Raw genomic sequence first — 72089 nt, 5'->3', positions numbered from 1 at the left:
AAGTTCTTTGAGAAGAATCTTCACAGGAAAAAGCAGTGCCACACATAATGCCCATACCTGGTGTCACTACCTGCACACTCAAAGCCAGGAACAGTGTTTCCTGTCTACTCAGTGCCAGCAAGCTCACATGGAAAGATTGTTTAGTGCTCCATGTAGGAGTAACATAAACATTTGGAAGACACCTAAGACCAGCTATTTTTTCTGAGAGTTTAAGAGTATATTATCATGAATCACAAATTCTTAGAGCAAGAAGCATTCTTTCAGGCTAAATTGAATTCTACACAGTATTTCTTAGGTCACAAAAAGAGAAGTAACTCTTAAATTGGTGGAAAAAGGTACTTCTAATTTCTCAAGTAATTTTTTGTTGGTCCTGCTTTTACTAGCTCCGTAACAATAGGATGCAGTATTACAGTGAAATAATAACTATAATAGCAACCTTATAATGAAAAAATACTTTGTAAACTAGAACAATCCTCCAATCATCCATCTTCAGGCAGGACAATGGAAAATGCTCTAAACATAAATGGATCATGATTTCTCTTGGGTGTTTGTAAAGTCAAAAATCAAGCAACAATAAAGAAAAAACATCATTTAAAGAAAATGACTTGTGGGAAGGAGTGAAAAGAAAGCAGGAATAAACACGCAATAAGAAGTGAAACTTCAAAATTGACCAATATAAAGACTTCTGTACGGTAAGATAAGAAATAAGTGGCCCAGATAGCTTATATTTTTGGAGAATAGGGGGATTCAGCTTTCAGAGCTCCTTACATATGTAACATACATGTTATTCAGAGGCCCTCTATCTTCTCAGAGTAGCAAAAGGACAGTTAGACTGTGTCAACAAAATTGACCATGTCTGGAGACAAAAAAGCAAATAGATAGGATGGAGTTATTTTTTAAAAAAGATGATGAGCAGTGAGCTGCAGAGTTCCTACTGGGAAATCATGAGGTGGTATAACAATAAGTTGAAAGACAGTAGAAATGGGAAGTTTGCCATCTTTTTTGCCATTGAAATCGCTAAATAGTGATTGATGTTGTGAGAACCAAAACTAGAAGCACTCCTTCCCGGACATTAGAGGAAGGGAGAGGGATGCGGCTTGATGAGTGGGTCACGTCAGAATGACCACATATGAGCAGATGAAAGCAGCAAGATTTGTCATCAGGGTTTTAATCTTAACAGGTTTACTGCCATCCCCTGGGAGATTCCTCATCATGGACTTGAGTCATCTCCTGCCGAGGGCACACAGAGCCAAGGACATCATCCTTCAGCCTAAGTCCTCACTTATGTGCCTTCAGCTTGGAAAAGCCAGACCTGCTTTCCAGGCTTGCCAGCCCTTTCTCAGAGGCTGAACCCTGACTCCAGTGGCTCTGCTACCCCTGTAAGAGCAGGGACAACAACCAAAACCCAAACAGTGCTGATTTAAGTGCCCAGCTACAACTTGGTAAGTTGCTACCTTCTCTCTAGTGCAAACATCCCAAATTAGAGGAGGAAACCTCTGACAGCAAAGTAGGGTAGTCAGCTGAGAGAAGCAGCTATTACAGTCTGCCTGCTCACTTGTCAAGGAGCAGGGATTTCTTGCTTTCTGTTTTACGCATCCCGTGGTCTCCTCTCTCGTTACATGAGTTTTCCTTTCCATTCTCTACATTATTATTTTTCTCTCTCTTCCTGGGAGAAATAAGAAGCTGCCTTCATTAACCTATACAATCTACCAAAGTAGTTTTGAGGTTATGAATGTAGATGCAGCTAAAACACTGAAGAAGTAATCCATATCTGGTAAGAGAACGGGCTCTGCTTCCAGCAGTTATGTTGCCATAGAAGTCAGCAGCTACATGATTTTTTTTCTATAGGGAAAATAATTCCATTGAAGAAAAGAACATATTCTTTCTTATTTTATGCTCATTTGTTTTTAAAGATTAAGGAATTCAATTTAAATCAAAACAATAGCCCTAAAGCATCTGAAAGAACTTTTCTTCTTTTTGTAATAAAGACTACTAGTACTATCATTTCAAAGACTGTCGAAAACAAAACTTTCTTTTAAGATATTTTGTAGCTCAAGGCAAATGGATATTATTAACATGAAAAACGTTAGTTAATATTTTATATTTCAAATGCTTCATTTTTTTTCTTCTTTATCTCTAAGAGCAGTGTTAAGCAAGTCAAAATTTCTGTTCTCAAAGAGATTGAAAATTTTACCTATTTAATGGTGTGCAGGTCATGACAAAAACCTTTAAAAGCTCCAACATAATTTGACTCATCAATCTAAAGAGAAGCCTTCTTGCTTAAATGACCCATTGTGTTATATTTGCCTTGAAAACGTACACCAGTGTTCTGAGGATTTACTGCGTGGAGTAGGCTTGACAGCTTTTTTTTTTTTTTTTTTTTTTTTTTTTTTTTTTTTTTTTGACTCAAATAATATTACAGCTATGGTTAAATATAAAATGATAAACATAACCTCTCTTCAACAGAACCAGTCTTCAACAGATGTTCTCGTAGGAAGCCCGATTTCTTCTTTTAGTGGCATTAATACTTTTTTTCTTTCTTGCATGTGTATTCTCAGACAAGCAAAATTCTAGTTGAGCATAAGCTTAAGTAAATCTCTGTGTCCTACAGAAGAACTGATTCCCCTAGATTTTCAAAAATGTAAGCATCATTTCTCGATGTGACAAGGACTATAGTTCTCACTATTAATTCCCTTAGGCTTTTCTACTCAGTTCCTAATTAAGGGGTTTTCAAGCCCGACAATATCTTCTTTGGGAAGGTGTATGCTTTAAATATCCTTAGGTTTTCAAGATGCTGTAACCCTTCTGTCCGTATCCCCTAATGCAACTGTTATTTTTTATATTTGATTAGAAGGAACGTCTCTTTCAAGGATATATATGACCCATGATTTTTTTAGATACATTACTCTAATAAGAGGTATATTTTCTTACAAGATCCTAACCACTACAGCAACAATAATACTGTGCAATAACACAGTTTAGCTTTGATAACCATGCTACTGATTCATCATGTGTGAACTCAAGCCATGTTCTTAAATCATGCTGACTTAAACTGAAGTTTCCATATAGCATATTCAGAAGAGGTAAGTTTAACCACTTTCCTCAGACAAGGACTTCGCAAGAAAAAAATTTTACCTCAACACTGGCTTTGCTTCGTGTATACTTTAAGTTGTTTTTGCTGTTATCTACATTTTAAAGTATTTTGTTAAATACTCTTTCTTCAGACATCTGGCAGTTTCCAGGATCATTTTTATTTAGCTAATGACATTAAAAAAGAAAAAAGAAAAACAAAGAAAACTGAGAGCACACCAAGCCTTAGGGAAACTCTCTACAAGACCTTTGCACGGCAGTGCTGGTCCGTGCTGCAGAGTGGCTTGAGGTCCTGCTCACCGGCTGGCTCAGAGGTGAACGTGCAAGAAGGACTTGCAGCTCCTCGTGGCTGCCTGGGGTCCCACTCAGTGCTACTAGGGCAGACTGTATCCCAGGTGCACACCCAGATTTAGAAAACCCTTGTGAGTTAAGGGATTTAAATTGGTGGAAAAGCTCTCACTGAGGTTGAAAAGGCCTGGATTTTAATCAAAAGGCTATGAAGCCGACTTCTGATTATGCTGTCTCATACTCAGAAAAATCCCTCAGTGATGATCTCTTTCAATAGCTCATTACTCAAAATCAGCGTTGAGATGGCAGGCTAAGGCACACTGTGCTCATCATACTCTCTGCTTTTATGATGACATTTGACTGTGTGTCTTTCAGATACCTGTGGAACTTTGTCGAACCCAATGAGATAATTTAAATAAGCAGTGATCAGATCCTACAGTGCTAGTCAGGTCAGACTCTAAGGAATTTCTTGCAATATGTACAGACTTGACTCAAGGAAACATTTGCATTTAGACCAGAGCATAAAAAACCTGAAATACATCAGGAACTGTATTTATTTAACCCTCATGACCTTCTGCTGTTATAAATGACAGCCCAGCATCATTAAATGCCTCTCTTATAGCTTCTTTGTATTTTTATTGTTTTTATTAGTATTATTCTTACTTTTACTATAGATGACTGTAGGAAAAATATTTTTGAACTGAAAAGAGGTCAATTTAATATAATTAATTTTTTTTAATTAAGTCTTTTCTGCCTTTTACCATTATTCCACCTAGCTTTAGCTAAACATATTCTGTAATTCCTTAAGTGCTTGGAGCTTCCCAACAAAATTTTTAACTTCTAGTTACTTCTTCTGTGTTCCCACTAAATGCAATGTCTTTCCCTGTATTTCTGTGAAACATCAACCTCCTCATAATGCATATGCTTCTGTAATATTTGAAATCAGTAGTGTAACATGCAGATGAGAATAGGGCAATTGTTTTTTTTCAGGTAGTAGATTTTGTCGTGTAATAACCCTAGCATATTGTATAGTACTGCATATTGTATTTTATCACAATTAAAACAACATTGCATTTCAAGATCAGATGAATCAAGCATCAGGCCTGCAGGCTCTAGAAAAGAGGCCAAACACTGTCCTTATAAGCCTGCCATGACACCGAGATTCAAAGCTTTCCCCATATAATGGTGTTAGCATGAAGTTTTCCTTTGCCACCTCAGTGCATCCGGCAGAAATTCTGTCTCTTTGCATCATATTTCCAAACTAGATTCTTCTCATGAAACAATGTTCCAATAGTTTGGATATAGATAATCTTAAGAGTCTTATCTTGAGATAAAGCTTCATATCAGTAGGCAATAGGAAACAAAAAAATAAAATGAAAAAAATTAAAATAAAAAAAATAAAAAAATAAAATTAATTAAAAAAAAAAAAGAAAAAAGTTCCAACCAAACTTATCATCCATATTGGTTCTTTGAATCAGAGACAATTTCTTGAAAATCATGGTAGAAGAAATATTTTTTTTCTTTCTCTTGAAAGTAATCTATTCTTCAGTGAAGCCTGTACTATGGCACAATTAGAGACTCTGCTACCACAACCACAACTTTGAACACAGGCCTCCAAGGATACTCTTCAGTCTTTCTCATACCTATGAAAACAACCATCTTTTAACATGTTGTTCTTTACTAAACATTGTCACTATGTGCTTTAACCAGAAAAGATACTTTTCTATCCCGCAGTCTCTATGGCCCTTTCATGAGGAATCTGAATTTGCTATTAACCAGTTTTTCTGCTTGTAAAGCACACAATCATCATTTGCCTTATTCTTTCATCAGCACAAACTTTACCTTGTCTTCATTCAGTTGTATTCTGAGAGTAGATCATTCGGTTGTATTCTGAGAGTAGAATAAACACTTTAATATCATAATCTACTGGATCTCTGTGACATTTGTTTCATGGAGGATAGGAGCAGAGAAACCTTTGCAGCTTGCTGCTGATGTTTCAGTTTGGTTACTCCTAAACTCTAAGTAGAATGAACCTGATTGATCCCTTAGTTTTTGAGCTGGTAAAGAAAAATAAAATGATTGAGGTGTTGGGTTTTAAATTGCCAGTAGCTGAGAAGTTCTGATCTTTCTTTGGCTAGCCCCAAATGGAGGGGTGAGACTAATGTTGCCTTAACAAGCAGGTAGCAATTGCTCACTGCTTGTCACCCTGCATAACTGTCATGATCTCATTAGATTAGCTCCCTCAGGGACAAGACATAGAAAAATATGTTTGGGATCTAGCAATTTTTATTTCAAAAAGGATAATGAGGTTGATGATTGTAAGCTACACAATGATTCTTTTCCTCTGGGTACTCATCTTTGCAAATGCTTTTGCAAAGTGAAGGAGCTGGCACATGTGAAAATGGCTTTTGTTCCTCTCTTGCCTTTATGTAACAAAGTCATATGCAGGAATGGCTTCTGTAAAAGCTCACTCACAAGCCCACAGTTTAGCAGTAAGAACTTTGGGCTTGGTGGTACTCCCTCATCAAACTCCTTGGGTTTCCCAGTTTTGATCAAAGTCCTGCCAAGATGGAGGGTGAGGAAGTAAGAGAGCAGATTGGGTCCCACAGTAGCCAAGTAGTTTTGACAGCTGCTATCTTTCTTATTTTATGGTCTTAATAAGGAAAATATTTAAAGAAACACAGAATGTATAAGGGGTTGAAGAGAGCATTTCTTATGACTTCTATGTGGCTTCTCCTGAGGCCAGAATTATAGAGCAGCTCTCTAGTTTGCTGAGGAAAAGCAGGTACAAAGGAACCATTTGGTTAGTTGCAGTGAACAAAACTATGTGACAGCTTAAAAAGAAATAAAAGGAACCACTGACTTGCTGCTTGCCTTGATGGGTCAATCACTACAACCTATGGAAATCCAAGTAGTGGAAATAACCTTGTTTGTAATAAAAAACAACATGAAGAACTGGAAAAACACACAACTATCACAAGTGCTTGAGAAACTAATGAGCTACAAAAGGTCCCAACTCTGGCTATGATGTATTATGGTAAGTTTTGTGCCTGTCAGACATGTAACCGTAAAAGAGTTGAAGCATCTTTTTATGGAGAATTCTATTAAAAATCGAGAAAGACAAAGGCACCCACAACACATTGATGAAATATCCAGTCACCTAGCATTGGTGGAATTGCTCACTAACCTAACCATATTCTGTATCTTAGGTTAGATAATTAGATCATTTAAAGTTTAGAATAAATTTCTTTTCTACAGCCTGATGCATTTAATCAGTCTGTGTACAAGAGTTATCAGACTTAACCTGTTAAACTGTAACAAATGGCATGTCATTGTATATGACAGAATTATACAATTGTTTTCATACATAGTGGAAAAATTATTGCTGTGTCTTGCAGTGCTACCCCATAAAATACAAGGGATGAGGTTAGGAAAGACAACAGTCTTTCAGTTATCCATTTACATAGTCAGTCAGATTTATACAGATGTAAATGAGAGTGAGACTGGTGCTTGGTGCCATGGGCTCAAGAGGTAGGATATAGAGAAGTGTCATGTGCAAAATGCAATTACTTAAAGGCACTCAGCTCTATGCACTTATTATTTGAGCAGCTGTTCAAGAAACTAGAAAAGCCTGTGAATACCGCACTTCACGTGCATGTGCTTTCCCCCAGCTGTCACAGCTGCCTGTCTGATGAAAGGCACACTAAGAGCTCTCCTGCATTCTTTACTCATATTTCTAAAGCACAAATTCTACTATAAATGCAACATTTCTTTGTAACAGAGTCCGAATCATTGCTCCAGTCAATTATGTTTCACACAAAGATGCTCCTTCCCTATGTTTTCTCTTTCCAGTGCCTGCACCACTTTTATGCAATGTGTAATTGGACTCTCTTCTTTATGCATGTCATGTTCTGGTATTTAGCTAAACTAATGTATACTGACTACATTACTGCTCATTAGCTTCCTTTCTGTCTTAATTAGGTATCATCAAGCTTAAAATCTCTCTTTAAATATCATATCAACCAATGACATGGAAAATAGAAAAAAATAGCGATTCTGGGACGACCAACTCTGATAGCTTAATGAGCAGAGTGAGTGGCAAGGGAATACTTCTCTCTGTCACGTTGGTCTCTGTCAGTCCCAAGTAATGTAATGCATTTCAGTCAAGATTTGTCTGAAAATTATTTTAATATTTTTGAACCACAAATAAAGTGGTTCAATAAAGTATGAAGAAAGGGAGGTTCTACAGGGATTTGCAACAAGTGAATTGAAGCCCACTGCTTTTTATAATTCTAGTGTGAAAAACTTGAGTCCTTAATTTAGGGACTTTCCTGTGTGTGTATGTGCATGTGTGTGTGTGTGCATGTGTGTGTGTCTACCTCATTTCGGGCCTTGAAAGCCTATACCAATCCAGGTAATTTATTCAGACCCAGACACACTCCAGCTATAAAATGCTCAGGATTATATATCTTTTCAATAAATTTCACAGTCATAAAATAATAAAACACATATAGAATGCTGTTGTTACTGCATTATTCCATGTTATTTGCCTGCTTTTGGAATATTTCAGACAGGCTTTCTAAAGTTTTTTTTATTATTATTATTATAACCGTGCAGAAATGATTTTGCTGTTCTTCCAAATATCTGTTAGTGATCTCTGCTGTGACTTTATGACAGTATATAGCCTTCGTTTAAATGGTAACAAGCTGTCATGGTTTCTTATAAAGAAAGTCCTTCCTAATAAGTAGAATAAACTTTCTATTACTCAAGCAGTTAACCAAACAGTAATTATTTCAGATATTTCTTCCCCCATTGTTTGATATTCTGAAATTATTTTCAGTCAATAACTCTTGCAGAGTATATTAAAACTAGTAAGTATGGATTACTGTGTAACGGTTTTTGACAAGTGCATTGTTTTTTTCATAGTTTTTAAGGATCTCTCCCTAATTGAAAGAATTCATGAAATTGTTAAAATACTAGGCGCTATGAATACATAAACACACACCGACATATATGCTTTGAAATGAAAGACCATGGTGTCCCACAAAACGAATCCATTCTAATATTCAGGATTGACAACTGATATTTGAATTACAGCACTGTAAAGTACTCATTAAAAATACAATCTATATTATTCTGCTGCTCTTCTTAAAGAGATTCTGCAACAAACAAATGTTATAATCCATAATCTTATAGCTTCAACTATGCTACGTTATATTACTATATTGTTATTGATGACCAGATTTTTAAGGTTTTAATAAAGAATATATCCTGTCAATTATTTCTATTTCTTTTTCTATAAAATGACTTGACAAAGGCAGATTTTTGGTAAATTCCCTTTGTATCTAATTTAATAAACTTTAATTATTTACTAAAATATAAATGCTTTTTTTTTTCATTACTAGGACACATGTAACTCAGCATACCTACTACTTTGTTTTGAATTTACTATTTTGCAGCAAGTCATTGGTCTTACCTTGCAGGGTTTGTTAACTGTGAAGATCACAAAATAGAAAACATAGAAACATTAAAATAATCGTGTTCAGTTTTCGGTTTCATCATTATTAATTTTATGTGAACTTATTTTTGCATGTATGTAATATTTTACAGCATTATTTGACAAATCTGAATTTAAAATTACATTGCATTGTATAGGCATTCTCCTGAACAAAGCATGTATGAGAAGTCACAGAGTCACAGGTCACAGAATCACAGAATCACAGAATCATAGAATCAGTAAGGTTGGAAGGGACCTCTGGAGATCATCTAGTCCAACCTCCCTGCTCAAGCAGCGTCACCTAGAGCATGTTAGACGGGGTTGCATCCAGGAGGGCCTTGAATATCTCCAGAGAAGGAGACTCCACAACCTCTCTGGGCAACCTGTGCCAGTGCTCCGTCACTCTCACAGGGAAGAAATTCCCCCTCACGGTCAGGCAGAACTTCCTGTGGTTCAGTTTCTGCTCATTGCCTCTTGTCCTGTCTCATGGGACAACTGAAAAGAGTTTGGCCCCATCCCCTTGACACTCTCCCTTCAGGAACTTATAGACATCACCTTTTTGCTTGAAACCACAACTCTAGTTTTAGTAGGGGAGGATGTGTGTATCTTACCAGACAATGGTTTATAAAAAAACAAACTATAGCATAATTTAAAGGGAAGTGACTAGATCTTACTCATGGAAATCAGACTCCCAGAACCAACTTCAAATACGAAATTAAGCTTCAGGATAGTAGCTTCAGCCAGCAGATAAATGGGAATAGTGGACATTTAGTTTACAATGTCTCTTTATCTATAGCAAAATTCACAACCTAAAGATACTGAGAAAAAAGATCTGCTATCACCCCCACTAAAACAACACAAAGTCAGTCATATTGTACCAGAAGTTTGCTGAAAAAGCTTGAATTACGAAGTAAAGCTCCTGAACCCTAGTTTGGTTTGACAGCATTATTGAATAGTGAGAAGCATTTCAAAAGTGCCTAGCAGAATGCTGTGTCTTGGAGTCATTTCACCATCAAGTGTATTTCTCAAGGTTTTGGATTTATGCCAGGTGTTGGAATTTGATTGCTTTTAATGTGTTTGCTACAGAAAGAACTTGCCTCACATTTCTGAATCACCAGAACTAGAAATACAGTATTATCTGTTTCCTGTAGTATCAAGGAGTATGTAATGTTTCCTTAACAATAGCTTTGTTTATCCTTTACTTCTGTTTTTCTCAATTCCTTTGATAATGGTTTTGTGATGTTTTAATATTCTTTAATTGTTCTCTTTTGTAAATCAGTCAGTTGGTTCTTCTGTATTCATGAACTCCTTTCAAGTACATTTTTTGCAGCCTGTTACCATTGTGGTTTCAGACACTCACTGTTACGGTTCTGCTTTGTGAAGGACATTCAGTCTGGTTTGTTCATTAATTTATCTTTAGTTATTTTTTCTCAGACACCACTTAGGCTCATACTTCATCTTGTTATGCTCTAAATATTTTTGGTTTTTTCACAATTCTGACAGACCATCAGTTTTTCTTCCCATTAGGCTAGAGTGTGAAATTCAGTTTCCTCTTTTTTAAAATTATCCTTGAGTTTTACTTCTCCTGCTATGGCTATGTATTGCCTTTCCTACAGCAGTTGTTTCATCTGCATATGAATACTTTCATCTGGAATAAGAATTGTACTGGATAAAATGCTTTTCAACTAAACACTTAATTTCTGTTTCAAATTCTGAAACAGATGAATAACCCCCGGCTATCATCAAATCTTTGGAAATTGTATCCTGCCATCCAAGAAGTGGTTTGCTGTATTGCTCTGGCAGTCTTAAGATTATACACCAAAGACATGTTCTTTATTTGCTCACAGTAGAGTCTCATCGGTATAACACTAGTAAAGACTTTGTTTTCAGATAAACTAAATGTCACTGAATCACAAACAGGTTTCTCTGATGGTAACATCTGTTTTCCTGGCTAAGTTCTGGAGATGCTAGGATTGTCATGATTGCAGTCTGCCAGCATTTATTTCCCATGTTTAGGGTTCCTGTGGATTCCACATATGAAAACTTACTAGGTCCACACACTGATTTCTCTTTTCTGTAAGTTTATACAAATTTTGTTTCAAGGAATATTTTAAATTTAACACACATGATGACTGATAACGAGCATTGAAAAATTTGCTTTCTAATTTCCATATTCACATCACTAAATCTGATTGTGGAGGCAAACTAGACAGTGTGCACTGCTTCGGGTCAGCTTGCTGAAAAGCAAATTTTTTCTATATGGCAATCTTTCACCAGAATTATTCAGCAAAGAAGGGAAAACAGAATTTTACTTTTTTTATTGTTGCTGATGCATGCTGAAACACATGTTGTCTGCTTCACAACATATTGGATTATTGTAGTTGGAATCTGCAGTCTCAGAAACAGCCAACATGTTGCTTTCTTGTTCACTGCCACTAGGACTGAACATCATCCTTAACCTCCTCAATAGAGCAAAATAGGAACATTCTGACCAAAACCTCCCCTGCTTCTGCTTCCTTTTTAATCAGCATTCAGCTATAAACATGCCATGCCCAATCAGCCATCCATGCCCTAAGGAAATAGGTTTTGCCTCTAACATGGCTCAAGTAGACTAGCCTTGCAGATACAATGTGTTTATCACTGTGTGATTTGGGCAATTGCTTGGCAGTGGCTGGAACACTTGGGATCTAGTTCATATGAGGTGAACCACGCATTGAGTGCAGCGTTGTCCTTCTCTCTAGAACAACTGGGCTGGAGATCTGTCCTCCTGAAAGGCCCCAAGTCTTATCTCCCATTTTCCCAGTGTTTTGATGGGTTGCACAGCAGTCACTTACTATGAAACACTCAAAACTACTCCATTAGGTTAAGTTATAGCAGAACGGTTAGCCTTTTAAAAAGGCTAGTAAAAATATCCCTGTCGTGGGAATATTTTTGTGTAATAATTACTTCTTTCAGGACTTTCACAACTTCTGAAACATCTGTTATTGGGTGCTGCTAGCAATGAGAAGCTATGTTAGATAAGCTGCTAGTCTGATCCAATGTGGCAATTTTTATGTTCTTGCAGACAATAAATTTCTCACATTACAGCATGTGAATGGACATGTGCAGTATGACAGATGTATATTATGAAAGATTTTTAAAGTATAAAACTGCTGCGGAGTTGACTAGATTTTCATGGAATGAAAGACAAAATGCAAATCACTTTAGCAGTTTAGAAAAACATTTTTACAGATAGAGAAGTGAAACAACCATTAATTTTCAAGTTCAGTTCTGAAAAGAATTATAATATATTAAGGAACAGGCAGGGCACTACAGCTAGCAAAAGCAGGTAGCTGTAAAGTAAAGGCAGGACATACAGAGCCCTAGAATATGGCAGTTTAGTAGGTGAAATGTGGCCAAGGAAGCAAGTAGGAAAATCTCTCTCCCCAGAAATAGTAATATGACATATCTAGATGGAGACAGAGGGGAGATATACTGTCCAGCAATATGATGTAGCTTGTCTTCTGCTCATTTTGGTGGACCTCCACATGACATAGTTTCTTCTCCAGTTTTTCATCCTGCAGAGTTGCCTGGTCTCACAGGTCAACGTGACAACTCTGAGTCCCGCCCATTTTTTGCATACACACCTCTGGGAATGGAAAATGCTGAAAGTTATTCTAAAAGTGTCCCAAGCCATCTGAAATGCAAAGGACTAAAGGCAAATATATAGGATCTGCCAGCTTGTGTGTAATCTTCAGAATACCCTGAGGTGTCTAGACTGTCAGTTTATGTTATGCCAAAGCCCACTGTAGGTCTAGACCTCACAATAGGTCATGAATGTTCTTTTGTTTTCCTTGATGGAACAAAACCCCAGAAAGTAATTATTCTGAGTCAAATAAAGTATTTAATTTAATCCAAAATAAAATTTAGTATTTTGGAGCAAGGTTAAGATTCTGATAGCTTTAAAATATGTCATTTCTTTTTTCTTGCTGTTCCTTGCATCAAAAATGTCTGACTTGCTAAAAAATGTTTGATTCATAAAATTCATACACGCAAGATTTTGGAGTAAGAGAAATCTGAAGATGCATTATGCTCTCTTAGTCTTGAAGGCAAAGGTACAGTGAAAAGTCTGTTAGAAAAAAACTAGGTATTGCAGGCACAGTGCCTGCACTACTCAGTACTTGAGATGCAGGGAGATTACATGTGGATGAATTTAGCTAACAGGTAATTGTATAGAATTAGCTACATCTATCAGGTGTGTAAATACCTCTCCTGTGCATTCCACATTAAGGACACAGACGACATCACTTAATGTATGAAACCTTCAAGAAAATCTTTAATTCCTCACTAAATTTAACTCCTGAACTTAAATTCCTCTCTAAACCTATGTCAAAAAATTTGACAAAATATCTACTTCAGATATTGCTTACTGTGCAGCCAGAGTTGCACAAATTTCAGAATAAGAAAACTCTATTGGATGTTATGTCACTTCTTGGATCAGTCTCTTCTTAACATCTGATCTGTTCTGTATTTCTGAGGCTGTGTTATTAGCTGTAACAAGCCAAAAAGTTTAAAGCAACTTTCATTTACATCAGCACAAACTGCAGTTACTTTGCCATTTGGAGTCGAAACTGGCTGTTGTGCTTCTCTCTCAAAGCTGATGTAAATGTTGAGATCTTTTAGAGTAAATTCCTGAATTCACTGGTCATTTTCCTCTTGCATTTCAAAATACCTGGCTTAAGGTTCCAGTGCCTCTGTTTGCATAATTATGTGAAATTGTCAGTCTTCAGCTATTTACAACACACGAATCTGAAGAAAAACTGGATAAAGATGATATCTAAAAACTCATATCCCAGAAAATAAAGGAACGTGATCTGATAACTGTGAGATATTGTGGGAGAATTTAACTCATGGCAGTCCTGTAACTTAGGTGGCTGACTCTAATTTTTGTCAATGTAGTAATAAGGAGAAGAGCCTTCCTTCCGTCTGCATGGTGGTTTGGTAGCAGGGGAGACAGAGAGAGGAGCTGACAGTATTCCCCCTGTACATGATTTTACCTGGCAGAACGCAGATATATACACCTCTGGATGCTCCTTCCTCTTGCCAGTGTTGAGGTTGTTTTAAAGATGGAAGGGTGTCAAACTTGCCACTTTCTAAATCCCATGATTTGAACCATATCCTGAATTTTAAAGCAGCTTTTCACTTCATACCACCATTACATCAGCAAAAATAAATGACTTACAGATGGCACTGTTGTTATCCTATAAGCATTATTAGGGTTATAGTGCAATTCTGATCTGTGAGACTGAGTGCAAGAAACCAAAGACACAAAGTATTTTGAAACCTCCAATGTCATGCATGGAATCATATCTGCTGTCTTATATGGTAAAAAGGTATAGTCACATCTCTGCAAACATCAGAACACCTTGTACCTAACGAATAGTCACAGAGAAATGTTCAGGCAGCAAAAGAGGAAATAGGGTTATGCAATTATTTCTGTTGTTTGATTTTTAATCCTCTCCCTCCTTGCTCCATGCTTTTGAAAATGCTGGGGACTGGCTTTGCTTTTAAGAAGGATAAAGGTGCCTTGCTTCTTTGTAAGGAGCAAACAATGATCTAATCCAAAGGGAGAAAACTAATTTACAGTAATCACTATTTCTCCTCTCTAAGTATTAAGATCTGTGTTCCCTGGACAATCTGCTTCATTACACATTTCTGACCCATCTACACATATGCAAACTGAATGTACATCGGGGATGCATCATCTACTGCTACAGAACCTCTGTGTGACTGTTGAATTCCCACTGCAGAACTGGAAGGCAAAAAAATAAAATGAAAAGCAGAATGATAAATCAAAAGTAGAGTAGGACAGGATTAGAGAGAGAAAGAGAGGAAAAAATGCTTCTGTGATTAGTTGCTGTGAAGAAAAATAATCTTCACAATCAGAATGTAAATTCTTTGTATCAGTGCTACACTTGTGAATCAAGAGGCTGAACATGTCCTTTTCATAACACAGAAATAATATATAATATTGACATTCGATTTCTTGGTATAGAAGCAAATTTGATGACAGTAGCCTAGAGTCTTGGAGAAGGACCTCTCCAAGTGTCAGTAGCTCTGAAAGACAATGGCAAGCTCCTTACTGATTGTGTTTAATCATCTATCATCACTAGAGAAAAAGAAACAACCAGAAATATTTCACTTCTGTAGCTCCCTATTAGATGTTTATTGTCCACATTCTGTTTAAGAAAATACTCAGATTTAGTATCTTCCTGAGATAAATGAAGCTGAATATCTATATTAAGTCTGGATAAGCTAACTCAGATATACCAAAATTTTTTAAATGTCTCTCTCTGCATGTTTCTCCTGAAGAAAAGGCAATGTGACTACTCCACAATGCTATGATGTGCCTTGATGATGCTGGCCAGTATGTCAATAAAAGAATTTACAGCATGGTGTGAAAAGTAGTGTCTCAGTGCCTTGATTCTCTGTACACGCCATCTGACTGCCGCTCCCTTTGGTGCTAAACTGTGCTGCACCAGGTAAACTGCACCCTGATACAAGTATCAGCCATATGAAGTGTGTCAGAGTCAATGTTTGGATATAAGTTTCTACTCTGCTGCAAAAGGAAAGAAAGGATTAACTAGCTTTTCATAAAGGCAGAGAATAGAGCCAAAGGCTATGTTCATGCTGCAAACTCTAATGTGGCCACAAACTCTGGAGTTTCTTAAGGAAAGAAATTAAAGAATATGTGTAGATTTCTCTTATATGGCCAGAGAGGAAAGATTGCTTTCAGAGAAAAAATCAGTCATTGAAGGGATGATGGATAGTAATACTTTGTTTATAGCAGGTGGTGAGTTACAGCTAAGGGCCTGTTTCAACTCCTGAGGGCAAGCCACTTGACAGAACAATGGTGTTCAGAGATGTTACTCTGTCAAAAGGAAAATGGTCTTCAGAAAGCTTTATCTGTTTCATAGTTATTTCATCACTTATCTTGGAGCAAGAGGCCAAGATTTATGTTTCAACTTAATTTCATATGTGTAATTTCCTAACACTACCTCGTCAGAGTTATTCAGAACTCAGTCAGACAAGGCTCCAAGCAACTTCAGCTAGCTTTGAGCAAGGGCCCAGACTAGAGACCTCCAGAGGTCTCTTTCAACACAAAGAATTCTCTGAGTGAGCAAACCTTTGATGGAAATTCAACTCTTCAAAACTTTGGTCTTTAGTTCCTACATGACTGTGGCCTAATATGTGAGTGGAAACCTTTATGAAAAGGCTCAAAACAACTGACATAAAATTAATTATAAGGATGAGATGTACTTTGTTTTAGTATCTGTAAGATTCTTCAGAGGATTTGTTTTAGTTCTAATCCCAAACAGATAGATAGATAAAAAACATGTGAGACAATCTTTGGTTTGTAACAAATGGCTGCTACTGTGAGTCTATAATGAGCAGAATGACATTGAGCTGGAGTTGTCAGAATTGTTATATATAAGAAGCAGGTTTCCAGCTCATTAAAACCAATGGGAATCTTTAGACAGACATCCAACAGTGGGCTGAGATCAGAGATTTCAGAAAAGTAACATTTGATTAAGCTAGAGTTGTCAGACAAAAAAAAATGGCTCAAGGAAGTGAAAGGTACCACCAGTTTTTATATGTGTGTAGGTTATGCAGTTATAAGCTCCAATTTTTACACAGGTGTTGGCTATGTAGCTGTAAACTTGGATTAAAATTCAGAATTCTGTATTCATTAGATCTGGAGCTAATGCCAAAAATATAGCATACAGTGAGGCACAAAGACTGATTAACTAGGATATGACTGATTTCAAAAAAAGGAATCTCTGCTTTGTTCTAAAAATTAATATTTTTCTGTATGACTGTAATGATTAGACTGACATTATTGGACTCTGAAACTGAAACTTGGAAGTATTTGTAAAAGGTAACATATTAGAAATAACTGTAAAGGGCAGAGTAATGCAGTGTGGTATAACATATAAAAGCTAACAGAGGGAGGGCATTCGTCCTTTTCTGCTTGAAATAATTATCTCATCAGTTCAATCCTGGATTTCTATGTTTATCTTCTTTTAATATGACATATGCTGAAAATCTGTGCATGATACCCTGTAAATGACAGCAAAGATAAAAGGATAGGACAGCTTTTAGGATTGCTAAAAAGAATAAAGATTTGTTTTAAACCACGAACTGCACACAGCATCAATTTAAAGATTTAATTAAAGTTCTCCACACATAAAATGATTTTTAAAAATATATCTTTTGAGTAGAGTGAATACAAAAGTAGTGTCTTCTAAGACACATTAAAAAAATTAAAAACTAATCTAACCTGAACTATTTTTTGTGGTTCTAGTTCCTATCTGGCTACTTAATCTTTATTAAGTTATAAGAACATAGCAACACGGATTTGGTGTGCTAATCTAACAACTAACAAGTTAAAGCAAGAGCAGGGACTGCAAAATTTCTATCTCCAGTATTATCCATGTTGTGATCAGACAATAAGTGTTCGTATCTTAAAACACTTGACTAAGACAAAGGGCAGCAGAAACTGGAACTGAGGTCCTTAAACCCTCCCGGCATTTTTTTTCTCTTCCATATTGTGTGCATCACATTTAGACACCCCATATTCCAGAGTATAAATCAAACTGAATGAGTTCCTTAAGTCATGCATGTGCCCTTACTCTTGTATCGTACTGCACACGTAAGATATCATAAAAAGCTTAATGAAGCAATTACTCACAGCAAACTATAACCCAGTGATTCCCTAAAAGAACAAGGAGAAGGGAAGGAAGAGAAGTCAAAATTCCCTCAAAAAAATAGAGGACTAGAGTAATATATGTTTACTAGTAATCTCCAGCATTAGGTATTGCAAATTTTTCTGCTTTTAAGAATTGACTAGTCATGGCAAGAATCTGGAATCCCTCAACTCTGCCAGAGAATGAGGAAAGATTCAGTGAAGGGCTTGGGGTGCTGTGTATGCAGGGTTACCAGGGATGAGGCCAAGAAACAGATTCTGATGGAAGAGCTAGCCCTGCTCTTGGAAGTGGTGACCTCCAGTCTGAGCTGGCCAACAGCAGGTGGCCAGGCTGTACCTGCAGTGCAAGAGTTCTTTTGCAAAATAGCTCCTAGGGTATCTGTCAAGTGTAGAGGAAGTCTTCAGTGATGAACTCGGTGTCTACTTATTTTCCACTTGGCAACACTACTGAATGAACTTTGTAATCTGTGCTCAGCCTGAGTTTTGAAACAGTCCTATAACTTGTATGCCTCTTGCAGTTTTGTCTGACTGTAAGCTTGACTTCTAGAACAACCTGATTTACAGAAGTCATTCTGTTTCTTCTGAGAACAGTAAACTCCTGTACTGGCTAGAGAGAATTAGGTCTAATGTGTCTGTCAATCCAACACAAAACAGGAAATTTTCTACATCTAAAATGTGCAGTTGGTATTTCCCTGACAAGCAGTGTCAGAAAAGAAAGGGATGGCTTATGATTCCCCAAATCCTCTTGTCACAGTTATCCATCACTGAAGAGGAATTCTGTACTGGAAATACACTGAATCCACAAAAAAAATAAAATAAAATAAAATAAACCTTAAAATACAAATGGATGTCTCTGTCACTTACAAAGACCCAGAAGCTGCACCTTACCTTTGAAAATAAATACTATTGCTTAAAATAATTCATGCAATCTGAAGAAATATGCTCCAAAATAAATATTTGATAACAAATATTAGAAATTAATAAAGAAATCATAATATCTAAGGAATGGTGAACTGGAAGAAACTTCAGGAAGTAGTTCCCCGTCTCTGAAAGGGATGAAATGCATTTAGATCACCTTTCATAGTCCTTTGTGTAGCTTACTCATAGAGACTTCCAGTGACCAAAATCCTAGACTTTTTTGTGTGAGTGCTTTATGTCTTTGTATTCAAAATATTTTTCCCAATATCTAGAGTAAATCTCTGTTACTTTAAGCTAAGCTAATCACATCTCACTGTGCTCTCTGAGGACCTGCAGAATAGCTTCCTACTTGCCACGGAGAATTAACATCGTATTTCCAATTCAGCCTTCTCTTTTCTATTTATGTAAATGCAGTTCTCGTAATTTTTTTCTTAAAAGTCCTGTTTTCTAGACTTGTGATCATTCTTTGCACTTTTTTTCTTTTTGGTGGGGGGGGGGAGATGTGGACCTTTTCTAGTACACAGTGCCCAGAACTCCTTAAAATTGGCCACAGTTCAGTGCCTGCAGTCACACCACTACTAGCAAAGGAGAATAATTGCAGCTTATGTCTTAGGTATTCCCTTGGTTTTATACCTTCTAGAATACGTTTTCTGTACCACCATTGCATTATTGATACATGTTCAGTTCATACACTACTAGCATAGCTCCAGATGCAATACTTCTATTTCATGATTGTCCCTTTTGCCTCTCAGCATTCAATTTCTCCCCAGGCATGGCACTTTCATCTTATCTCTAGTAAAATGAATACTACTGATTAGAGTAATTCTTACATCGCTCAGCCTAAATACTGAAGTTAGTGCCACCCTCCAGTTCAGTATTACTCAGGAATTTCATCTGTATGTTTTGTCATCTTACCAGCTAAGTTATTATTTAAGATATTGATTAGTTTCTTGCACAGTACCCTGTCTGAAATGCCCTAAGGGACCTCAGAGTACTGCTCAGTGAATGACCTTTTCTTTTAATCAGACTAACTTTATGAGGATTTCATATAGATTGTTTTTCCCTAGGTCTGTGAAAATACTAAAATCTATTTATATACATTCTGAAGTTCTCTCTTCCATATAATAGATCAGCTATTCTCTCCAAGGAAATTTTGATATGATTCGCCTTCATAAATCTACAGTGTTTGTCTCATTACTTTGCTGTGTCCATGGTTTATATCAATAGCTAAATCATCTGTTTCATAATTTTTATGATCTGTCACTTAAGACAGGCTGTATGTTTCCCTTCTGCGGTACTGTGGGAACTCACCATGCTTTTTCAAATCGTCAGCTCTCGAACTGTCTTGACAAGTTGCAGATATTCAGGGGTCTGCCACCTTGAGTACATACCACTTAAAAGCACCCATCCACAGTCACTGTTCTGAAACAGAAATTGAAAAAGGATATTAAATTTTTCACTAGAGTTACAACAGGTAATGGGATTTTTAAGTACTAAAACAAATAAAACATCTATGTTGACTTCAGCTGAAACAGAAGAGGTAACTATGATAATAAGAGAACAGAAACAGAAATTATACCATTGATAAACAGCACAAATCCAGGCTCCCTGACATTTTTTGCTTTGATACTAGGCGTAGTGTAAAAGTTTCTCCCACTTGATAGCTCCCTATGAAACTATAGTTTGAAATCTAAGCACAGACAACCCTGCTTGTATCACATTATTAATACAGAATTATAAACTACACTATGAAACCTGTGTTGATATTAATACTGCCTCTGTTTCATGCAGCTGAGATATTCTGGTTTTTGCTTATATTTCTATGACTTTTCAGAGGAAACTTCCCAGCTAAAGCTTCTATCTCCCTCATATTGCTGGCTCATCCTCACAGTTTCCCTGTTGCCCTAGACAATAACAAGTGCTTCTGCATTCAAGAGAAGCTGGTTTTTATCATGTTACAAAGTGAAGTTCCTGAAAATAAATTGATTAGCTGTGCACTGCTATTTTTCTTTTATTCATTGTACTCTGAATTTTATGAGACAGATAAAAAAGGAAGGGAATGGAATTGTCTAAGTAAATGGATTCTCTAGTAATTGTCTCAGGAGAAAATTCTGACTATTCTTTATAATAAACCAGTCTAAAGAAACAAATGATTACAACAGCAATTGTTTTTAACAGGAATAATATATTCTTCCCACGTTAACAGACAATGGAAAAAATGGTCCTTCAAACTTCTCTTAAAAACAGAAGAGCAAATAAATGAAATAAAAATTTCCCCTGACTTTTCACTAAAATGACTAAATGACTAAAACTGACTAAAGGGGGATGTCACAACTTCAAATATATTATTCATACTTATGCTGAAAAAAAAAAAAGCTTAGATAAATTCTACACTGCAGTCATATCCTGTGTGATGTGGAAAGAAAAGGGGGTGTGAAGAATGGATGATGTTTTTTACCAAATATGGCAGACAATGGCTCTTTTATACACTTAGGATTACATGCTGGCTTCAAAAGCAATGATTTCAGTGCAGTGAAAGGATACTTTGGGATTCTTCATACCTCTCCAGAACATCCAGTTCAGTGGAACTCATGCCCATGAAAACCAAGATTTATCAGGATTAGGCCTTACTTCCCAAATGAGTGCCAAAAAGACTCAGTATGAATATAAGCTACTGGTGCCTTTACAGGAGTCTTTATCTCAGGAACCTTGGAAACACAACCCAAAATCCAGCATGTCCTCAAGGTCATTCCAAGGCCACTCTCCATCCTCTTGAACAAGTTATGGCAATCGGGAAAGGTGTCTGTGGAATCGAAGAAAGCAAGCTCCAAGCTTCTGAGAGGGCAGGAAGGAGGATGCTGGGACCTGCGGGCCAGGCAGCCTCCCCTTGATCCCTGGGAAGGGGGTGGAGCAGCTGATGCTGGCTACCATTTCCAAGCAGATGAAGGACAAGAAGGGGATTAGGAGCAGCCACCATGGATTTCCAATGGCGAAAGCATGCGCAAGCAACCTGATAGCCTTCCATGAGAGAAGGAAAGGCTGGGGAGAGGAGGGGAGGGCAGGGCCTGTTATCTTGACTTCACTAAGGATAGCCACACTGCCTCCCAGAACATCGCTGAGCATGCCTGTCCTGTCTGCCCTCAGACACCTCCTTGGGCCCAAAGAGAGACCTCCTTCCTCTGCAGTGAAGTGTCTGTGCTCATTCTCCCTGGGATTTCTCCTGTGCTTCCAGAGCAGGAAACCGGAACTTTCTCTTCCTGGGATCCTTCCTCTTGGCACAGGCAACGCGAGTGAGTGAGCCACCATAGAAATCCTTGGGTTAGAGACACTTTGAAGCTCTTGTTATTGGTTCTGTGGCCTCTGAGTCTTGGCACGGCCCCAGGGGCGGGGGTTGTCTCTTCATGCCCAGCTCTGCCGCGAGGACAAAACGCTCCTGGTTTATACAGAGGAGAACTGGAAGCCTCGTTGCGGCAGAGCTGCAGGTCCCAGAGCCTGGGAAATGCCTTTGGCCACTTGTAACGGGACCCTCTCGCTTGGCTGCTTTGGAAGGAGAGTGCTCCTGCTGCCCAGAGCCCAGGGCAGGGGCACCTTCTCTAGTTGCAGCCTACCCACGTGCTCCTCTGCCCAGCCATAGCTGCTGTCAGGCCAGGTCCTCTTCTCCTGCCCCTTTCCTCCGAGGCCCGGCAACAGCTGCACCCAGCAGACAGCCCACCTGCCATGCCGCGGTGCTGCTTTTCTCCCCAGCCCCTTTGGCGGCAGCAGCAGCAGCACCTCTCTGCCACTTCTGTGCCCCTGCTGCTCTCCGGGGGTGGCCCTTGGTTCCCCGACACGCAGGCAGTTCTCCCCCGGACGCAGCTCGCAGTCTCCCACCACAGCACCTGCGCTGCTGCTGCCTGCGGCTCAGTCCCTCACCCTCCGGCTCCTGCTGCCGGCGCTGCGCCAGGGCACTCGGGCAGACCCGCCGTGCCGTGCACAGAGCGGCCCGAAAGGAGCCGCAAGCCCCAGGGTGCCCGAGCGTTTGCAAGAGAGACGAGCAGGAGCCCACGCGGGGTGCAGAAAAGTGCTTTATTGTAGGGACGTGAGGCAGGAGTGAATGCAAAGTCCCCCGGCGCTGGGCTCCCCGGAGCCCTCAGCGCGGCGTGGAGCGCTGACCGAGGGCCGGCTCCGACGGGTGAGAGCACCCGGCAGCTCCGGCAGGGCTACTGTTCCCACAGGGTGCACAGGGTGCTGCTGCCCAGGGCTTCCTTGTTTTATTTTTTTCTTCTTTCTTTCTTTCTGTTTTTTCTTTCTCTTTCTTTCCTTCCTTCCTTTCTTACTCTTTTCTTAATTTCCCTTTTTTTCCCCTTTTCCTTTTTTCTTCCTTTTTCTCTTTCCTTCTTTTCCCTGAACTTTTTCTTCTTTCCATTTTCCCTCTCCATTCTTGATGTTTCCATGTTTTTTCTTTCCTTTTTTCTCTTTCGTCTCCTTTCTTTGTCTTTCATCCTTTCCCCTTTTTCTTTATTCTCTTTCCCAGTTTTGCCTTTCCTTCTTTTCCTTTCTTTTTCTAAGGCTCCTTTTTTCCTTTCCTTTTTTCTTCTTCCATATTTCCCTTTCCCTATTCTTCTTTCTTTCTCTCTTTTTCTCTCTCTTTCTCACTTTCTTTCCTTCCTTTTTTTGGTCTGTGTACTTTTTCTTCCCTTTTTTCTCAATCTTTTTAAAAATTGTCGTGTTTCTCTTTCCTTATTTTCTTACTTTCTCTTTCCTTTTCTGATTTCAGTTTTTCTTTTTTCTTTCATCCTTTCCCCCTTTTATTCTTTCCTTGTTTTCTCTATTTCTTTTTCTTTCTTTTTTCTATCTGTTTTTACCTTCTTTTTTTCTCCACCCATTTTTCTCTTTACTTGTTGTTTTCCTTTTCCTCTTTCCTATATTTTTCTTGTCATACCTCTTCTTTTACTTTCTTTTGCTTTGTCTCTTTCCTTTCCCCAGCCTCTTTTTCTTTCCAATTGCTCCTTGTTTTCCTTTTCTTTCCTTTTCTTTATTTTTTCCTCTCCTTGCTTCTTTCCTGTTTTGTTTTCCTTTTCATTCCCTTCCTTTTTCTTTCCATTCGTCTACTGCCTTGTTTTCTCTTTCCTTTTTCTCTTTCATTTTCTTCTCTTTTTTACTTTTTCCTTTCTTTTTTCCTTCCTTTTTTTGCCTCTTCTTCTCTTTCCTCTTTTATTCTTTTTTTTGTCTCTTTTTTTTCTTTTTCTCTCCTTTTCTCTATGTTCGTTTAGTTCTCCTTTTCTGGCTTTTATTGCACCCTTTCTCTTTTGTCCTCTTTTCTCTTTCCTTTCTACACTATACTTTCTTTCTCTTTCCCTTTATCTCTTTTTTCTCTTTCCTCTTTTCTCTATGCTATTCTTTTAATTTCTCTTTTCTTTTTTACTTCCATTTTTCTTCCATCCTCACTATTTCCTTTCTTCTCTTTTTAGTCCTTCCTATTTCTTCTCTTTCCTTTTCTGTCCCCCTTTCTTTTTGCCATTTTCACTTTTTTTCTGCCCCATTTTTGCCATTTCTTCTCTTCCTTTTGCCCTTTCCTTTTTTCCTCTACCCTCTTTTCTCTATCATCTTTCCCTTTCCTTTTTGCTTTCCTTTTTTTCTCTTTACATTTTTATCTTCCTTTATTCTCTTTATTAACATTTCTTCTTTCTCCCTTTTCTCTTCCTTTTCACTTTTTTTTGTTCTTGATCTCTATCCCTTTCCTTTTTTATCATTCCATTTCCCTTTTCTTTTCATCCTTTTTTCTTTCCTTACATTTACCTTTTATCTTTTCCTTCTTTTTTTGCCCCTTTTCTGTCCTTTTTACCCTATTCATTTTCCTTTCCTTTTCCTTTCCATCCCTTTCCTTTTCCATCCCTTTCCTTTTTCTCTTTTTTTTCTTTTGTGATCTTTTGCCTTTTTTCTTTCGTTTTCTTGTCTTCCTCATTTTCTGTTTCCTTTTTTCTCTTCTCTGGGTTCCCTTATCTTTTTCATTATCATTTTTGTTATCTTTTTTCTTTCCTCTTTTCTCTTTAATAGTTTTCCTATTTCTTTATCTTTTTCCTCTTTGCCTTCCCTTTTTCTCTTTCCAGTCTTTCTCCTTTTTCTTTCCTCTCTTTCTTTCCTCTCTTCCTCTTTCATTTTATATCTTTATTCTTCCTCTTTTGTCACTCCCTTCCCCTTCCTTCATTCTCTTGCCTTTTTTCTCTTTTCTTGGTTATTTCTTTTCTCATGTCTTTTTACTTTGTTTCTGCCTTGTCTTCTTTATTCCTTTCCTTTAGATCCTTATTTCTTCCCTTCCCTTCCCTTTCCTCTCCTCTCCTTTGTCCTTTGTCCTTTGTCCTTTGTCCTTTCTCCTTTCCTTTCTCCTTTCCTTTCTTTTTAGTTCCCTTTTCCTTTCCATTTAATCACCAGTTATTTCTTTTAAAAATATTTCCATGGTTTGCTGTTTCAAAAAGGAATCCAGAATGTTTCCTTGCAGGCTTTAGCTCTTGCTGGCTCAAACAAGCAAGCCTGAAGCTACTGATCCTTTCCCTTCAGCCTGCCTCCTTCCTCGGACTCAGAGCACCTCCGGCCAGCCCCTTCTGCCTCAATACCTGCCCTCCACGACCCTGCGGGGCTCGGGTGCCTCCTGCCCCAGGCTCACCGTGCAGGAGGCAGACTGCTGCTGGCTGCTCAGAGGGTTCTCGTGGCCCGCAAGCAGGAAGAGGCAGTGGCAGCAGGTCCCGGGGCTGTTATGGGGGGCCCTGCAAAGCAGGATGACGGGAGAGCTCCAGGCAGCAGCTGGAGGGCCTTTGGCGGGCAGAGCAACTGCACAAGTGTTCAGGCACCAGGGCAGGTGCTTTTTCCAGGGCCGCCTTCAGCAGACTCATCTCTTGATGCCAAGCAGCAACATTGCCTGCATTGCTGGTGCCTTTCTGGTGCCTTCGTCTCTTTTCAGAGCCCTCCTGCAAGGACAGGGCTGGCTCGGAGTGGCTCCTCTGCATCATGCTGGGATTGTTTTTCCCATGAGGCAGTGGCGGAGCAGAGATGCATGTTGCATATGTGCTGCTCCTGCTGGGGCTTCAGCCTTGCAGCTGCTGCATCCCAGAGGCTCTTTTGTCCTTTTCTCTTTCCTTTTTATTTTTTCCTGTCTTTTGATCTCTCTCTTGGTTCTTTCTGTTTGTCTCTCATGTTTTCTTTCCCTGTCTCTCTTTCTCCTTTCTGGCCTTTCCTTTTCTTTCTTTCTGTTTGGTTTCGCTCTCATTTTGTCTCGTCTTTCCTTCCCTCTTTCTTCTCTTTTCCACTTTCTTTATTTCTCTTTCCTTTTCTCTTTTCTTTCTCTGCTTTTTCTTTCGCTTTATCTCTTCCCCTTGACATTTCCCTATTTCTTCTCTTCTTTCTCTTTCAATTTCTTTTTTCTTTCCTCTTCTCCTTCCTTTTTAGCTCTTTCTCTCTTTCCTCTTTCCCTTTCCTTTCTTCCTCTTTCTCTTCTTATCTCCCCGTTTATCTTTTCATTCTCTTCCCCTTTGCTTTGCTTTCTCTTTCCCCTTTTTACAGATGAGGTCCAGGTTCAGCTCTTTCAGACAGGAAAGCACAATGTCTCCTCACACCTCTTGGAGTCCTTTTTGCTCACACAAAGAAGCAGGAAGCTCCTGATACTTTCCCCGCAGCCTCTGCCCTTTTGGAGGCTAAAAGCACTTCTGGCCAGGCAGCTCTTCCTTGATCCATGGCTGCGAGGACCCTGTGGGGCTCCCATGGCTCTCGAGCCCCGCTCAGCATGCAATAGTGAAGCTGCTGGCTGCTCAGATGGTTCTGGTGGCCCACAGGCGGAAAGAGGCAACGGCAGCAGGTTGCGGGCGGGTTGTGCAGGGGCCCTGCGAAGCGGGACGGGAGCTCTCCAGGCAGCAGCTGGAGGGAATTTGGGGTGCAGAGCTGTTTGATAGCTGTGCAGGCACAAGGGCAGGCGGTTTTCCCAGCACTGCCTTCTCCAAGCTCAGCTGTGGCTGCCCAATGGGAAAGCTGTCCGCACCAGTGCTCTGGTGCTGGTCCCTTCTGCAGCTTTCCCAGTGCTCCTGGCAGAACAGGGCGGGCTCGGAGCAGCTCCTGTCCAGTGTGCTGAGGTTGTTTTTCACAGGAGGCAGTGGAGGGGCCGAGAGGCATGTGGCATATGTGTGGCTCCTGCTGGGGCTTCTGCCTTGGGGTTGCTGCCTCTCCAAGGTGACGGGGCCACATGAAGCTTCAGGCTCTGGGCCGTGCTGTGCAGAAGGGTCCTGCTGAGCAGCACCGGGGAGTGCTGTGGGGGGAAGCAGCCTGTTAGCTCCTTGTTACTGGCCTTTGGAAGGGAAAGGGGACTTTGCTGGTGGGACCACACAGCCTGGGCTGAGGGCAAGCTGCCACCTTTGTACCTCTGGAGGTGAGCAGCAGTTCAGGAGACACCAGTACCCCTGGGGGCAATATGCTGCACAGGCAGTCCCTCTCTCCCTAGTCCCTAGTGAGCAATGCTGTGAAGAGCAGAGGAATACAGATGTTTAACACCTGGGATGCTTTTTGTCAAGGGAGGAGTGTAATTGTCCCCACATCCTGGGGGTTAGGGGGTTCTGTGGGCAGACAGAGCCTCTTAGCTAGTGTTTACTGGCCTTCTGAAGGGAAAAGGGGCCTTTCCCCGTGGGACCACATGACCTGGGCAGATGGCAAGGTGCACCCTTGGCAGCACCTGTGGCTGTGAGGAGCAGTCAGGTGACACAAGTACCACTGGGGGCCAATGTCCTCATGGGGAGAGAGCAGCTAGAGCCCACAGTGAGCAAGGCTGCAAAGAGCAGAGCTGTGCAGATGCTGAAGCTCTGCAACGCCTTTTGTGCAGTTCCCCACTGCCATTTGCAACTTGTGGGAAGGGCTGCAGCAGGAAAGCACTGCCCTGAGGTTTTGGACCCCTGACGCTGCTCTGCAGTGCCACACATGTCCTCCCATCTGCAGCTCAGGAGCTGGAACCAGCACCCTGTGTGCTGCCATCCTGCAGAGAAGCCTCCTACCTGCAGAGCTGCCTGTGTGCTCGTGGGCCTCCTCGGCCAAGGGGCTGCCAGGAAAAGCCATGTCCTCCCCAAACACTGCCGTGCAATTCTCGATGAGGAAAGCCACCAGCATCGTCACCTGCATACGCACAAAACAGGCTCTCAGTGCAAGGCGCTGGAAATGTGCCCAGCAGTCTTTCCCCAACCTCATGGATGTTTCTGTCCAAAAAGCTGGAGCTCTGTGGCTGCAGCTCCCTCAAGAAAGAGACTGGCCTGTCACACCGAGGACAGGCCAGCTGAGGGGCCCTCCCCACGCTCCCAGGTGCTGCTTTGTGTAGCTTTTGCCTCAGCTGAGGGATCTGTGCAGATGGCCCGGCTGTGCCCGGAACAGGTGGCAGGCTGCTGAGCTCAACATACCTTGTCGTTCATCTCCCGCTGCACTTGCAGCGGGAGCGTGATCTCGGTGCCAGGGCTCAGCACGTTGGGCCCAACGCAGATCGCCAGGTTGTTGGCATCCATCCTGCTGGTGTCTGCGCTCTCGCTGATGTGCTGCAGCACGGTGAGCAACGACTTGAGGAGGAGGCGGTTTGGTTTGGGTAGTCTGGCACCACCCTAAGGGAACACAAACAAAATGCCCCATGAACTCCGGGGCCAGTGGCCACCACACCTTGCGGTGAGCAAGCCGCAAGCAAACTCTCACAAATGGCATGTCGGAGGACAGACGAGGCTCTGGTTCAGTGCGAGATCTTGAGTTACAAGCTCTTGCCTGAAAGGCGAGTCCCTGTTTTTCAGGAGCTCGCCAGTGGTAGAAAAAAGGCGAGGTTGGCAAGAGACGTGCCGGCAGGCTTTGCGAAGGCCCTTAAAAGCCTGTGGCTGCATGGTGCAGTAGGAGCTCTAGCAAGCTGACAGAAAGGACAGGTTTTGGCATGAGCCTCCCCATTGCCAGAGAGGGCCTCAGCCTCTGCCAGCCACTCCCTAATGCTGGGGCTGCCTACAACACTTACTGTTTCAGTTCGTCAATCTTTTCCTCCCTGCTTGGCTTCTGCAGAGCCAGCATCCAGTCCTCGTACAGGGCCACTGACAGCAGCTGGGAGGGGATACTTCGGAGGAAGTCCTGCAAGGCCAAAGTAGGGAGGGGAGGCTTTGGACATCAGCCCTGAGCCCAGAGGGAGCATGCCCGGCACTTGGGCTCAAGCGCCTGGCAGCCTTTAGTCCGCCCCAAAATCTCCGGCTGCCTCCCTGAGGAGGCTGCTGGTGAGCAGAAGGAGCAGGAGGAAGTGAGTTTCCCATGGGCAGGCAGGAAAGCAGTGGCAGAGGAAGGGGAACTGAGAAGCAGGTGGGAAACGCAAAGGCCAAGCTTTCCCAAGTGTGGGAAAACACGGCGTTTGGCTCGGCTCTGCTCTCAGCTTTGAGTTTCCTGGGGGCCCATGTGGGCACGGCAGCGGGCCCGTGCAGGTTCGCAAGGTGCTCTCACAGCTGCCAGTGAGAGGAAGTCACCTTCAAAACTACCGCCAGCAGGTGCACAGGTCTGCTGGCCAAGTCAACGGCCTCCCCTCTGTTGAGGTCCTCCCTCAGTTCCCTGCGGGCTTTCTCGTTGGCAGCTTTGCGGAAGATCCCCTCCGCGGCAGGGCCTTCCCTGTACAGTATGGTGAGGAGATCCTGCAGGGAAAAGCAGGCCGCGGTGGGGGAAGGGTTGGGCGGCTGCAGAAAGGCCGTTCTGCTGGACGGGAGCCTTCGACCCAGACAGAGGCAAGCCTTGGCTGGGCAGGCGCGCTCTGCTTTGCTTGGGGTTGCTGCTAGTTCTCACTGCAGGCAGATTAGCCTGGGAGCAACCTGGCTGCCCCCGGGCCACCCTCTCGACCCCTTTCTTTGGGGAAAGACAGAAATCCCTGGCTCTTTATGCTGCTGAGAGTTTCCTTTTGGTGATTTCGGCAAGGCCACCAACATGCCCCCTGGGGAGCTGATCTGCTTCTCCCCTCCCGCTCCGGGCTGCTCTGCCCTCCCGAGCTGCTTCCGTGGGAGCCGCGTGGGTTGAGCCCTGGGACTTGGGCAAGGGGCTGCGGAGCTGAGGCCTCGCCGGTGAGAAGCGCGTGTGGAGAGCGGCCAGCCCTCAGGTCCCTGCCTGCCCAGAGCCCAGCCCACGGGCTGGCAGTGCTGCCTGGCCCGAGAAGGCGGCGGCGGTGGCAGGAAAAGTGCCCGGCCAGGCTGGCTTACCTGGACTGCCTGGGGCAGGGTCTGCTCCTCACCACACAGGGCAGCCAGAGGCTGGCCAAAGAGAGGCCTCGGGAGGCCAGCGTCCGGCTGCCCTGGGCCGTGCCCGCTGGCCGAGCCTCGTCTGCCAGCAAGGGGCCACGGGATCAGCCGCCTTCTCGCCTTCGTCCCATCTGCTCGAGCAAGCAGGAAGCAAAGGTCGGGTGAAAAACGCGGGGGCAGAGAGCTCTGCTGCCTGCTGCGGGTGTGCAGCGCGCGGCGACGCCGAGGGCAGAGCAGAGCTGGGTGTGGAAACAGCGGCTCTGCCCCAGCGGGGGGAGCACACAGGGCACAGAGCAAGGGCCACGGGCGCTGGGCCTGCCCAGGGCTCTTTGGCGAGGCAGCGGTTCCTGCCCGGGGTCCCGGCAGGGCAGGGGGTCGCTTGGGCAGCCTGCAGCGGCGGCCGAGCGAGCCCCGTGCCGGCGCTGGCCGAGGGGCTGGCGGGGCTCCCGCTGCCCGGCCGCGGCCGAGCGCCACGCGAGAAGGCAGCGGCGCTGTTTCCCTCTCGGACTCACCGGCGCAGCAGCCGGGGGCCTCCTCAGGGGCCGACGGGACGGAGACGCGGCGCTGCCCGGTGCCGTCCTGCAAGGAGGGGGTTCAGGTCGCGGAGGTGCACACAGCAGCCCGGGCCGCCAGCGAGGTGCCCTCGGGGATGGCAAAGCGCCGGGCGGCCGCCGGGAAGAGGCAAGGGCGCCTGACAGTTGCGGAGGAGCTGCGGGGCCCCAGGCCTGGCCACCTTCCCTCCCGCAGCGCAGCTGCCTCCCGCCGGCGTCCAGCCCAGGCCGGGGCCTGCGGAGCCCTGCTCACCTCCGCTGAAGTGGAGGCCAAGGCGCTGCGGGCAGCCGGCGACACGGCCCGGGCGAGAGGGTGGAGAGACGCCGAGAGCCGCTGCTGGCGGTGCCGCTCCCTGGACCTCCAGCGCTCGGGGTGCTGCCGAGACCCCCAGGCACTTTCAGGGCCGGAGAAGCCAACGAGCTCGACCAGGAGCCGGAAGGAGGCGACTGGGGTGACGCGCGTCTCCGGGGCTCCCGTGCCTTGCCTGGGCGCAGGGCAGGGGCGAGGGCAGAGCTCGGTCACCGCCAGCCCCTCTGCTCGCCCCCACCGCCAGCCCCGGCCCCCGCGCCGCCGCGCACCGAGACCTTCCCGCGGTGCCAGTGGTCAGCAGCGCTTGGCACCGGCCCCGCTGCTGCCACCGGGCCTCGTGCCCGCAGGCGGGGGAAGCAACAGCCCGGGCTGCCCGCGAGCCAGGAGCTGCAGGACCGCGGCAGGGGCCGCTGCTCATCGCCACGCCGAGGCGAAGCAGCTGCCACCGCTCGGCCCGGAGCTGCCGCCTCTCCCCCGCCGGCCCGGCCGCGGCGCTGCGGGTGGCCGCCCCCCCAACAGGGCTCACCCGAGGAAGGCGCTGAGCCACCGCTCCTTCGCCTCCTGCGACCTGCGGCGGGAAGGAGGAGCAGCCTCAGAGGCCGCTGCGCCCCCCGCGCGGCGGAGGCGCCGGCCCCTGAGCCGCCTCGCCCGCCGGCAGCGCCCCGTGGCGCCCGGCGCCGAGGCGCAGCCGTCCCCGCGACTCACCGGAAGGTGACCGCGCAGTGGCTGGCGGGCCACATGAGGACGAGGGTGCTGGCGCATGGCAGGCCACAAACCTCCTCGGCATCTTCCCGCCCGCATGCCACCGCGTCCTTCCCGCAGAGCACCCGGAGCTCGCCGAGAGGCACCCGGTGCTTCAGCAGGAAGGCCGAGCCCCACCTGGCAGGGGGAAGAGCAGGGGCCGCCTCGGAGGCCGTGTCCGCGGGGGCAGACCCGGCAGGCCTCGCGGGAGAGCCGTCGCCCCGCAGAGCCTCGGTGCTGCCGGCCCGAGCCTCGCGCGGCAGAGAGGAGCCCGGGGGCAGCGCCCCGCACGGGCACCTCTGCGCAGCCGCCGCTGCCGGGCGGCACGCGGGACGGCGACGGCGGGAGCCTGCCCCTTCCCCCCGGACCCTCGCTGAGCCCGCGGGAAAGCGTGTCCCTGCCCGCGGCGCGGGGGCCTCCCCGCAGGGCCCGCGAGTGCCGGCGGGGGGCAGAGGGCACCCGCGCTGGAGGCGCGGGCCGGGCGAGGGGCAGCCGCGGGGAGGAGGAGCGCGCGGGCCGGGGGCCGAGGCGGCGGCAGGGCCGGGAGGGCTGCGGCTGCTGCGCTTACTTGAGGCTGGCGATGGCGAAGGCGTGGGGGAAGAGCAGGAGGTGCCTGTCCCTCGTCCACCCATGCCGGGTCACCCGCGCGCGGTCGCAGAGCAGGAGCTGGGGGCTCCCGCGGGAGGCGAAGGGGCCCAGCGGCGCCGGGGGCCGGGAGGACCCCCGGGCACGAGGCCGAGGCCGGCGGCGGGAGCCGCGCGGGCAGCGGCCGGGGGCCGTGGCCACGCGCGGGGAGCAGGGCTGGGCGCGCCCCGGGCGGCGGAGCAGTGGGCCTGTCCCATGGCGCCGGGCAGCGCCGGGCAGCGCCGGGCGCCGGGCAGGCCTGCGCGAGGCTCGGAGCGGAGCGCTGGGCTGGGGAGTGTCGCTGGGCCGGCGGCCTGCGTCTCCCCGCCACCCCGCGCCGGTGCAGCCTCGCACTGCGGACGGGCGGTGCTGGTCGCCGGGAGCACCTGGGCCATGTTCCGGCCGGGCTGCCGCGCCGCGCCGCGGGGTTGCGGGTCGGGGCTGTGCACGTGCCTGTGCATGGGGGAGTCTCCGAGCCCCCGACGCCGTGCCGTTTCCAGGCGAGTGGTGCCTGGGACAGGGGAGGAGATGGGCTTGGTGCTGGGCGAGCTCCCGGCTCCACAGCTGCGTCTGTGTGGGGCCAAGCCCCGCAACGCACAGGCCTCCCCGCCCGGCTGCAGGATGCCCCATTGCTGCTGGAGTGGAGAGGAGGGCTCCAGCTTTGGGGGGCAGGGGTGGCAAGCAGGAGGGCCCGTGCCCCCTCGGGAACCAGGGCCCTAACGGTGCCCTAAATCCCAAGCAGCACGGTTCCTCTGCAGTCTGTCAAGGTAGCGCTCAACCCCACGTGGACCTGCCCTCCAGGCCTCTAAATGTGGCATGTGCATGGGAACTGGGGGGTCTCAGCTCCAGTCCCAGTCAGAGGAGAGTTGAGGGAAGGTTTCAGTTGCCTAAACCTACCAGGACAGGCATCCACCAGATGCCCTGCAAAATGCCCTGTGGTTCCCAAATGCCTGTGGACACCGACTTTCAGGCGGCTGAATGCCGCCTCCACTCACCTCCGTGCCAAGGGGGTGCAGAGAGACTCAGCGGCAGACTCCACCGGGGATCAGGCAGGCTCGTGTCAATGCTTGCCTACAGATCCCGAAAGGCAAGTACCCATGTGTGCAGTCTGTGCCGGAGTACCAGAGTCACAGTCCAAATGACAGTGATGCCTGCAGGCATTGTCTTTCCCTCAACCTTCACTGATGCTTGGCGTTCAAGTAGATGCCAAAGGGTTTTTGCTGCAAGTTACTCTCCAAAATCAAGTGGCTGTCCTGTATGGCAGAACAAAGGATTGCAGCTGGCTAGAGCCTGAGGGCATGTTGCTCCAGAACAAACTGTGTGTTGTGATAGGGCCTGAGAGAGAAGAGCACTCCAGGAAAGCTGGTTGATCTTGAAGGATCAGCTCTTGCAAGCTCCCAAACGGTCTTTGCCAATGAGGAAGTAGTTGAGCAAAGGGGGCAGGAGACCTGCATGGCTGAACAAGTACATCCACAAGTGCATGGGTCCTGATGGGATGCACCCGCAAGTGCTGAGGGGGTTGGCAATGTCATAGCAAGGCCATCTTTGCATGTACTCCATGCTCTTGGAAAGACTATGGTCATCAGGACCTGCATGCTGAAAGAAAATGAGCATCACTCCAATCTTCTGAAGGAGCAGGAAGGAGGATGCTGAAACCTGCAGGCCAGGCAGCCTCCCCTCGATCCCTGGGAAGGAGATGGAGGAGCTGATGCTGGCTACAATTTCCAAGCAGATGAAGGACAAGAAGGGGATCAGGAGCAGTCACCATGGATTTCCAAAGGGGAATCATGCATAAGCAACCTGATAGCCTTCCACAAGAGAAGGAAACGCTGGGAAGAGCAGGGGAGAGCAGGGCCTGTTATCTATCTTGACTTCACTAAGGACGTCCACACTGCCTCCCATAACATCCCCACAGGCAAGCTGAAGAAGTAATGACTTACATGAGTAAATAGTGATATTTAAAGTATCTGAATGGTAGAGCTCCTAAGATTGTGATCAATGGCTCGAAGTCTAGTTGGAGGGCTGTGACTAGCACTGTACTCCCAGTGTGAGTGCTGGGTCTAACCCTTTTCCGCTGCTTCATCAGTGAATAGGAGGATGTGGCAAAGTGCACCCTCAGCAAGTATGCTGAATTTACAAAACAGGGAGGAGTGGGGCTGATACAGCAGAGAGATGTGCTGCCATTCAGATAGACCTGGACAAACTGAAGAGTCAAGCGGAGAGAAACCTCCTGAAGTTCGACAAAGGCCAGTGCAGGGTCCTGCACCTAGAGAGGAATAGCCCTACACACCAGAACAGGCTGAGAGCTCACCTGCTGGAAGACAGCTCTGGGGAGAAGGTCCTGGGAGACTTTTTGGACAACAAGTTGACAGTGAGCTGGCAATGTGCCCTTGTGGCCAAAAAGTCCAGTGTTATTCTGGGTTGCAATTAGGAAGAGCAGTGCAGGAAGTTGGAGGAGGTAATCCTTCCCCTCAGCCCTGGTGAGGCCACATCTGGAGTACTGTGTCCAGTTATTTGCTGGGAAGTCTAGATGAAAAGAATGGACATCCTAAGTTGTTACATAAGCAGTTGATACAAGTTTAACTACCCTGTAATTGTCTTACTGTGAGTATCATAAATGCCAGCCTTCCCTAAAACTGAACATAGTTCTCTCATACAAAACTTTTTTTCCACAAAAAAGGCTGCTTTCTTGATAACAGATGTTTGGTAGACTTATTTCTTAAACTGGGAAGAAAGTGAGTGCCAACCAAACAAACAGAAAAAAGAATTAACTCTTTTTTGTTGTTGAAAATCAATATTTTTACAATACAACTAAAGCGCCCAATGATTTTGAATTATCCTCCTAAACTGATATGAAAATGAACCATACCTACCTAAAATTGTAATTAAAGCTAAAGATTCCTCAGTATCTTTCCTCTACACAAAACAGTTATTATTACTGGTAGATCAAAAATATGATATACCAAGTTGTAGACTTGCTGCATCTCTTTATAAATGCATGCTTGAAACTGTGCAAAAAATGCAACACGAAATTTTACACTGTGGTTACTAAAATCTTCCTCTCCTTTCTTTGCCCAGCTTAGTGGAGACAGCAGGATCTAAATATGAAAGTTCCTCAACATTCAAAAGACAAGAAAAGTAGAGAAAAAACAGAAATCACTTCTAGATGAAGTGATTTTTATGTTTCTTAGTCTCCTCAGCAATATGCTGAATGTTTTTTCTTAATTCCTTAGCAGTCTGACAAATCAAATCTCTGCTATGTAGTACTAGCTTCAAGTCCCAGTGTTATTGTTAAACTACAAAAGCATGTGATTTTGGTCACAGTTGTTTTACAACAAAGCTAGAAAACTTACAGCTTTTTCATTGGCCTTGAGGGATATTTACCACTTACCCTCACAATTGGCTATGACAATATGACTAGGGAAAGAGGTTATCTAGATAAGTTATCTTTAACAGGGATATTATTAATAATGATAGGAGTATATTTGCCATAATAAAGCTGAGTAACTTTTTCCATTAAAATGTTTCCTTCAAAGCAAATATCACCTTTTTTTTTTGTTAAAAATTGTTCAACTTCCATCAAAAAAATACTCCTTCTTTCTCTTTCTTTTGTATTTATTTTTAATAGTTCAAATAATATCTCCTTTGAGAGGTTGACATTTCCTGCAGTTAGTGCCACTTAGTAAAAACCCATTTGTCCCTCAAAATAATTTCAGCAGAAAGTTTTCTGTTCACTACCGAGAACATTCTGTTCTGGCTAGAACATCACATTCCTATGGGCTTGAATGATACCTAAACTTAAGCTACTGGTCCTATTTGAAATGCCTTAGGATATCTAGGAAATCAGATGGCAGATGTGACACGGGAACTCCAGGAAATTTGCAGTATGCTGGAGCACCAACTGGAGGTCAGGGAAGATATCCTAAGGCATCAAAAATGGCCACAAAATCTTAAGAATCTGAATCCCTTTCAAGGTGTCAGTAGATGACTCTAATTTTATTTCTGTTCCTTTTACATTGAGGAAAGCAACAATCGTGCAGCACAAATACTTACAACAAAATGTGCTGATGAGGTGGTCCTTTTTTATTCATTGTGATATGCAGAGGAATGTCCTTGTAATCCTTGTTCTTTAAGTATTTATAGATTCCATTTCTGAAGCTATATAATAATTTGAAAGGCTAATGAAGACTGAAGAAAAAATATTGAATGAACTTATTATAATTTTATTTTCTGGACAGTACCTTCAGTAATAATCAATGAGTCTCTTGGTAATTGTTTCTTCCTTTGCTTAAGATAAAGGAATCTCTTCTATATATTTTAGAATCAAAATAATATTCTAAAATCTTGATTTCTCTGTTTTGTCCCATTCATATTCTCTAACCCTTTCTTTGAATACCCTTCTATATTTTCTCATTTCCAAGTTTGAAAAAGCAAAAAAACCCACAGCATGTGCCTATTGAAAAGAACAATCTCACTTCTTACCTGATTCTGTCAGCTAATTAAAATAAGAATTACTCATCACTAACACTTTCGTACTGGCCACAAGAGAAATATGCAGCCTGTGCTCTACTAGTCTGAGTGGGAATGTGTTCTGCAAAAGGATCTCTGTGTCTCATCAAGAGCAATGAAATTTGCAATAACAATTCAACAGACTTATAATAAAGGTTTGCTTTGATGATTTGCCTTTGCATAGCAAAGACTCTAAGGGGGGAAAAAATGAAAGAGACAGGAACTGTGGAAGAGTTGAAAATAATGGTAATTACAATTGCAATGAACACCATTTTGTACAAATATAACTTCTGTACACTTTTAAAGTGTCAGCTTGATACTAAATTTCTTATGTTTTCTGAGACAGAGGGAGAGTTCTAGATTGGGAATTCTGAATGTAGAAGTCAAGGACAAAATTTTAAAATATGTGTACTGAAGTTTAGAGCTGCTTATTTGAAGAGAAGCTATTTCATGTAGAGGTGCTGAAGATGACTAGAGCCTTTGAATGCATATTAGATGCTAAATTTTGGATGGTCACACAGGAGCACTTTGCCTGATAAGACTTTTACAGGAACCTCTATTAAAACATAAATTTATACTGAAACATTCTTCCCTGGGCTTGTGCTTTCATGCATGAATACAAAGGTCATCCTAAGCTTATTCCCCATCTTTATCATTCTTTATCACAGTGCAACAAGGTACAGGTGGATATAAATGTGTATAGTACACAGCACTACACTGAATTTTGGGCATGAGTCAATGAAGAAACATCTAAAAATGAACATGATGTTTATTAAGTGTTTGTGAGAAGGTACATACCCATAATAGTTTAATCTATTCTTGAATAGACTGAGCAATTCTTAGAAGTTCTTTCAGTCTAGAAAGTGAGATAAATCACAGATGTAACAGACTAATGGAGATGTCTCAGCAGACAATTGCTGGAAAGAGAGAAAGGCGGAAGAGAGAAAGAGAGAGGGAGACAGAGAGACCTAGATAAGACTGCCTTACTGCTTTCTTCAAATTGACTACCAGTAAGTACAAGATCTCCAGACCATTACATATACAAGCTGTGTAATAAACCTGTAGTTCCTTCATTTCTTATATTAATGGCAGTGCAGGTTATACCATCTCAGCCCACCATCAATTTCTTGATGTTTCTGTTAACACAGAAACTTAATTTCATGCAACAAAATTTAATTAAAAACTGTTAAGGTATTACAAAGTCATGAATTCCAAATTCATGCTTGCATTTCCTTACATTTAGAACCAATGAGGGGAGGTGTACTGCCAGATCTTGTACTAACAAACAAAGGACTAGTTGGTGAAGTATAGGTCGGGGGAAGCCTTGGCTGCAGTGACCATGAGATGGTGGAGTTCAGAATCCTACATGAAGGAAGCAGGGCAATAAGTAGGATCACAGGATCCTGGATTTCAGGAGAGTGGACATTGGCCTCTTCAGGGAACTACTTGGAGGAATCCCATGGGTTAGGGACCTAGAAGAGGAATTCAAGAGAGCTAGATAATATTCAAGCATCACTTCCTCCAAGCTCAAGAGGAAGTGAGCATCCCAATGAGAAAGAAGTCTAGCAAAGGGGGCAGGAAATGTGCACAGATGAGCAAGGAGCTCCTGGCAAAACTCAAATAGGAGAAGAAAGTACACAGAATGTGGAAGAGGGGACAGGCCACTTGGGAGGAATATAAAAATGTGGTTAGAGTATGCAGGGATGCAACAAGGAACGCTAAGGCCCACCTGGAATTAAATCTGGCAAGGGATGACGAGGACAACAAGAAGGGATTCTTCAAATACATCGGTAGCAAGAGGAAGACTAGGAAAATGTGGACCCACTGCTGAATGGGATGGGTGCCCTGGTGATGAAGGATGCAGAGAAGACAGAGTTACTGAATGCCTTCTTTGCTTCAGTCTTTACTGCTAAGGGCGGCCTCAGGAATCCCAGAACCTGGAGACGAGACAGAAAGTCTGGAGAAAGGAAGACTTTCCTTTGGTTGAGGAGGATTGAGTTAAGAGATGTTTTAGGCAGACTTGACATCCACAAATCCATGGGCCCAGATGGGATGCACCCATGAGTGCCAAGGCAGCTATCAGATGTTACTGCTAGGTTGCTCTCCATCATCTTTGAAAGGTCTTGGAGAACTGGAGAGATGCCTGAGGACTGGAAGAAAGCTGGTGTCACTCCAATCTTCAAAAAGGGCAAGAAGGAGGACCCAGGCAACTATAGGCCAGTCAGCCTCACCTCCATCCCTGGAAAGGTAATGAATAGCTCACCCTGGATGTTATCTGCTGGCATGTGGAAGAAAAGAAGAGCTCTGTGCTCTGTCTGGCAGTCAGAGAAGAGAATCAGAAAGTAGAAAGGAGTAGTGGCAAGAGAGAAATAAATACCCTCAGTTCAGTACTTACATTCTTCACCATAGTGCATCTCACTGTGTCAGGAGAGATCTTTTCATTGAATGTTCATCCTCTTAGAGGTAAACAAACTAAGTAAACCTTAGTAAAAATTCAGCCACATTTGCCAGGTTAACAGCACACTTTTAGTCAGGAGTGGTCAGAATGGATTCACCCGGAGGAAATCATGTTTAACCTGTCTGAAAGCTTCTATGATAGAATGACTGGCTTGGTAGATGAGGGGAGAGCAGTACATGTTGTCTACCTTGACTTCAGCAAGGCTTTTGACACTGCCTCCCATTACATCCGCCTAGGCGAGCTCAGGAAGTGTGGGATAGATGACTGGACAGTGAGATGGATTGAGAACTGGCTGAAAGGCAGAGCTCAGAGGGTTGTGATCAGTGGTGTGGAGTCTAGTTGGAGGCCTGTGGCTAGTGGAGTCCCCCAGGGCTCAGTACTGGGTCCCATCCTGTTGAACTTCTTCATCAATGACCTGGATGAGGGGACAGAGTACCTCCTCAGCAAGTTTGCTGATGATACCAAACTGGGAGGAGTGGCTGACACACCAGAGGGCTGTGCTGCCATTCAGGGAGACCTGGACAGGCTGGAGAGCTGGGCGGAGAGGAACCTCAGGAGGTTCAACAAGGGCAAGTGCAGTCCTGCACTTAGGGAAGAATAACTGCATGCAGCAGTACAAGGTGGGGGCTGACCATCTGGAGAGCAGCTCTGCAGAGAAGGACCTGGGAGTGCTGGTGGATGACAGATTGACCATGAGCCAGCAATGTGCCCTTGTGGCCAAGAAGGCCAATGATATCCTGGGCTACATTAGGAAGAATATTTCAGCAGGTTGAGGGACATTATCCTCTCCCTCTACTCAGGCCACATCTGGAGTACTGTGTCCAATTTTGGGCTCCCCAGTACAAGGGAGACATGGAGCTATTGGAGAGAGTCCAGCCCTATGGCTATGAAGATGATTAGAGGAGTGGAGCATCTCTCTTATGAGGAAAGGCTGCAAGATCTGGGCCTCTTTATCCTGGAGAAGAGAAGAATGAGAGGGGATCTTATCAATATCTACAAATGCATGAAGGGGGGGTGGTTCAAGAGGATGGGGCCGGACTCTCTTCAGTGGTGCCCAGTGACAGGACAAGAGGCATCGAGCACAAATCAAAACACAAGAAGATCCACCTGAATATAAGGAAGAACTTTACTGTGAGGATGACAGAGCGCTGGAACAGCTGTCTCCTCAGAGAGGTTGTGGAGTCTTGTTCTCTGGAGATATTCAAAACCTGCCTGGACTTGATCCTTTGCAATGTGCTCCAAGTAACCCTGCTTGAGCAGGGGGTTTGGACTACATGATCTGCAGAGGTCCTTTCCAACCTCAGCCATTCTGTGATTTGTCTGTGCAATTTTAATTTGCCTACTTTATGCAAGACACCACATTCATGAGGCCATGTTTTCTTCTTACAGGCACTCTGGCTCATTTATTGTAGGTTGAATAGCTTTTCATTGTCTCCCTTTCTTCATCATGCAGCCGCATGGCTTATTTATTGTATGGCAGTTAAATACTTCTCTGACCACAAAGTTGCTTATTTATTCATGATCTTTTCTTTGAGGATGAACCCTGCCACATCTGAGGGCTTCAAAATGAGTACAAGCTTTCTGGGATATGTTTGCTTTATGACAATATTCCCATTTTCCACAGAGAGGAATGTAGCAAAGTGACATTAATACCACATTAAATTAGGATGCCCGATTTGAGATGCTGTAGGACTGGTTTTCAGGCAAGTTAGCATTTAATTTTATATGCTCCAATTACAGATCTCATTGACTGTATCTGCAGGCTTCTAGATATTCTGCAAAGTAGCAACATATTGGTAACCTGTCAAGAGTACAATTCAATACTGTCATTTATATTACTTGCTCAATATCACCATCAGATATTTGTGGCAGGAAAAAGTATGAAAACTAGTCCACAGGACAGTGTTAAACTGTCAAAATTAAGACATATCTGACAGCTTTCTGTCTCATTAACAACAGTCCTTTCATTTTCTCCATCAGACCAGGCAAAGGTTCTGTAGACAACAACGTCTTTAACTGTAAAGTACCAGTTCATTTTCTGAGCACTGTCTGCAGGCATCCTTGGGAAATTGCATTCAGCTTCTCTTCACTCTTGAATGTTTGGCTTTGCAAGTGTTACTATTAAAACTGTAGGAAACAGCAAATACAAGTGCATTAATCTTAAGGAAACAAATCCCATCACATAGAACCACAGTGTGCATTTATCAGAAGTTTTGAAATGACCCAACCTCTTCTATTTTACTTAATAGAATAACTGATGGCAGATGGTAGTCTGTCATTTCTATGACAGGTAAGAGATGAGAGGTAATCTAATGAGAGGAAACCTATGAGAGGTAAACAAAGTAAAAAATCAGCCACATTTACCAGATTGACAGCATACCTTTAGCTCTCAGAATGAAATGCTCTCAGTGAAATTACTCTAAGAATTAAAAACAGATGAACAAAATCTATCCCTTCTCTTCTGCCCCCAAAATCTTTACTCTGAAAAATAGTGGTTTGCTTATTCTTTCCCTAACACATCAGCTTAGAGCAGGTAAAAGAACAAAAAAGGGAAGTGACTCCAAGGAGACAAAATTATAAACAGAGTTGGGCACTTTTCTTTGGTGACAACCTTAGCAGAAGAAAAAAAAAAAAAAAAAAGCAGATTCAATCACAGAAAAGTTTTTAGGGAATTTCGTTTCTGTTGATTATTTTAATCACTAATATTTGGACAAAAAAATAAGATTGAAATATTAAATTTAAAAATTCTTTAAAATAACTCAGATCAAAATATTCAAAATTGACCAGATCTATCAGAATGATTTAAAAATTAATATTTTCTCAATTTTATTAAGACTAGTGAAGACCTAGTTTTGTGCCATGCCTAATATAAGATGTTAGGGATCTTTAAAGTAAAGGAAGTAGGTAGAGAAGCTAGGCTTTCTGTGAGCCTTCAGTTTTTCTTTCAGTAGTGGTATATCTCCCTTTTCCTCTGTTCCATTTTCTGGGCTTACTTTCTTTAAGTCTGCCCACTCTTCAAAATGAGTATTTCAGTGTAAAAAAATTAGAAATGTTCTGGTGCTTCTTTGAATGTGAAAAAGGTCTGCATTGGAGGCCAAATCTTTTATTTAACTCAAAATGAATGCTTTTCAAAGATTATCTTTCCAACAATTGCCAGATACCTGGGGAAAAAAATGGACAACTTGAACTTTAGATGTCATCACTCATGCTGCCCACGCTGTCCAGGAGTATGAAAAGTTGGTCAAGTTTCACTTCAGATCATGTAAGGACGCATTCTATCACCCTTATTGAGTAGTAACATAATGCAAAGATCGATTAACTGATAGACCATTTATAAGGCAAGTTCTCTGATGGCAGAGAAAGATGGCCCAAAATAATAGAAGCTAAATGAAAGGAATCTTGCTGTATTCATATTTGCATTTCAGAGACTATGTTAGTCACCTATACATATTATATCTCTGCATCTAGTTATTACTTTAGATCAGAATTTCCCTCTCTCAAATGCTCACTGGGCCAAAGCTATGCCTCCTAAAAAATGAGCAATGCAACATAGAATTACAAGATCCTATACCTTGGAAGGAACCTCTGGAGACAGCCTGGTCCAATCCCCTGCCCAATGCAGGACCAGCTTCAAAGTTTGAGCTACCTGAGGTTTGATCTGCTTCTGTTACGATGTTTGGGTCCAACTAAACACTAAAGTCCCAGCATTCTCTCTAGTTCCTAAAGCTAAGAGCTCTTCCTCATCCAAATAGATGAAATCATTCAGATCAACCAAAATAAGAGTTTCAAACAGAACTGTCCACAGTACACAATTACAGATTTAATCTTATTTCATATATTTCACAATAACAAATGTCTCATAAAACTTATATGAGAATTTTAAATTAAAAAATTGTCATTTGATAATTAACTGTTCCATTAACAAGTCATTTATTTGAGCTGTCAGCACACAGATACATTAATACGAACAAGACAAAGCCACGGATAGCAGTATTACAAGTGAAAATGAAGTGAAGTGAGATCTGCTGAAGACCCTGCTCTTGAGTTTGTTTTACTTCCATTCAGTATGAATTTGGCCTTCCAGAGTTTACAGATACCAGGAAAGCAGGTGTGCGCAGTAACACATGCATTACAAGGCTGTGCCTTTCAGGTGGGATTCTGTAATAATATTGGCAGACCTTCTCTGTAGTCCTGCCTACATGCCACAAAGCCATGTACTTGGTGCTGCTTTGACACAACTGTTTGTGATGGTGTGTTACAGGCCAGAATGGGGAACTGGTCATACTCAAAAATCAGTATTTTGGGCTAATAAATGTTTAGCCAACTCAACCTCCTTAGCTAACACCTAAGCTGCACACAAAGCTCTATGATCATGACTGAGTAGGTAGTAATAAACTGGGACAAGAGATAAAGAAGCAATAGAAAAATCTAAGCCAGTAATCCAACAAAAGAGTATGCAGGACAAATCAAAGCCTAATCTGTTTTGAAATATATCTGCAGCACTTTGGTGCATCATGTATTTTTAATTTTAAATGAAAGTACTAGCTACCAGTGTACCTTTCTGAGATAGAGAGACATCTTACTAATGGGTAAAGGGAACCACAAGAGACACAGACTTCAATACTGTGTACGTATAGTGTACAATAACAACAAAAAATACTTCTGTCTTAAATGTATAGCAGAATATAAGTAGTTTAGAAAAATTAATGGAGTAAGAATGTAAGGATTTTGGTCTGAGATGATGGCCTAGTTTTACGTGTAAGCATGGGACTGAATCGTGGAACTCCCATTTAGCAGGGATGTAGGAGTTCTGTCATGTGGCATGCCAAAGCATGGAGTTCAAGGAGGAGTTAAGCCACCTCAAGAACCGCCTGCAGCAGAGTTTTCGCTGATATCATTGTCAATCTACGAAATACTTCTGGGAGGACTGATGTTTGTTTGAGGTAAACAGTCACTTGCTTACAGTTCTGACTGAGTCACTGAGCTTGGAATTATCTAGTAAAATAACCTGGAATGCAAATACATAAATTTTGGTGAGACAGAAGTGTTAATGAAGCAGATGAAATGATTATGGATGAAAGAAAAAAAGATGAGACACCGTGAAAATAGGAAGACATGGCATCTAGTAAAACCCCTGCTTGCTGTGCATAGTCTTATTTTGTAATACATGTTCATATGGTATCCATTTTCAACAGAAACATAGTGCTTACATTTAATGCCCTTGCAAAATATAACTCTACAAATCACTGCATATTAAAATAGAAATTCTTACTATTTTTATCTACATATCTTTTTATTTCATTTTATAATGTGAATTGTGTGCTTTACATTCTTTGGATATAAATCAATGATTTTGAATGGGTTAGTGTAATATTGCAGCATGCAATGGACAATTACTGTACAAGGGAAAACATTTTACAGTGCACTATAAATTTGTTACGTGAAAAAGATACTCAGATCTATAATTGGGATGGCTTAGCATGCATGTATGTTTAAAAAATAAAGTCAATGGGGGAAATGATAAAACTACCCTAACTCCCACATATAAAAATTAAATATGGTGCTGAATAGACACAAAATGAATTCACAAAGCAAAGTTATAGTTTAATGCAGATGAACAATGTAGTTTTTCCCTGAGAACACAGAAACTCATTACTGCATGCCATTTAATTCATAATGTAAATCAATGCGTGTTATATTGTCAGAGACATTGTTGATCATGTGCCTCACAATAACTTCCAGAGCACGCTGGAATCAGGACTAGGATTACATCTATGCTAGTGGAAGCTGTTTTGCTTCTTTTTCTCATGTGTCTGGAGAACTTGCTTGTCATGTACATATGTTTACTTCTGTTTTTTTATATGGGGAATATCAAGCCTAGTTAACTTGCTAGATGTGAATCTCCACTCATCTGCAACACTGGAGGCTTGACTATTCCCTCTCATATTGTGTAGAACTTCATTACAGAAATAAAGCCATTAATTTCAATGGTATTTCCCATGGCATAACATAATAAACTGCTCAAATATAGGCAGACAACTGGCTTTTAGAGAAATCATAATTTGCCAAGAATAATAGAATCAGTAAGGTTGGAAGGGACCTCTGGAGATCATCTAGTCCAACCCCCCCTGCTCAAGCAGGGTCACCTACAGCATGTTAGACAGGGTTGCATCCAGGCAGGCCTTGAAGATATCCAGAGAAGAAGATTCCACAGCCTCTCTGGGCAACCTGTGCCAGTGCTCCGTCACTCTCACAGTGAAGAAGGTTTTCCTCACATTCAGGCGGAACTTCCTGTGCTTCAGTTTCTGCCCATTGCCTCTTGTCCTGTCACATGGGACAACTGAAAACAGTTTGTCCCTGTCCCCTTGACACCCTCCCTTCAGGTACTTCTATACATTGATAGGATCCCCCCTCAGCCTTCTCTTCCCCAGACTAAACAGGCCCAGCTCTCACAGCCGTTCCTCATAGGGCAGGTGCTCCAGCCCTCGAATCATCCTCATAGCCCTATGCTGGACTCTCTCCAGTAGCTCCATGTCTCTCTTGTACTGGGGAGCCCAGAACCGGATGCAGTACTACTCACCAGGGCCGAGTAGAGGGTCAGGATCACCTCTCTTGACCTGCTGGCAACACTCTTCCTAACGCACCCCAGGATATCATTGGCCTTCCTGGCCACAAGGGCACATTGCTGGCTCATGGTCAATCTGTCATCCACCAGCACTCCCAGGTCCTTCTCTGCAGAGCTGCTCTCCAGATGGTCAGCCCCCAGCTTGTACTGCTGCATGCAGTTATTCTTCCCTAAGTGCAGGACACTTGCCCTTGTTGAACCTCCTGAGGTTCCTCTCCACCCAACTCTCCAGCCTGTCCAGGTCTCTCTGAATGGCAGCACAGCCCTCTGGTGTGTCAGCCACTCCTCCCAGTTTGGTATCATCAGCAAACTTGCTGAGGAGGTACTCTGTCCCCTCATCCAGGTCACTGATGAATAAATTGAACAGGATTGGACCCAGTACTGAGCCCTGGGGAATGCCGCTAGCCACAGGCCTTCAACTGGACTCCACGCCACGGATGATGACCCTCTGAGCTCTGCCTTTCAGCCACTTCTCAATCCACCTCACTGTCCACTCATCTATCCCACACTTTCTGAGCTTATCCAGGAGGATGTTATGGGAGACAGTATCAAAAGTATTGCTGAAGTCAAGGTACACAACGTCCACTGCTCTCCCCTCATTTACCCAGCCAGTCATTCCATCATAGAAAGGCTATCGGGTTGGTTAAGCAGGATTTCCCCTTGGTGAATCCATGCTGGCTACTCCTGATCACCTTCTTTTCCTCCATGTGTCTGGAGATGACATCTAGAATGAGCTGTTCCATCCCCTTTCCAGGGATGGAGGTGAGGCTGAGTGGTCCATAGTTGCCTGGATCCTCCTTCTTGCCCTTTTTGAAGACTGGAGTGACACTGGCTTTCTTCCAGCCCTCAGGCACCTCTCCAGTTCTCCAGGACCTTTCAAAGATGATGGAGAGCGGCTTGGCAACAACATCTGCCAGCTCCCTCAGTACTCGTGGGTGCATCCCATCCGGGCCCATGGATTTATGAATGTCTAGCCTGCCCAGAAGGTCCCTAATCCTATTCTCCACAACCAAAGGAAAGTCTTCCCTTCTCCAGACTTTCTCCCTCATGTCCAGGCTGCAGGATTCATGGGGGCTGCCCTTAGCAGTGAAGACTGAAGCAAAGGAGGCATTCAGTAATTCTGCCTTCTCCATATCCCTTGTCACCAGGGCCCCTGCCCCATTCAGTAGTGGGCCCACATTTTCCCTAGTCCTCCTCTTGCTGCTGATGTATTTGAAGAACCCCTTGCTATTGTCCTTAACATCCCTTGCCAGACTCAATTCCAGCTGGGCCTTAGTCTTCCTCCTAGCATCTCTACATACTCTGGCTGCATTCCTGTAATTCTCCCAAGTAGCCTGTCCCCTCTTCCACATTCTGTGTATTTTCTTCTTCTGTCTGAATTTGGCCAAGAGCTCCTTGCTCACCCATGCAGGTCTGAAGCCCAAATCCTAAAACTGGCTCAAGCTAACTATGAAAGTTTCTAGTTCTAGTGACAGAATAATGTTATGCAATAAGATTTTGAAAGAAAGTATCCTATTCATTTTCACACAAGAAAAACTTTCTTTTTTCTCCCATTAAATGAAAGTGAAGTTTGGGGTTCTTTTTATGAGAAAATGATATTTCATTTTTTTTTTCAATAATTCCACATACAAGTCTCCAGTGTAGTGCAGTAGGGTTTTCCTCCAGTCTCTTGAATTCCTTGTTAATAACTACACAGGCAGTGTTCTCTTAAGCAGCATACTATTTCACCTTAAAGATGTACATATTCATGATCACCTTTAGCTGGAAACTTAAGGGGGTTAGACTAACAAATACATATTTTCTGCATGCTTGGTGCATAGGACTCTTGCTGAAGACTCACTGTATGTTTTAGCAGAGTATTTAAAGAATGGGATTGGCCTAGATGATCTCCAGAGGTCCCTCCCCACTGCAACCATTCTGTGATTTCACAAATGGAATTTTAGAATTCGGCTTCACTTCGGATTGGAACAAAGCATTTCAAAAATTGAAATTCTCTGACCATGTCCAGAGAATGCTAAGATTAGTGAACTTCAGAACTCTGTGTCTGTATAACATCATAGCTGTTTTTATTGGCTAAACTTGTGATCTCATAGCAAACAATACAGGATCAGTTCAACAAAGTTTTAAAAATCTTTACAAAGCCAGAAAGAGTAGAATTAATTATGGTGTTCATTACCCCTAATCTTGAGTTCTCTTCTGACGGAAAAGAATTCTCTTCTCTTTCAAGACTTTTCACAGTATATTAGAGTCCAGCACTCTCTGACTAGGTTCTTTTAGATATTCCACATACAGAGTATATAATGCTTAATATAAACATTTACTTTGAAGATATTTGATGTTATACAAGATTTTTTTAGCTTAGTAAAGTGATACAGCAATATACTGAAATCACAATACAAGTGTATGCACTTAGCAAAACATAGCAATTGCAATATACAGTTCCATCACAACAGCAATGTGATTTCCCCTATCAGTCTCTATAATAGGCTCATCATCAAGACACTGGGCATTACCAACTGCCAGGAAGGAATATATGGGTTGAAGCCAGCTCAAGCCCCTCAAGCTCTCTTCAAAATTCTTTCTTGTTCAGGTTTTATACTCTGTGTTGTGCTGAGACATGCATACACTTCCCCCATGCTGGTCTGGCTAACTCAGGGAAACATTGACATTCTTTTGATAAACTCTGGGGAAGAAACATTTACACCGGCTGGTCCACTCAATAGATACAGCTGCTTATCTAAAACAAAGGTAACCTCTGGTTCCCTTTGTGTTGAGATGGTCAGCTCTCTGCAACCACCGTGGTGGATGAGTCACACCCTACACTGTTCCTGAGCTTCATGGCACCTCACCCTTGCCCATCTCCTCTGAACTTTCTGCCATTATAGGGGTTTATTGGATGGTCATGTGGGATCACTGTATGAACAGTTTGACTTTACCAGATTTTCCTATTTATTTTGTAAAATAATATTTGGATGACACTAGCTTTTTGCCAGTCTTTCTTGTTTTTCCTAATTCTCATGTATTTCAAAATTAATATTTATGGTTCAGAGAACTTCTTTGCCAATTCTGATAGTGCTCCTAGGTATAAGTTAGCTGACATTGCAGATTTAGAAACATTTAGCTTTAATACTTACTGTTTTATATCATCTGTAGTTATTGATGTGATAGCATATAATTAGTACTGTAAAATATCGATAAATCATCTTCATTACTAAGTATGTCATTCTAATGCTTTCCAGCAGAGGACAGAGTTTCCAACAGAGAAAAGAGATATACATTTTTTTTAAATATCTGTGTTTTCCAGGGCATGGATGACACAGCTATTTCATGTGTTCTTAACATATTTAAGACCAAAAAATGTTTTATACATAGTATTACTAGCTATATATTTTTCCAATGATAACTACTGACATTTGTCTTTCTTTGTGTCCCTTATCTTTATTTTTATGACTTCTTGGCATTTTTTCATTTCTCCATTGTTAATTTCCCCCCACCTCCTTATGACATAATCAGATAGACTTTATTCAAAAAAGGGCATAGGAAGTGTTGCAATCAATTATCAGGTAGTAAATAGTTGCATTTGTATACATTAGTCCATCAAATCAATACAAATAATTAAACTAAGCAGTTGTTCCATTAAATAATTTCTCATTCTTGTTGAGCATATGAGTGGATTAAATTTTTGGACATCTAATGCCTGCTGAAACTGAGTACCTCTTGAAAGTGGTATATACTTGTTATTTTATGATGGTGAGATATAAACTCATATTCTTAATGGGAATTTGGATAAGGATGATTTTGAACAAACCTTAAAGAAAGAAGAAAGTTTATGTTTGGTTTGCCTCGCTGAAGCTCCCTGCCTGCTTCATTCTGGCAGCTTTGCAATGGTTTTAGATCAGTTAGAACCCAGATTAGAGGATTGTTTTTGAAGTTACTTTCAAGTCAGTTCCAGGTATTTTGTTACAATCATTCTGGCATGCTCATTATACAGGCACTACAACCCAAAAGTCTGTGAATGTCTCCAGAGGAGTGCTGAACTAGTTCTCTCCCTCTAATCCTTCTGATATTTGCTTTTCTTTTCACAAGTTATGAAAAATAAATGAATTTCAAATTGAGATAACTAATAACCACTGCTGGTCGAAAAGTCATCTGAGGAAATGTCCCATCTGCATTAGCTGTATAAGCCAGCTGGCAGCACAGACAACAACTTCACAGCTAACAGACTGTTGTCTGCTCCAGAATGAAAAGTAATAAAGCTACTTCTTTCATCAGGTGTTCTCTGAGTCACTTTCTTCCCACTGAGTTCTTCGTTTCCCCCTCTAGGAATAATAAATAATAAATATTAGTCATACTACTTAGTAAAGCAACTATTTTTAATCTGAAAAGAATATTTTTTTCACTTTTTAACTTTCTTCTGTCCTATTCAGATGCCAAGTGCCATATAAATGCAAATTTCATTCATTTATGCATTCATATCTCCAGCTCCAGATTTGACAAAGATGATAAGAAGTCTCAGGGATAGAAGATAGGCTGATTGATTCTATCTCAGATTTAATGGCGTACTAAGAGCTTCATGCAAAATTCTGAAGGAGCAAGCCCTTCAATAAAGAAGAAAGACACTACTGCCTTTTCCAATTATATTTTAACACTAAGCAATGAATGTTTTGTGGTCTATTATATAAAATCAGATTTTCATAAAACATCATTATGAATAACCAGGAATGTGTTTGCTTTTACATCTGTGGTAGGGGTAGTCACAACAAGGCCCTTAAATTCTTAAATCTTTTAATGAACAGCCATATAGTATTTTTTTTCATTCATGTAAAAAGCTACTGCTTTGTTTCACTGCAGTCTTTATTGGTTAATTTTCTTTTTTAGCATTCTGACATAAAACAGTCTCAGGATGTTCCTCATGCCATTTGGAAGTTTTTGAAATATCTGTCTAGTAAAATTCACTTATTTTTATTTTTATTTTATTTTGCTTCTAAAGATTTATACTATGTAGGTTGTAAATGACACAAAAACATCCTTGGAAACAGGTGATTAAGATACAGAAAGCCAGACTGATCTTGTGCTCCTGTAACTCTGGGGTTATGTGACTGAATCTGGGCTTTTTGGAGTTGGTGAAATGTGACTGGTGACTGAGAAAATACCTCACCCAGGTTTAGGTTGAAGCCAGTACAGTTACAACAATTTTTCACCATGAGAACAGCCAACAGCTGAAACTTGCATTTCAATTTACAAGGAGAAAAACGAGGAAGAAAAAAGAACAGAAAAACTCTTCAGGTTTGTTTGTACTCAGACATTGAAGACAGCATCATTTTCATCACAACACTTCTGTCTTAACAAATTGCAAGATTCCTAGCCTGATCTCTGGGTCAATCACAGTTTAGTCATTTGTGGGATCTTGCAGAGTGTCCCCATCTCAGATTTTAGGACTCCTGTTTTATCTTTTTTAGAGTGCAAGTCTTCTTTTGTTAAATGGGTTTTTGACCTGCAGCACTCTGTGAAGCTGTTGATTCTATCCAGGGGTCAAAGAGGTTTGAACATGTGTGATAAGTACCATACAGAGGGATAAGAAGTCTCCTTCAAATCAAAGCCTCATGTCAGCTACACAAGCTAAGCAAAGCAGTCATAGTTTTTCAAATAATGTTGTAGATGCACTTGTATCTTAATAGTTGTCTTATCATTGACTAATGCAACTATGCAGGATTAGCTTCTTCAGGAATTCCCTCTATTCATTCATCTGATTCTTCCAATGATAGTGCTTCTTTCAAGGAAAATGTCTTTTTTACTACTACTAACTTTGATATTTGCATGCCCAGACATCTCACCTAGTCATGGTTTGGTAGACAGTATTTACATGGTCGTGGAGAGGAGGCCTACCTCAAGGCAGTTTTTCAAAACTCAAGAGCCTTTTAAATTATCTCCCTGCATAATCATATTATCAACACTTCAATAACTATGTGAACTTTCAGAAAGTCTTCCAAATAAGATTATTTTCTATATTTTCTATTGCAGTCTTTACAACTGATATCTGGAGGAAGACACAATAGCATCTCTCCTTGTCTCGTTTGTATTCTTTGGCCTGATGAGATTCTATTCTGTTGTCAAAGAAGGTGAAAATTCAGCTTAAAATCATCAAGCTAAAGTGCAAGATTCCAGCTTCCAGTTCAGCTTTCTACTGGAGAAATTAACAACACTGAAAAGACATTGGCAATGATGTATTCCAAAATTTTCTGTATCAAACTCCCTTCAAATCTTTGCATAAAGCTACTTGTTTCTTTGATTCAGTAATAAATATTGCTTAGCATCTCCAAACAATAACTTTTCTGTATGATAAGATTGAAACCAAATTTCCTACAGTATCTTGCTGACCATTTGATGATTATAGAACACTGTTTTAAAACCATCCCTATTGACACTGAAAACAAATACCAACTGTTTTCAGTGGAAATTAACTGCTTCCGTGCTACTGTAAAGCTCTTATATACCTGATCAGAAGTAACTAACAACACCCTCTTACAAAGTAGTTGCACTTATATTTTGAAGACAGTGAGAAATACGGGTATCCAGGAAAGATTTTTACTAATAGTAGTCTTCTACACTGGAGAGATTAATGACACTGAAAATCCACTGGCAACACTTTACACCAAAAGTTTCTATATTTCTGTTTTGAAATCTTTGCATACAGCTATATCCTTACTTCTTTTGTCTACCTTAATTAACTCAAGCAAATCTGGAATATCCTGTGACCCTAAAATGTAACTGTCTATGGTGGGGATCTGCCAGAATTCTCTCTGGCCTGTGCCTGGCCCATGCTAGCACCCTCACAAATGATTTCTGAGAGTTGTGTGGCAGTTGTGACAGGGAATGTTTGAAGAAATGCTTACTTTGATATGGTCCTCCTGAAAAGTCTCGCCGTCTCATGCCACACTGGATGCACACTCACAATAAAAAATCAGCTGCAGAGAAGACCTCTCCTTTACATGAGAATATAACTATGATATCACCAGAAACAATTGGGGTAACATAGTTGCCCCCAGAACAGAGCCATCTTCTCCACGGTTGCTGAGGACCTACAGAAGTAAGGAGAATTCGGTTCTATTTGGAATTCCCTTGCCATATTTATTAAAACGCAAGAGGACAGAAGAGACAGCAAGACCCAGCGATGTGACAAAATGAATGTATTAGTAATGACATCTATCCAGACTATATATGTCATAAGACATATGCTCAGCATATGTCAAGGCTAGAGACTACAGTCAAAGACCTGAAGCGTGAAGTCCATGACCTTAGGCTGGGGTCATTGTCCCTGTCCTTCTTCTAAGGCATCCTGTACACTGAGCGGGAGCCAGCTGGCTCTGGAATACCAGATGAAGTTAGTAGTGCTCCTAGCTGCCACAGTCACTGTCACCTTATCCTGATTGGTAGCAGAATCCACCCACAGGACTCATCTGAAGAGCAAAAGATGGGCTCTGTGTGTGACTGGAGAGGAGGCAACATAGATCCCTTTTGCAGTCAGAGACAGAGAGAATATAGGCAAACTATACAGAGCCAGGCAATATGCTGGAAAGTGAAGGAGTGAAAAGGGAGTCCTACAGCTCCTCAGCTGACAATCTTCCACAACAAGGGGAGCAGAAAAAGTGGCCAGTGAATATGCCTGCCTGATAACACAGCAGGGCCCTTCCTTCAGACATAAAGTTATGGCGAGCACTGCTGGGTTTCTCTGTGTCTCCTAAACAGGACTGACCTTGGTAGACACACATATATGGCCATACGTGCCTTGATATAATGGAATCAACCCCTTTAGCAGAGAACAGAGGACTTTCTTGTCCCTCCAATGCACTTATGGAAGCAGTCAACTAGGATAGTTTAAATGAACTTTTCTTTTCAAGAACATCTGCTACGTGCAGTAACCGCCGTGGTCACCTTCCTTCAGCCTGCTGTTTCTGAGGTGCAACCCACATTACACATCAAAATGATCTCTGGGCAACAGGAAAAAATATGATTTAATTCAATGAGAAGAAGTGCAAGGTCTAAGGAAAGACAGGACTACAAATACAAGATGGTCATTGACATTACAATAGACTAAAAATTGAGAAAGATTTCATGCTATGCTATTGCAGAAAAGAGAAGCACTCAAGTGCAGAAATCAGAATTGTGCATATAAAACATATGATACTGTCAATAAGAAACTCTTCTCTGATCTGTTAGTAGGTCCTCCTAAGACATCCAGTTTGAGGCACCACAGCTCAAGAAAGCAGATGAGTGGGAGAGAGAACAAGAAGAATGACTGAAGGTCTGGACAATAAGGTCAACTGAGAAAGAATGAAGAAATGGCACTATTGAGTTGGAAGGAAAGAAGACTGAGAGAAGACAGGGTAACTTTCTTCAAAAGCATAAGTGGAAGCCATAAAGAAAAAGAAAATGAACCTTTCAAAACACACGGGTTAAGTAGGAATGGTATTATCTTATGAAGAAACATGAAAAATGCATCAGGAAACTTGCTAATCGTAAGGATACCCAAGCTTTAGAACGGTGTAAAAACAAGAAGTTTTGAATTCCTCAGTTTAGAACATTTTAAGAATAGGTTGGAAAAACATCTTGAGGATACACAAGTATAGCATAGCCTTTAGACAGGGCAATGGGCTGAATGAATTCTCAGGGTCCCTTCTGTTCACATTTTACATGGTTTCTTTGAAAGTGTCAAACTTCTAATTTATTTATCAACCCAGCCAAGTAAGTAAGCAAATATTTTAAAATGTTTATTTGATACAATGCTCTTCAAGTATGGTAAAATATTTCAAAGTTAAAAAATAAATGAAATATGACATGTATATGCACAATATTTCTTCTATAAAATGATCACAAATTTATCCCTTCTAATTTCCCAGTGCACCTATAGATGAATTGAAATCAATTTCTAGGGTAATATTTAAAGAATCTCATCCTAAACTCTCAAGCCAAAATGTAAGGCTAGGAAAAAAGTCCATATCCTCAAAGAAAGTATTGTTTATGTAAGTAAAATGTGTAGGAACATGGCTAACTTGAATATCTCTTTCCACAGCATATGTAAGAAAGCAATTGGGCCTTTAAAATAAACAAGCTAGGAAATAAGTCTTTCTCTCTCCTGATTTATGTCAGTAACATTTTAAAAATAATCTAAAATGAAGTTAGCTTGATCTACCTTGCCAACTGCAAACTGATGAGCACTGAATGTGTACAAATCATAATAAAATATTATAGCATGGTGATCTCCAGAATTCTTCTGTGTCTAGGGGAAATATCAACTTTAAGAGTTAAAAGGAATGGGAAGTTATCCTTTCTCAGCTCTATTGTTTTCAGCTGTCAGCAGACTGGCTAATATCAGTTCCATTTGAACAACATTTTTAAATTTTATGTGCATCCACAAAAGCCAGAAAGTTCAGGAAAAATTTTGGCTCCATTCAGATAAAGAGGAATTTGTGCTACTATATATACAAACAATCCTACATATTTTTACATAATGAAAATTGAGATTCTGACCTCAGTAAAGAACCCATGGATAGGCAGTCTTCATAGTGCCTATACTTTAATTTGTCTTGGAGCTACATTTCAATGCCAATGATTCATTTTTTATCAAGATCATATCTTATCTAGTTGAATGTGTTCTGTTTTATTATAAATTTTATTTGTGTGCATTAAATACTTGGACTAGACAGTAATAAGTACTGAAGTAACTCACTTTCAGAAATGGCAACAAGCTTTCCTTATGTCACTTCACAAATATTAAATCATAAGCATTCAGAAAGCAAGATATATGTCAAGGGGGCCTAATTTGGGCACTGATGATTTTCTGCCTTTCATTTCTATTGACTTTGCAGCTCAGGACTATTAGCCAAGCTTATGTAAGAGACATGAAGTTCCTTGTGGCTGTTCTACTGAGGTTATGCCTAATTTTATCCATTGAAATAGCTATTTCACATGCTAATAATATAGCCATTTCCTCACAGAAAACATTCATTTGCATCTCTGGGAGTTTGGCCCAAGAGAGAATTCCAAGATTTGGCTCTAGAAACACCAATTTGTGTTAAATCTTTGATGAGGAAATTTTTTTAAAAAATCCTTTTCTTTTTGGATATTTCTATTAACATCATCTAAAACTACATCCAGTTGTAAATCTAAACCAAGAACATAAAATTTCAGGTTCTACATCAACAGATGTGACTTCTAAGTAAGCAAACACCACTTCCAAATATTTTCTCAGCCCATCCGTATTGAGTAGGTATAAGATTTCAATATATTGAAGCTAATGGAAGCATTTACTGCCCTACTGGCTTGAGATCCTAACTATGCACAACAGCAGGGAAGACACAATTCAAAGGAAATTAGGGTTTTATGAGCTCTTTATGATTCTCTTCTCAGTACAAGAATGCCATCACCTATCCTTCAGCTTAAGAGTACTGTGATCTTTTCTGTCACTACTCCCAGTCCTGTCTAAAAACTTTTTGATGAGCAGTGTAGTTTCCCAGTCTACAGATTCATTATAAATGAGTAAAAATGTTTTGTTGAAATCCCATTAGACTTCTTCATGAATGTATCAGTCACCTGTCTTTTCATTATTCTTTTTTTTTTTTTTTTTAATAAATCATGACATTCAAAGTGCAGTCTTAATTGTATGCCTGAGCTCCATCTCTGTGAACTGGTCCTTCTAAATTAAAGAGACGTTGTACAACTATTAGGGATTTCTTATTTCCATTATTCTCCTGAGTGGTGCTATACCCACAAGTAATGCATTCGTGGTCAACACCACCAACAGAAATGCTGAGTACACTATAGTCTATAGCATACACCTGTAAGAACAGCCCTCCTTTTCACTGGTGTTGTTATGCAGTGGCAGAAGTTAGGGAAGGAAAGCAACCTCTGTATTTTGCCTGCTATAAATAACTGCAAAAATATCAGTTTGTCACTAGAAAATACTGACACGTCTAGGCTAGGCCTAACAGGTATCTTAACAAAGCCTCACAAAATGTTTTATAGTACTCTGGTCTCACATATAACTGTCAATAGCTATTTACAGATTGAGTTCACAGTTTGAGCTTACTCTCTCCAGGAATACAGGGCCATTGCTCAAGACAAGAGGCCTTATTTTCTGTATCACCACGATGTGGCCAGAAGAAGTAGTCCCAAGGTGCAAATCCTTCACGCTCATGCTGTGTTCATACGTACTAAATAAGGTCTGCTCATTCCATTCCTTTTTGTTTGCAGTACAAAGCAATATGAGTATCTGGAAGCCAAGATACTGCCCAGCACCTTCCTTCTTCTACTCCCCAACTCCTGTTTTAGATCAGTAACTAGCATAATCTTTTCACGGGACTGAGAGCAAGTCAGTCAGTGTTGATGAAACCACATGGGTTATTATGTAGGTAAGACATAAGGAAGAAGGATTGTAGAGTTATTAAAAATGCACAGAACATATTAATTCTGTTTATAAAAAAAATTTTCCAACAAAATACCAGTCTGCACTACCCAACCTTTTAAATTTTATTTCATCAGATTTTCCAAGATTTTCTATCCTTTTCAGTCTGCATATTTCTAGCTTTGCATCTCTTGAAAAATATTTTCTCTTTATCTACCTATTCAAAAGATAACTTAACTATGGAAAAGTTCTTTGTTCCCTAACCTCTCCATAAACATATCCCTGAATAAGAGTTTCTCATTTATTATTATTACTTTGGCATGTACAGCACAGAGTGGCCAGAGAAACAAGGAGCTTGCTATCCTCATAAACTCCCTGAATACTTGCAGGGAAATAGCATATTCTTCACTATCAGTGAAGAAATCTCTGAGAAAGCCATATAATATTTAATACTCTGGCTGTAGCAAGGAATACGAGGAATGAACACATCTCACTCAAACTAATTTCAAATCATTTAGAAGTCAATATTAGGGATGGTTAAGAACCCAACAGAGCATAGTAACCTTGTAGACATTTTTACCTGTTTTTCAGTGCCTGTCTGGGTTTAGTGCAGCATTGCATGTGTCAGGTAGGTATACAGTCATTATTAGTCAGAAAAAAGGCTACTGTGGAAATGAGCTTAACCTTTGATAGTCTAGATACAAGATTACAGTCCTTAAAAAACAGAGAACAAATCTGAGAGCTGACTTTGCATGTCTTTGCATGGCTGGAGGCAGCCACCATACCCTTGCATGAACACGGAACTATCACTTAGTGTTCTGCTAGAGCTGAAAGGCATAAAATCTGCAGATAAAATATGTTAAGTTCAAGTTTCACAGCTAGCTTCAGGATGAGAGGGAATGCCATTATGAAAGATTGAATTTCTTTCTTGTTTTTCGTCAAACTGAAATATTTTCTTTTACTATAATCTTTGCTTTCACTTAATTCTCTATTGATTTCAATTAAGTTCTCACCAGGTTTGTAGCTCCAGCTGAGGTTTTTCTTTTCCCTAACCAATTTGTTTTTAGACTGTTTTTCAAGGTTTCAAATCCAATAAAAACCCAAGAGAGCAATAGCAAAAAATTGGCTATGTGCTCGGAAATGAACTACCTATAATCTACCACTGAGAGATTCCATAAAAGTCTCTTCCTTCACAGATGAGCAACAAGGACTCTAAAAAGCTGGTTTATGATTCTTATGAAACATCTTACATTCAAAACTTTTTTGAAAGGTTAATTTAAAAAAGTGTCCTTCTCTAAGAAGCTGATCGAGAGAAAAGATAAGCTTATGGTTAAGAAACTGCACTGCAGCTTCAGGGAATATATATTTGGTTAACTTTTGTCAGAGACTTCCTATGAGACCCTTGAGCAAGCAACTGCTCAGTCCCTCTCCTGTCTATAAATGCACGATAAGAACTGTCTTGTTTCCTAGGGCTTTGTACAAGTAAATTCATTAGTTTTATATTCATGAATGCCTAGAAAAGGCCTGAAAACAGACAGACAGTTATGCTTACATAACTGTCTTTTTTTCTAAATCAGCATCAGTACTAATAATGACAATATTGTACAAAATATTTCCTTAGATAACTTAGAACTGCTTTCAAAAAAAAAGGAAAATGGTTTTTTTTTCACTTTGAGGTAGCTTGTTCTATTGCAAAATTAAATAACCCAAAGCACTTATACATCTTCAGAAATCTTGAGACTAGAGATATTCAACTCACTTAAATATTTATGCATATCCCATCTTAATTCTTGCTACTACACCATCTGAACATATAAGAACAGTAACTCCTATGTCCAATGTTGAAGTTAGATAACTGAATAACTTCTTCATTTGGGAGAAGCGTTCTAGAGGGGAGAATTGAGAAGAGGTTTAGTAAAAAGTAACCGTAAAAATCAAAAAGAAGGCTGGCTGAGTGGGATGCAGGCCAGAGGAATGGCCAGGGCAGATTACAAATACCTGTAGTTTGGTCACTTGTATACTGTGGAAATCTTATAGGGAGGCTGCTTGTTTTTCTTGAGTTTTCTACAGGTTCACTGCTTATTTTGATCATCTAATTTCTGTACCAGGTGAAGTCATGAAACACTCAAGTGTTTTATACAGTCACACGGAAAGACCACTGCAAAATATAATTTGAGCCACAGTACAACCAGACTTTTTTCTAACACATTGTCTCTTATAATCTACAAATCTAGGGGGGTTTTGTGTGCTATTCATGACTAATGTTAACATTTACTAGTATTACAGTGAGGAACCTTTTCAGATTTTAAAAATAAAAAGTTGTTTCTTGATATATTCCCTTATATCTTTCCACCCCATAAAATATTTGCTTCTGCAGAAGTTTTCAGATCTATAACTTCATACAATATGAACTGAAAAACTTAATATGCTAACTAAGATCACTGCAGTATTGTTCTTGAAAATGAGCCTGCATGAGAAATGATTTTCCAAAGAAAAATAATTTAAATGTAAGGATGATTCTTTAAAAACATATTTTCTTTTCCCCTTTACCTCCAACTCATGCTCTCCGAAAAAAAAGAAGGGTTTTACCATTATGAACAATTTATATTTTCTATGTGTGTTCTACTAGTGGTTGCCAAGGGCATTCATTAGAGCCTCTGGTTTTTTAATTACAGTCTCAAAGATTTGATAAATAACTTGCACAGAGTTTCTTTTTGGCACAAGTCTTTAGCATATAGGACATCAAATATGGGGCAATGAAGGGCTGCAAGAATTAAAATGAAAAAAAGAAAAAAGACATTAAATGTCAGAGTTCCTGTACTCAGTAGATTTCGTGGCTTTCATGGATATGAATCCCAATATTCCAATGGATCCAGGCAAAGAAAATTCATAAAGAATATTCTCCAAAATTCATTGAGATTCTGAGTTCTGTGTCTGAGAGCAGTTCAATCTATTGGTAAGAACCTACTAACATTCCAGAAATTCCCTGCATTGCTGTTATTGTAGTTATAAGCCACTGACTGATTTATCACAATCACCTCTTATGTTCAATGTGAAACCTCATAAAAGTAATCAGATATTAGTGAAAGCAAGAAAGGGCAGTCAGGAGTCATTAATTTATAGTCAAATCCTGCTGCAGTATGCAGAAGTGTAACTGCTCCCTTTGAATCCTGAACACTGGATGAATGATAGATTACTTTCAGTTATTTAAGAATATAGAAAAGATATATCTGAGCTCTTATCTCACTTAGCAGAAAAATACGACTCTTGTGTCATTGGAACTGGAAAAGATGTTTAACAAGAAGTCCAGGAAAAAAGAAATCAAAATAGTGTGAATATAGGCCCTCGTCAAGTTTAAAGTTTGTAGTTCTCTTGTAGCTCTGCAGTGTTGCATATGGAAAAAGAATCACACAAGTTCTCAGTTCTGATAAAGGATAGTCTGCGGGTTGCAAGCACAAGGGTATCACAAGACAGTGTAGCACAAATGTAACATCATCATTATTATTAACTAAGTAGAGGCATCCTAACTATAGTTTCATGCTAATTATTCAAGGTTATTTATCATAAGATATTAATGAAAAATCTTTAAGTAGAACTATGAAATAGAAGATAATTTTTATGCAGAGTTTAATTTGATTCCATCTTTTTAGTGCTCATTCAAACAAGAGTCAGCAAAGCTTCGCTTCCTTTTTTCACAGGCACTGGCTAGCCATTAGTCATTCCTCAAATGACAAATCTGTCACTAGCTGTAGCCCTATATTCTTCTGCTACTGCATTCTCTGTGTACACCTCTGTAATATTAATGTATGTGTCTATAACAAAGAAGACTCGAGCAAACTGAGAAATATTTTGATCTGTACAGCTTAAGCCAATATATGCAAGATTCCCTAAGCACATTGGATCCTTCAATATTACAGAAAAGTAACAAGACACTAAAATGGCTGTCTGGAGCCAAAGGTCTGATAATACATCTGCTGAAGTTAATAGCAAATCCCTTCTTGGTTTTAATCAGAGGTGGACACTAGTCAGGCCTCATTGTGGTGGCTTTTTAGCTATGTGGTTGAAACTACATTGCATAATGCATGTAACAGTTGCAAATGTTAATGAGATATGGTGTGAGGAAGAGTATAGGAACAAGAGGGTGGAGGAAGAAAGCTAAAGTCCTTCAGCTTATTTTTTGTAGTTATATTTGGTTTTGTTGGCATAAGTATTCTCACTGTGCTCCAAGTAAAGATGTAATCCCATGCCCCAGTCTTAATCTAAACATTACATTATTTCTGGTCTGGAATCTGCATAAGATTGGATGAGATATGGAAAAGAAAGTATGTGGATGTAACAATAAGTTTTCTGAAATTACCTGAAAATATCTGAAATTACTTACATTTTATAAAATTCTAAAAAAATACACTTAATGAGAAAAGCAGAAAACAAATTCATCTATCTACAATAACCATCCCTGTAACAATATTTTGCTTAGGAATTCTGCCTTACAACATCCCCTATTGCAGCTTGAGACATACATGTTTGCAAATCTATTTAACTGAAATTAGTGCATTATATACCAGTGAGACTAATTCATTTCTAATTGCATCTAATAAGCTGTATTTAGGTCCAGATGCTACAGATATTATGAATTATCGTGTGCTTTCATGAAGAGAAATGACTATACCACAAAATGTCTGTAGTACTACTCCTCTGTACTGTATTAGTAAATATCTAGTACAGTGCAAAGGCACTGATTCTGATGATAGGATAGGAAAACATGATAGGAAGCTAGATAGAAATTAGTTCTGCTGCAAGCGCAGATGAAACCTACAGAAACTCCCATTGTCCTCAGCTGGAACTGGATTCAGTACTAGCAAGTTTTGTAAGAGCACTAAGATCTGCTCACATAAAATAATAGCACCAAACTCACAAATCTGGATGTTCAAACCCCCCCAGCCCACTGCCACCCAGCTCTGGAAGCAGTTCTTTTCCCTACACATTTATTATTACATCAGTAAACTTCTCTAAAGACAGTCCGCTTGCAAACAGGACTGAACTGGATAGATAGGAACCTCAGGCTTTTTAGAAGACACAGACTTATGATCTGCCTTATTAAGAAAATAATGTAGTGCTTTGGCCATTTACATCTTTGTGGTGTTCAGTGTGCTTTTTCCATTGAACTTACTGGGAAGTCATGGACTACAATTGTAAGCAGATCAGACTTCATATAGTTGGCATTTGTTTGAAGCTAGGGGAATAAGAAGAGAATAATGACCAAAAGATAACTTTGAAAAAAATAATGTAGAAAAAGTATATTGCCTACATTAATTAGTCATTGTGATTGTTCGATGAAGAGTGTTGATATGAATTGATAGCAATGAGTTTATATCCCAGTATTTTAGTGAGTATTAACAGAACCCAGGGAAATAGTTTCATGAAAGTCACTTTTCCTTCAGTTAGCTAATTTCTATTCCAGTGTTGTAAATCTACAAGTTCTCCAGTCTTCCACAGTCTTCCTCAGCAGGTACAACTTGTAGTGTAAGAACTAGTGACAAAATTTCAGCATATTCAAATCATGAAGTGGAAAAGAAGACAGAAAGAGTTTTATCTCCCTTTTTAAAATCTCTTTTAATCACTGAAACTAATAATTCTTGATGTAGGCTGTGACTGCATACAGCCTTTCACAAAAGAAGACTATTTTTTGAAATGTTCCACAATTTCTTTTCATTCAATATCTTACATTTTAAATTAAAAAGCTTTAAGGGCTTCATAGTGTGTCCATGTAAGAGATTAAAGTTCTCCAATCAAGCTCGTTGATAAGAAGAAAAAGCTCCTAAAGACAGTTTCATTTCTATTGTGAATTACCAGCTACACTAATTGCCTGGTATCTTGAAAAAAAAATCACTTTGCCTTATGTATTTTTATATAAATGAATAAATACATAAATAAATAAACAAATAAATTTTTTGACTTAACAATTTGTTATGAAAATATTTCAAAACTTCAAACCATTTACACTACTTCTTTTAAAAGGAGAGCTCAGTTATTTCATTTTAGGCTAGAGTGGATCTTTCTGGTCATCTACATTAGGTAACAAAGCTCAGGAGTACAAATCACATCAATTCATTGGGAAGATGTTTCTAGTTATGGCAAAATAAGGAATATTTTGTTGCCAGAATCATTTTGTACCCCTTGTAAAGAAAGAAAGAGACTGAGCATGAGCAATAATCCTATGTAACATTATTCAGTTATATACATGGCGGGCGCGGGGGGAACCAAAACACTGGCAGCAAAACTCAAAGCAATTGCATTGTTTTTGTGTTGGTCTACTGTATTTTGGTAAGAGTCTTTACAGTTACATAACCACCCTTCATGGTTAGCAGCAAAAGTTGTTGGCTTAAATATAGGAAATTTAGTTCACCTTTCCAGAACTGCCCACACCTCTTGTGATAAAACCCTGCAGCGTGATAAAGCATGCAAGACAAGCACAAACAAGTAAGCAAAGTCCACAGCAGAGCTGGCAGTATTTGTTTGACAAAGAACCCATTTTACTAGAGCAATTCTTAAGCTACAAATGTCAGCTGTGCTATCAATGAGCACAAGACCCACACACAACTGCAAGCTGCAGGACACAATCCAGGCCAGGCACAGGCTTGGATGGTAAGGAATGGGATGAAAAAAAGGGGCTAAACTTGTCCCTCTTCCCCTGTAAGTTCCCCATTCTCTGCCACATCAGCAACTGATGCAGCTTCTTTCCAACTGCTTTATTTCACGCATCAGGTCTGGATGCTGGAAACATCACGAGTAAACAAATAAGCAAGAGAAGTAGTGATTGTATGTACCAGGAAAATATGTACCTTGCTTAACATAGCCTTGTAACATCCTCTTCTGTCCCACATCATGTCAAAGGGTAGGGGAAAGGAGGAACACGCTTCTTCCTTGCCCGCACCATTCTGCTTTTCCCCCAGTCTAGGGTTTTCCTTCTCACTTCCTATAAGAGTCTGTCTTGCAGATAGGAATAAATGCCCAGCTCCAAGCCACTTGGAAGCACATGAACACAGCTATCACTGTGTCAAGCAAGAGCTAATGAGCCCTCCTGATTCGCCACAGGTATCAGTTCTGATTCAGTGCTGCAGGAGCTGCAGTCACGCAGGCTTCCTGCAGAGGCCCTTATGCTCTCATGCCCTGGGGAGGGGGACTCACTGCCAGGGAGGGCTACACATTATCAATTGCAAAAAGAGTTAAGCCTCTGATATTAAAAAAAAAAAATGGGGTATCTTGTTCTGGCACCTGTTTCCCACAAGTCTAGCAATAGAGCAAATGGCTAGTTCTTACTCAGTTTTATCCATTTTCTTCTGAAAAGCCCCTTTACTTGTTCACCCAGCCGACAGAGAAGTGTATTATTGCTTTTCCTTCTGAGAAAAGATGCCTTGTAACTAAGAGCATGCTGTGAAAGTGTCTCTAGACAATTTGCTTTCAATCACCAACTCACTCCTTAAATCTTCTTCCAAACATGGCTCTAGAAAATGCATCTGCTATCCAGTGGCATTTGCCTGAAACCTTTCATCTCCATGATTACTTGATAATCACAAAAACAAGTTCTGCTGATGAGTTTATCACAAGCCTTAGCCAGTGTTTCACTTAGAGATATAAAGTCTAATGCGATCAAAACTCTCTTACCTAATTTCACTTCTCCTTCCCATACCTCTCCATCTAAGACCTGAAAGATCTTCGATTAACATAGTTAATCTAAGTTAACTAAGTTAGCATAGTTAACACACCAACTTTTCAGTTTTTAATAGGTATTTCATTGGCTCATAGCCCCATTATTCAATGTGAGGAATTGCTTTGTCTAATTTTTTTCTCTCCAATAAAAAACAATCATTTCAATCATTTGCATGAAAAAGGCAATACAGTTTGTCTAATGCACCCTGCAGTTCAGACATCAGTTTTTCTCTAAGTGATGAAGACCTGAGCCTGAGTATGTAGTAAAATACTCAAGTGTTTGCATTCTGGAAACAGCAGCCTATAACCATTTCAGCTATTGTATTTGTGGCCCCAGAAGACTCTAATGTTTTATGAAGAAAGTAGTCTGTCAATAAAGATTTTCTCTTCTGTTTACTACTATATAATCCAGCATTGATTATTCCAAGCTTGTTTATAATACAGTACAGAAATAAAGCAATTTATCTGAGTTCGTTTTTCACATACTTTCAATCCACTTACTAAACCTGGGGGTCTATTTCTGTTTTTTTCAAGGACCAGTTTTAGATCTTTCTGGAAATATTTGGATATGCTACAGAACTGGAAGTGTTTCTCAGTTTCAGGATCCACGTGCAGACCTCAGTCACACACCAACTATGCATAAAGGTCTGATCTGGCTTTATGTTATTCTCTCTTCTCCTTCCATTTGTCTTAATTACTTTAAATGTTTATTATCTAAAATTTATGCAAGTGTTTTCTTGTGAGGAAATAATGACTCTTAGAAGATAAAGTCTTATTTCTACAAAGCTATACTAACAAAGTATAGTTTATTATATTTTTCTCCCAGGACTGACAGCAAATGAACTCATTCTAATTTTTAATGACACAGGGATTGTAAGTATGCTATTAGACTGCCTCAACAGTGAGTAACGTGCCATAGCTCAACTTCAGTCTAACAAGTGAAAATTCAGAAACTCTTGAAGAAAATAGTCTCTCTTAACCATTTGAGAAGCTACATATTTCCCTGCCAGAATTTTTATTTACTGAAGTGACAGTTAGCCCCTGAATTCCTTCCCCTCTATCCTGAATACACCTGTTCCTATCTATCTTCTTGCAAGTGCTATTCCCAGAAATATTCAGAAAGCCTGAATATTTCTGATTAAAGTTATGGAGTCATGTAAGAGTAAAAGGCATCATAATACCTATCTGTCTATGTATGCTCATAGCTCTGCCAATGGAATGCAGAAATAAAGCTAATGCATTTGTGACTTTCCTAAACTATTTAGTAGTGCTTTAAAATTGAAGTGTCTCCATAGCAACTTTGAAGCATCCAAGAAGGGTGAAGAAGAATATTTTTCAGAAAACATGGAGTGGATGGAGTGGAGTTAAACTACAAAGTACATGAGGACCTAACAGTCAGACCCCTTGGTGAGAGCATGGACATGTATCCTGAGCTTGTAAGGGCCCAATGACCATCTCAGGAAAATGATTCTCTGAGAGACCACTGTGTCTTCCTGCTCGAATGGATGGCAGGGAGCAGCAGGGACAGCAGGATGCAGTTCTGCAGCATCCGAGTGAGGAGAGCAGAGCTGGGCCAGTGAGAGAAACCCAGGCCAGCCAACAGTGCAGACCGCCAGGCAAGCCTGCAAAGATGAGGTTCTGGGAAGAATCCCAAGTGAAGACAGAAAGGCAGGTCAGCAGATCAGGGCTGGGAAGGTACTGGGCACAGAGTACCTGCAAGGCAGCTCTGGCAAAGACCAAGGGCAGTAGCCTGGGTTCACAGGCAACCTGCGAAAGCAGGGAAGGTAAATGTCTGCTGAGCATGTCTAGCAGCATCATTAAAATTATCCCTGAGCCTAGGCAGCCAAACCTCACAGAAGTGAGGGGATGCCCTGAGGCCTCTGACAGTGACTGCTTATAAAGGCTAGGGAAGCACATCTGCAACTGCTTAAATGTTAAGAGGTCCACGGGGAGACTTCCGTGTTTCGTTGCTCCAGGTGAACTGTGTTGCTCCTCCTGCCAACTGGGGAAGTACCGTGCAGCTAGTTTGGAAATAACATAGTTTCATCTGTCTTGGAGAGGCTGTATTTGTTCTTCCATTGCTATCTTTTACAACTTAAACAATGCTGTTCAGTCTGGAAGAGTATGTACATGTGGAAAACACAACTACTGATATAAAGAATGGTATATCATTCAAGAGGATACTTTCGTAGGTGCTTCTGAATATCATATATTTAATAAAGGTAATATGATAAAACATGCTTTTCCCTGTGATGTCTATTAGATTGTGAACTATTCTCCTAAGTGGAAAATACTGAGGCTAAGACTGTGACTACTTGAAGAGCACTTTCACTTCATGACATCTTCTAAGGGTCCACTGTGATTGCTTTCCAGTACACACGGTCTCTCCACGGAAACCAGCACATTGCAGGGAGGCTGTTTTCCTTAGGTGAAGCCAAGAAGCAGGTAACACATCCAGACCTCAGTGTTTTCAGTTTCCACAGAAGATGTATAGTGTAAATTACTTCTTACTTGAGAACTAGATGGGACAGACCTCTTCAAAATCAAAAACTTTAGGAGAACAGCAGAGTTTGGATAAAATTGTGTTTAATACATTTAGAATTAATTTATTCTGTTAGAGCGTTTCAGTTATGAATGAGTATGTATTCCAGTGGAGTGAATTGATATTGATGTAAATAGCTGGCCTCCCGTGTAGTCTATCCACACTGTTTCTCATAGCTACTGTATTTTCTTCTTTTCCTTTTCTTTTTTCTTAACAATTAAGGCCCCATATACCAGCCTAATGAAAAAAGTATGAACTCTAAATAATCTGCTCATTTACAAGTAGAACTGAACCAGCTGTTTTAATGTTCTTGTGAGGGTAACTCTTAACTGAGATTAGTAGTCCTTTTCACTCAGTTATTTTTTGTCTGTCCCTGGAATTTAGTTTTTTTTTTTTTTTTTTTTTTTTTTTTTTTTCTGTGAGTAGACTAAAAGCTCAGATACCAGATACTGGAAAATAACAAGGAATTTTCTGAAAAAAAATCATTGCAAAAAGTGAACTGTTTGCTCTTCTTACTGTACCTTCTTCTTAGCTATCACAATTCACAGGACAGCTACCTTTCTTCTGTGCTGTCATTGCATATCAATGCAAATGTTGTCAGACATTTAAGAAAAAAGGATGGGAATTCAGTTCTGTTCCTAATTTCTTGCTTTGTCTTATGGAGTGATGCTGAACAACTTGCTTTTTTTCTATTTTTTCATAAATAAAAATAATACTAACTTGGGGAAGTACTTCAGGGTCTTCAGTAAAAGAATGTCTGGTAGTCACATAATTTGCAACAGATTTTCAGGGGAAACACATACATACATGCATGTTTGCATACATGTAACTCATTGGTAGCCAACCAGAAGTAAAAAATGTTTTCATGTACAAGAACAGTACAGCCCTGCCACATCTAACGTCTGCCTGGTGAAATTTCATGCTCTGCCATTGTCTATTCCCAGTCTGATCTGGTCTTTCTGGTGACTTGATCTCCTCTGAAGTAAAAAGATATTTTTCATAGGTTTTGCCAAAGGCAAAATGAAAAGCTTTTCATTTTATTCCGTCAGATGTCTTCCTTTTTGCTTCATTGTCATCAATGATGTGATCTATTTCTCATACTTTCAAACACATTCCAGAAACTTTTACCATTTCTATTTGACCTAGCTTTCTGTTCTTTTCTTCTGTATCTTCCTCAGGGGCCTAAGACAAATTCCTGAACAGTTTAGTGAGATTTTTAATTGGACTTCCAAACTGGAGGAACAAGTCTACTAAATATTTGTCTTTTAGACATATAAAGCTAATTCAGACATAAATATTTTTATATCCATAGTTGAATAAAATCCTTACGATTAACTCCATATTTTATACAAATACAATCTGGAAATATTTCAATACATTAAGACATTGTTCACAGTCTGTACAAATGTTTAAAAGCATGGCAGAAACACTGACATTTCCCCCAGGCTGGAAAAGAAGGGCTTCTGACATTGGGCTAGAATTACAGAGATGTTTAAGTAACAGGGCACAGGGACAGAGCGTCAACAGATGGACCTCCCAAGAGCCGCTGAATTTGCTCATATAAATAATAAGGAGTGTTCCTACAGGGTACACAAATCATCTTTCTGGGAAAAGGACAGGATCTAGGAATTGGGGATGAAATAGAGAGAAGAAAAGGTCTCATAAATATTTGAGGAAAAGATATGTTCTTAGACAATAGGGTTAGAAATAGGGTCAGAAAGCACTGCTGTATTTTGATGTGTAAAACACCAAGTTTCAGTAAGAACAACCTATGATGAAGCAGCATTGAAAGTTATGCGTGTGCATCTCTAATACATGGGTCTCATTTCCTCCAGCAGCACCCCCTTCTCTGATCCGTCACAGCCTGCTCTCTCCACTCCAGTATGTCTCCTATTGCTCCAAATCAATAGGTCCCTTCATCTTTCCTAAAACCCACCCTGTCTTCCTTTCCCTTCTTTTGCCTCTGACTTTTTACAGGTTTTGTGGAAATGCAGACTATCTGAGAGGCAATTTGTTCCTATGAAAATGCAAATATAGGCTATCTATCTGCTCTATTTCCAGCCACAAAAAAGATCTAGAGAGGCAGAGCACAGAAAGAGGCTATTGCAGGTTGGGGAGCAAAGTAAACCACGTGTGGTGGTGGATTTTGAGCAGGAGCTCTCAGTACACAGGAGTCCTGACTTTCATCAGCAAAGATGGCCTAAACTTCCTTCCTCCATACTATTCCTCTCTGCCTTCCACCTGCCCCCTAAAATAGGGAAAGATCAAGAAACCTATAGTTAAGCCATTACTAGAGAATAGGGTAACTGCATGTTTGCTCAATATGCTGGGCTGACTTGGGAATAGGAGAAGTACCTAAAGATGGAAAATGGGGACATGAAGGACAAATAAACAAGTAAATGCAACTGGTAAAACAAACTTGCCACAGTAGGAAAATATCAGATGTAGAGAATATTTCCTCTCTTCATATGAATAGAAGAAAAAAAAAAGCCTCTTTTTGAATGAGGAGGTGAACAGGGCATGCACAGGGTAGTATTAAAAAAAAAAAAAAAAAAAAAAAAAGAAAGAAAGAAAGAAAAAAAAAAAGGAGAAGAGGAAAAAGCATGGAAAAAATATCTTGCATCTGCAGGAAAAATAAAGAATAACCAGCCAGATCAAATTCTCATATTAGTACGTCTGTCTTGATGTTCTTTGTATACCACAGAATACTATTTGCTGAAGTTATTTTTCTCTCAACTACTGTAATTGTGAATATCAGGACAATAATTTTCCAGTGAATAAAACAAAAGAAGACATTAGGATAAAATGTCCCTTGACAATGTCCACCTGCAATTAGTGCTAGATTCACTGAAAAAAATATAAATTATTCAGGCTGAAAATACTGTGCAACACTTAAGGTTGTTATGCAAAGCTAGTACAGCACAAAAAAACAGAGAAACTATTAAGCCACTGAAGACTATACACTACATTACTATACATACATACTTTACATTACACATTTATTGTGCTCTGCTAAAAAGAGACATTTCCGTTACCTTGCACCCAGCTTGTGGTCCAGCAGTTCTAAAAATGTGTTGAGGAAACTTCAGGGTTTCCATTCTTCATTTTACGATGACCATTTTCTACTACAGGAACAAAAATATCTCTGTTCCATCTGCTTTTCTTTCTGTGATTAGGTAGCACTTCTTTGATTAGGCAAGTTACAAGTGGGTTGAGCTGTCTTAAAAAATAAGCTTGAAAATAACTGTTCAAGAACCATTGTGAACAATGAAAGAACTAGGTTATTATTCAAAGCACTCATGTTCTCCTGTTAGCAGCTGATAGGAAGGACAATGATAGAAACAAGAAGACATTTAATTTTGAGCATGTTGTGAAAAATCTGCTTTAAGTAGTCAAATGGTAACAAGTGTTGCTTGCTCTCAGTTAGAAGAGGTTAAAAACTAGGCCATACAGGCAGCACAGAAAGGCAGACTTTGATCATTATTTTATCTCTTTGTTAGTTTATTGGTTTAACCAGGAATACCTATAACAGCATATAAAGACAAGCACAACCACTATGACTTTCAACATTGTTCTACTATTGATATCAGATATTATCATGTAAAACAGCACTCATCTTCCCTCCTTCTAAAACCCCATTAATTCCTGTTTCTGGTAGTCTCTCACATTTACAGCCTTAAGCTTTGGATTTTATTCTGCTATGCCTTCTCCATTGGTTGCAAAGATATGAAAAGATATCTCCCATTCCAACAGAAATCTTTCAGATTCAAAGAGATCTTTCAGAACATCTGAAATCATGAAGAAGCCATTAACTCTAAATTATCATTCTCTGTAAAAGACAAAAAGACTGATTCCCCAGAAAAGAAAGCACTGAACACACATGGGCTGTAGGACAATAGAAAAGCAGATATAAGTCTTTAATTTCCAAGCTATGTGTCCCTGGTCTTAAAGACACTTGCTGTTCTACTGCTTTATGTTGATTTTGGCCAAACTTGCATCCTCCAGTAGAGAAAGGTCTGCCACCAAAGGTCTCATCAGAATGTTACATTCTCTTTAATAGGTTCCATTTCAGCAAGTGAATATTTTCCAGTGGAATTCAAAAAATCACCAGAAAATTCGATGTCTGAGTCTTCACCTGGATTCAATCATTGTATCAGTGTTGATAGAAACTTCTCTTTTCCTGATATCTTCCTATACAGCTCTACAACATGAAATCGCTTTAGCAGCAATGTGCATTGTTTTGATGTTTTCAGTATGAAAATTGGACAAAAGCACCTTTTCAATTCTAGAATAAAAACAGTTCATCTCCAACATGGCTGGCACTACACCACTAAGTTTCCTTCCTTTCCTTTCCACTTTGATCTCTGCCAGCTTTGCAGCTGAGTGGTTACCTTGCCATCTTTGCACGCATAAAGACTCTCTTTGACTCTACCCTATAATGAAAGATATTTATGTGGTCTCTATCTCTGCCTCTTCTCCATATTCATGTTAGCCCTCCCCAATAAACTCTCCAACAGTTTCACAAGTGCTAATATTATCCTTGCTATCAGTCAATCTGTAAATCTCTCCAATGTTTCAGTCTTACAAACTAACACCAATTTAATCTTTCTTCCTTGCTTTTGAAACAGTCTGGAAAATTCTCTCACTGTCTAGCTGTCAAAGCTGTTAATTTTCCTCTGTTGAGTACTCAAAGAGGTCAGTGAGACCTGCATAACTGATAACTTAGGTTACAGCACGAAATTGTTCTAACCTCACTAAGTGGGGCATGCGTGTCTTTGACAACAGCTTGGCCCTGGTAAAGAGGGCTTTAAACTAGGAAGGATGACGGAAAGGGAGAGC

At 41.2% G+C, this 72089-nt stretch overlaps 1 pseudogene; it reads right to left on the bottom strand.

Moving 5' to 3' along the window:
• Positions 1-26320: 26320 nt before the first annotated feature.
• LOC134138857 (T-cell activation Rho GTPase-activating protein-like) lies at positions 26321-31058 on the bottom strand (annotated as a pseudogene).
• Positions 31059-72089: the final 41031 nt, after the last annotated feature.

Source organism: Rhea pennata, chromosome 3, assembly GCF_028389875.1.
Source record: "Rhea pennata isolate bPtePen1 chromosome 3, bPtePen1.pri, whole genome shotgun sequence".
Taxonomy (NCBI): domain Eukaryota; kingdom Metazoa; phylum Chordata; class Aves; order Rheiformes; family Rheidae; genus Rhea; species Rhea pennata.
Note: the sequence above shows the minus strand (reverse complement) of the source record. Positions and strands in the feature narration are given on the sequence as shown.